Source organism: Mobula birostris, chromosome 1 (assembly GCF_030028105.1).
Source record: "Mobula birostris isolate sMobBir1 chromosome 1, sMobBir1.hap1, whole genome shotgun sequence".
Taxonomy (NCBI): Eukaryota; Metazoa; Chordata; class Chondrichthyes; order Myliobatiformes; family Myliobatidae; genus Mobula; species Mobula birostris.
The window spans coordinates 13,518,297-13,590,385 of record NC_092370.1 but is presented as its reverse complement, the minus strand read 5'-3'; the positions used below and the strand labels follow the sequence as shown (position 1 = coordinate 13,590,385).

General features: G+C 43.8%; 1 protein-coding gene across 1 annotated transcript; it reads right to left on the bottom strand.

The window, feature by feature from the left end:
- Nucleotides 1–33,037: 33,037 nt before the first annotated feature.
- LOC140195002 (tumor necrosis factor receptor superfamily member 11B-like) lies at nt 33,038–62,079 on the bottom strand. The gene is made up of 4 exons (XM_072252542.1): nt 61,949–62,079; nt 44,490–44,859; nt 39,872–40,054; nt 33,038–34,399 (listed from the first exon to the last, which is right to left on the bottom strand). Exons 1-4 carry the CDS (start codon nt 61,961–61,963, stop codon nt 34,074–34,076), a joined length of 894 nt encoding a protein of 297 aa, XP_072108643.1. The 5' UTR covers nt 61,964–62,079; the 3' UTR covers nt 33,038–34,073.
- Nucleotides 62,080–72,089: the final 10,010 nt, after the last annotated feature.

The window sequence follows — 72,089 nt, the reverse complement described above, 5'->3', positions numbered from 1 at the left end:
ACAGAGAGAGAAGGGTCTGAGAGAGATAAGACCATAAGATCGAGGAGCAGAATTAGGCCATTCAGCCCATTGAGTCTGCTCTGCCATTCCATCAACCACATACCCCAGATCCCACTCAACCACATACACCTTGTCATATCCTTTGATGCCCTGACCGATCAGGAAATGATCAACATCCAGCTTAAGTATACCCATGGGCATGGCTTCCACCGCAGTCTGTAGCAGAGCATTCCACAGATTCACTGCTCTCTGGATAAAAAAAATCCTCTTTACCTCTGCTCTAAAAGTTTACTTGTCAATTTTGAAGCTGTGCCCCCTAGTTCTGGATACCCCCACCATAGGAAACATCCTCTCCACATCCACCTTATCTAGTCCTTTCAACGTTCAGCAGGTTTCAATGAGATCCCCACACATTCTTCTAAATTCCAGTGAGTACAGGCCCAAAGCTGCCAAACGCTTCTCATATGTTAACCCTTTCATTTCTGGAATCGCCCACTTGAACCTCCTCTGGACTCTCTTCAAAGAAAGCACATCCTTTCTGAGATATAGGGCCCCAAACTATTGACAATACTCCAAATGCAGCCTGATTAGTGTCTTATTAAGCCTCAGCATTGCCTCTTTATAATTTATATTCAATTCCCTTTGAAATAAGTGTCAACATTGCATTTACCTTCTTTACCAGAGACTCAAGCTGTAAATTAATCTTCTGGGAGTCTTTCATGAGGACTCCTAAGCCCTTCTGCACCTCTGATGTTTGAACCTTCTCCCCATTTAAATAATAGTTTGCACTATTGTTCCTTTTACCAAAATGCATTATCATACATTTCCAACACTATTTCATCTGTCATTTTTTTGCCCATTCTTCCAATTTGTTTAAGTCCTGCTGCAATCACATTGCTTCCTCAGCACTACCTATCCCTCCACCTATCTTCGTATCATATGCAGACTTTGCCACAAAGCCATCAATTCCATTATCCAAATCATTGACAAACAATGTGAAAAGTAACAGTTCCAAAACTGACCCCACTAGTCACTGGTGGCTAACCAGAAAAGACCCCTTTTATTCCCACTCGCTGCCTCCTGCCTATCAGCTATTCCTCTATCCATGCCGGATCTTTCCTGTAAAACCATAGGATTTTATCTTGTTAAGCAGTCTCATGTGTGGCACCTTATCAAATGCTTTGTTTATCCTGCTTGTGGAGAGACGTTTGTAATCTTCCAGTCCTCCAGGGCCATGCCAGAATCAAATGATTCTTGAAAGATCATGACCAATGCATCTGTTATCTCTTCAGCAACCCCTCTCAGTACTCTGGGATGTAGTCCATCTGGTCCAGGTGACTTATCCATCTTAAGACCTTTGAGTTCATCTAGCATTTTTTCCTTTGTAATAGCAATGGCACTCACTCCTGCTCCCTGACACTAATGGACCAGTGACATAGTGCTAGTGTCTTCCATAGTAAAGACAGATGCAAAGTGTCTGTTAAGTTCAACTGCCATTTCTTTGTCCCCCATTACTACCTCACCAGCATCATTTTCCAGTCGTCCAATATCAATTCTCACCTCCATTTACTCTTTATATATCTGAAAACACTTTATTTTAATTATTGGTGAATTTTCCCTCACGTTTCATCTTTTCCCTTCTTATGGCTTTTTTGTTGCCTTTTGTTGGATTTTTAAAGCTTGGATATGGGTGGAAAGTAGAAAATTAGGACAGGTTGGTGGGCATCATGGTTGGGATGCGCTGACAGACCTGCATCTGTACTGTGTTGCTCTATGTCCCTGTCAGTATGCTCGGGGGTCGGGGGGGGGGGGAGTGTGTAGAGGTCACTGGATGGGGTAAGTATATAACTCAAAAATGACACCTGGTCTTTATGGAACTCACATTTCTCAGGCTTGGTTACTTTCAAAGAGCCAACTGAGAACCCTGCGAACATGCTGGATGTGTTCCTGATGAGAACGGGAATAGACAAGGATATCATCTAAGTACACAAAAACAGGCTGGTTCAACATGTCCCTGAGCACGTCATTAACTAAGATCTGGAAAACAGCAGGTGCAAAAACTAGACCAAAGGACATTACAAGGTACTCAAAGTGGCCACCAGAGGCATTGAAACCTGTCTTCCACTCATTTCCTTCTCTCATATGAACCAGATTGTAACTGTTACGCAGGTCAATATCCAAAAATATGTTTGCTCCCTAGAGATGTTTGAATGCAGACGCCAGTAGAGGAAGAGGGTAGCGGTTCTTCACAGTGATGTTGTCGGGGGCAGATAATTGATGCAAGGACAGAGCTTGCCATTTTCCTCCCGGTGAGATTGACAGACGGATAAACCCCATGGCCAATGCCTCCTTGATGTATCCTTCCATGGTCACCATGTCAGGACAAGAGGGAAAACAGCTGGCACCAGGGAGGACTAGTGCCAGCTAGCAGGTCTATGGTGCAGTCATACAGCTGGTGCAGAAGCAGGGACGTGGCTTTCCTTTTACTGAAGACCTCAAGATGATCAGCATATTCCAATGGAATCCCAGATAGGTACAGATCCTTAGCTGACTCAGGAGGGGATGAATGGATCGGAGCTGAGCTGGACTCAGACAGATAGATAGGCATGCTGGTCCCCACTCTTCGAGTGCTGTCTGAGACCAATCGATCCATGGATTATGTCGGGTTAACCAGGGGGACCAAGTACCAGTTCAGGCGAAGCAACCAGACAGGAGAGTTCTTCAATATGGTCGCCATCCAGCACAAGTTAGAGGGGTTCAATGGGTCTGGCCTGTGCCCAGACATCAAACATACAGGGCTTTGACGTTGATCTTTTCTCTTAATTCCTGAGTGAGAACTCCCCACCTTTGAGCTAGAGAGATGTTCATGAGATTCCCAGCCCCACTAGAGTCGATAAACGCCCTCCAATTTGTTTGGTCTCTGACCTCCACGACAAAGAAGCTGCAAGCATTACACAATTAGGGGAAGCTGATTGAAGAGAAAACAAATCTGTCAGCCTCCCCTTCCTGCTGACGGGTATTCTCTTTTACTGGGTGCCTGGGACATGCCACCCAAAAATGTCCTGGACCGCCACATTAGAGGCAAGGACCTGTTCTCCTGCGCCACTCCTGTTTCTCCCGAGACAGGCGCTTGTGCCCCACTTGCATAGGCTCCTCCGTGGTCTGGGTGCTGGCTGATGAGGGTGAGGGCGGGTTAAGACAGTGAAAGACAGTGATTTGATGGAGCGAAGGAAGCTCGAGACGTTCTTTCCCTGTGTCACTAAGTTACCCAGATGTCAACTCGAATAATCAGCCCAGCACATCTCACAAACCAATCTTCCATCCTTGGACTCACTTTACACCGCATGCTGTCGGAGCAGTGCTGCCAGGAAAATCAAGGATACAACCCACCCAGCAACACACTTTTCGTCCCTCTTCCCTCTGGGAAAAGGCTCAGGAGCTTGAAGACTCGTATGGCCAGATTTAGGAACAGCTTCTTTCCAACTGTGATAAGGCTGCTGAATGGATCCTGACCCGGATCTGGGCCGTACCCTCCAAATATCCAGACCTGCCTCTCAGTTTTTTTTTGCACTATCTTACTTTCCCTCTTCTATTTTCTATTTATGATTTATAATTTAAATTTTTAATATTTAATATCAATTTGTACTCCAGGGAGCACGAAGCACAGAATCAAATATCGCTGTGATGATTGTACGCTCTAGTATCAATTGTTTGGCGACAATAAAGCATATAAAGTAAAGTAATAAAGTAATATAAACTAATAAAGTATATAAAGTGATCAGGTCATCCAGACTGTTCTACTCGTCCTGGACAGAGATCTCACACCGGAACCCTGTGTTTAATCCAGGCTGGAAGGCAGTGATGAGAGATCTCTCATTCCATCCCAACTCTACAACAAGCGTGAAAAATTTTACTGCATAGGTCCACACTATTCCTCTTCTTTGGGGCAGGTCCAGGAGTCAGTGGGCAGCCTCTTGACCCTGTACTGGAAGGTAAAAAAAACCCTCCTTAACTCTGCCACAAAATGTCAGAACGACTGGGCTGTGGGGTATCCTTGCTCCTGTAGAGCGTTGAACAGGCTGAGTGCAGTCCATCTCGGAGATGACCATGTACGCCAGTTTTTGCGCATCATCACCAAAACGACCAGTCAGCTCACATTGGGTAATAAAATTTTGTCAGTGATCGGGATCACTAGAATATATATGTGACGGTGGAATGCTCGGTTCTTGTACAGACGCAGGGGTCTGTGATGGGAGCACTAGTGGTAGGGGAATTCTGAAAGCAGACATAATGATACACTTGCAGTATCAGCTTTACCCCATTCCATTATGTTAAAATATTTTTAAATTAAAGTTTCCCTCTTTACATTCATTGGTTAGAGTCAATAATTAGATCTTCCACTCTCTGCTGAGCTTTGCAAAGCCAGTGAGGCTTAATTTTTTGAACCAGACTTCATGACTCCATTGGAAGTGCTGGGAAATTAAACCTTGAGGAAGCCTCAGTGCTAGTTAAGATTTGCTGTCATATTAGCTTGGTGGCTTTGCTGTTCTGTGAATTTCCGGTGATATAAAATTACCAGTCTGTCTGCATAAATTTTTGGAACACTCTCATCCTTCAAGCAGTGGGACATAATAACAATTTGCAAATGATGATAGATTTATCATGAAAGGTGATGAGATTGACTTTATTAGTTGCGCATACATCAAAGCACCCAAAACATACAGTAAGTGAAGTGTGCAGTTTGGGTGACTCACTCACCTGACTATTTCCTGATGAAGCCTCTCTACATTTTCTTTCTGACTCACCTAGCTTTGTAACATCAGCAAACCATTTTCTCCTGAAGTATAATTCCCTGAACAAAATTGTTGACGCAGATTGTCTGTACCTGGGGGGCGTGTACTAATTGCTGCTTTCCTGTCATGCCTGAGAAAGAGCATAATATTTAAGATGAGTGATCATTTTATTAGGTATCACCTGTACTTGATAAAATGCCCACTAACTTTATATCCATGATCTGCTACTGTAACCTAGCCTCTTCAAGCTTTGATGTGTTGTGCATTCAGGGATGCTCTTCTACATACCACTATTGTAATGCCTGGTTGTGTGAGTTACTGTCAGCTTGAACCAGTCTGGCCATTCTCCTTCACCTCTCTCATTAAGAAAGAATTTTTGGCCACAGAACTGCCACTTGCTGGATGTCTTTTTGTTTTATGCACCATCCTTCCTAAACTCGAGAGACCATTGTGCATGAAACCCCCAGGAGATCAGCAGATACTCAAACCTCCCCATCTGGTACCGACAAACATTCCACGGTCAAAGTCACTTAGATCACTTTTCTTCCCCATTCTGATGGTTGGTCTGAACAACAACCGAACCTCTTGATTGCATTGAGTTGCTGCCACATGATTAGATACTTGCATTAATGAGTAGGTGTACAGGTGTGTCTAATAATGTGACCATTGAGTTTATATCACTTGCTTTTACATTAATGAGCAATATCCAATCCATGTTACTGCATTATCCCAGCTCCATGTGCTTTAACAATGTTGATCAAATTTCTACTTGGGACATTTTAAAACCCTTCTGGAAATCCACCCACTAGTTCCCCTTATCTATTCTCGCAGTCACGTATTCAAAATCGGCAATTAATTCGTCATGGAGCACCTGCGTTCTGCCCACAATGGACATCTAGAGCTCTTGGTTACATGCCAGTTGGTTAGACGGCCCTGAGTCTGTCAGACTCCTGTATTCAGCACTCCCAGTGCGGTCTCATCTACATTGGCGAGACCTGACATAGATTGTGGGACGTGTTGTTGAGTATCTTCCCTCGATCAGCAATGAGCAGGACTTTAATTGCACTGCCTATTCCTATTTTGACATGTCTGTCCATGGCCTCCTCTACTGTCACCATGAGGCCAATCTCAGGTGCGAGGAGCAGCACCTCATGTTCTGTCTGGGTAGACCTGATAGCATGAACATCGATTTCTCTAATTCTGGTAATTTCTCCCCACTCCCCTTCCATCTTTTTTCAATTCCCCATTCTGGCTCCCCTTTTAACATGTCCCATCTCCTCACCTGCCCATCACCCCTTCAGGTGCCCTTCCTCCTTCCCTTTGTCCGTGGTTCACTCTTCAATGAGGTTCCTCTTTCTTTAGCCACGCATCATTTCCACCTATCACATCCAGCTTCTCACTTCATCTCCCCTCCCACATACTTACCTTTCCTCTCACCTGGTCTCACCTATCACCCTCTAGCTTTTACTCCTTCCCCTTCCTCCACTTTTTATTCCGGCTTCTTCCCCCTTCCTTCCCAGGCCTCATGAAGGGTCTTGTCCCAAAACATCAACTCCTTATTCCTATCCATAGATGCTGCCTGACCTGTTGAGTTCCTCCGGTATTTTGTGCGTGTTGTTCTGGATTTCCAGCATCAGCAGAATCTTTTCTGTGTAATAGATTAGTCATGCATTACTTTCCCTTCACAAACCAACATTGACTTTTGTCAATCTTATTGTAACACATACAAAATTCTGGAGGAACGCAGCAGGTCTAGTAAGGTCTGTGGGAAAGAGCAAACACTGGCTCTTTATTCATTTCCATAAATGCTGCCTAACATGCTGAGACTTCCCAGCATTCTGTGTGTGAGTGTGTGTTACTCTGGATATTCAGCATCTGCAGAAATTATTGTTCAATCTTATCGATCTTTGCATTGTTTTTAGGTTTTACATCTTTCCTTACAGATTACACCTTCCTAATTGGTGACATTAGACTAGCGGATCATTATGAGTTGGTATTTTATGTTGAAGTTGTATAAGACATTGGTGAGGCTGAATTTATTAATGTTCAATTTCGACTTTAATTGTCATTCAACTGTACATGAATACCCTTCTCCGTGGATTGTCACCTTGTTGTGGTGGAGAAGCTTGTGTGATCCCGTGATCCCAAGAGCAATGCCGTCTGGAGCTATGCTCCTGGTAGGGTCACCCATGGTGGTAAGGTCGAGGGTGAGGTCCCTGACAAAGAACAATTCAACCAAGACCTCAACGGTGGAACAGGCGGACGAAGTTACTTTGAACTCAATGGCTGTGAAGGCGGATGAAAGCTGCAACAAATCCATCAGCTCCAATCATCATGGTTTCTATGCCATTGGAATTAGTTGGGTGATTTGTGCAGTATCGTGTGCTTCTTGGAGTGTAACATCAAATACACTTTAAACAAATACATGCACAGGCATCTTCACTCTGTGGGCTACTTCAGAACGAAGACCATCATCTTCGACCTCGAGGGATAGCCACGACGATGCGGACATGAATACCCATGAATACAGCCACACAAACCAGTGTTCCTCCAGGTCCAAGGTGCAAAATACAGTACCCACAGTTATTCACAGCACAAAGCACACATAGCGCACCTAAAAAAACAGTAAAATACAGTCACACAGAAATCTCTTGAGTCCATGGATGTTGTAGCAGTCTGCAGATGAACACAATACATCTTGTCTTTTACTGAGTGAACAACTGAAGGGCAACACTGACTCCAGCGTGGACACCATGCTACAATGCCTCTAGCTGTCTGGTGGCACATATCCACTCCAACGTCTCTCTCCTGAGTGGCTGCAAACAGGCACTGGCATGGTTTGAGGCCCAGGCCTTGCCACGACCGAGGCCACGCAGCTCCCCCGCCATCAGCACCCACCTTTTGCCAACAAAATACTGAATTGGACTTGCAGCACTCCATATTGCTAATGTCCAGCAGGGTTTTGTGAAAAGCAACAGAGGTGTTCAGGCACTGTTAGACTGCATACCACCTCAGGCACCGACGACTCTATGCCACAGGCAGCAGCACGATCCACGTCAAGTCCAGCTTTTTCAGTCTCTCCATCAATGAGCAACTGGCTGATGGGGTAGACCTGCGGTTTTTAATGGCAAGCAGGGTCTTGCGATCATAAAAAAAAGCTTAAAAAAGACAATAACAGCTTTGGGTGGCCCCGTAGATGCTGTTGCATCCGAGTGCACCGCGATCTTACTGAAATACTCCTGTGGTAAAACCCCATCTCTTTCTTTTTATGGTTATTTTTCCCTAAGGCTACTTTTACCTTAAGCTCGCTAATCAATTCTAGCTCATTTGACACACCCAATCCAGAATAGCTGACCCCTCATCGGGCTCAACCACGAGCTGCTCTACAAAGCCGTCTTGTAGGCACTCTATAAATCCCCCCCCTTGGAATCGAGCACCATCCTGATTTTCCAATCCACCTGCATATTGAACTCCCACATGACTATTGTAACATTGCCCTTTTGTCATGTATTTTCTATCACCTTTTGTAATTTGTAGGCCACATCTTGACTACTGTTTGGAGGTCTCTATACAATTCTATACAACTTCCATCAGGGTCTTTTTACCCTTCCAGTTCCTTAGCTCTATCCATAAAGTTTCAATATCTTCCAACCCTATGTCTTCCCTTTCTAATGATATGATTTCATTTTTTACCGAACCAGCAACACCACCCCTCTGCCTTCTGCTTGTCCTTACATGTGTACCTTTGTACGTTAAGCTGTCAGCTATAATGTTGTTGCAGCCATGATTCAGTGATACCTACATCATACCTGCCAATCTGCAACTGTGCTCCAAGTTCATCTACCTTATTTCATGTACTGTGCACATTTAAATTAAACACCTTCCATCCTGTATTCCACTTTTTTGATTTTATCTGCCTTTTGCGTTTCAACTCACTCCATTCACTGCAATTTTGTGCTATCAACAGCCTCTCCTCACCACACATTGCCTCTGTTTATAAGTCAGCTCCCTCGTCTTCAGCACTATTATCTGCCTTACCTATGATACTTATTGCATTGAAATATACACTACTCAGGACACCAGTCACAGCATGCTCTGCCTTTTGATTCCTAACTTTTTCCAAGGCCTTAGCAACCTCTCCACTGACTGGAAAGATACCCTAGCAGGGATGACAGTGGATCAACAATGGCAGGTATTTCTGGGAATAATGCAGAATGTGCAGGATCAGTTCATTCCAAAAAGGAGGAAAGATTCTAAAGGGAGTAGGGGGTGACTGTGGATGACAACGGAAGTCAAGGACAGTATAAAAATGAAAGAGAGGAAGTATAACATAGCAAGGATGAGCGGGAAGCCAGAGGATTGGGAGACTTTTAAGGAGCAACAGAAGATAACTAAAAAGGCAATACGGGGGGAAAAGATGAGGTACGAAGGTAAGCTAGCCAAGAATATAAAGGAGGATAGTAAAAGCTTCTTTAGATATGTGAAGAGGAAAAAATTAGTTAAGACCAAAGTTGGGCCCTGGAAGACAGAAACGGGTGAAATTATTATGGGGGACAGATGAGCTGAACAGGTACTTTGGATCTGTCTTCACTAGGGAAGACACAAACAATCTCCCAGATGTAATAGTGGCCAGAGGACCTAGGGTAATGGAGGAACTGAAGGAAATTCGCATTAGGCAGAAAATGGTATTGGGTAAACTGATGGGACTGAAGGCTGATAAATCCCCAGGGCCTGATGGTCTGCATCCCAGGGTACTTAAGGAGGTGACTCTTAGAAATCGTGGACGCATTGGTAATCATTTTCCAATGTTCTATAGATTCAGGATCAGTTCCTGCGGATTGGAGGGTAGATAATGTTATCCCACTTTTTAAGAAAGGAGGGAGAGAGAAAACAGGTAATTATAGACCAGTTAGTCTGACATCAGTGGTGGGGAAGATGCTGGAGTCAATTATAAAAGATGAAATAGCGGCATATTTGGATAGCAGTAACAGGATAGGTCCGAGTCAGCATGGATTTACGAAGGGGAAATTATGCTTGACTAATCTTCTGGAATTTTTTGAGGATGTAACTATGAAAATGGACATGGGAAAGCCGGTGGATGTAATGTACCTGGACTTTCAGAAAGCCTTTGATAAGGTCCCACATAGGAGGTTAGTGGGCAAAATTATAGCACATGGTATTGGGGGTAGGGTACTGACATGGATAGAAAATTGGTTGGCAGACACAAAACAGAGTAGGGATTAACGTGTCCTTTTCAGAATGGCAGGCAGTGACTAGTGGGGTACCACAAGGCTCGGTGCTGGGACCGCAGCTATTTACAATATACATTAATGATTTAGATGAAGGGATTAAAAGTAACATTAGCAAATTTTAGATGACACAAAGCTGGGTGACAGTGTGAAATGTGAGGAGGATATTATGAGAATGCAGGGTGACTTGGACAGGTTGGGTGAGTGGGCAGCCACATGGCAGATGCAGTTTAATGTGGATAAATGTGAGGTTATCCACTTTGGTGGCAAGAACAGGAAGGTAGATTACTATCTGAATGGTGTCAAGTTAGGAAAAGGGGAAGTACAATGAGATTTGGGTGTCCTTGTTCATCAGTCACTAAAAGTAAGCATACAGGCACAGCAGGCAATGAAGAAAGCTAATGGCATGCTGGCTTTCATAACAAGGCGAGTTGAATCTAAGAGCAAAGTTGTCCTTCTGCAGTTGTACAAGGCCCTGGTGAGACCCCACCTGGAGTATTGTGTGCAGTTTTGGTCTCCAAATTTGAGGAAGGACATTCTTGCTATGGAGGGAGTGAAGCGTAGGTTCACTGGGTTAATTCCAGGGATGGCGGGAATGTCATATGTTGAAAGATTGGAGCAACTGGGCTTGTATACACTGGAATTTAGAAGGGTGAGAGGGGATCTGATTGAAACATAGAAGATTATTAAGGGATTGGACACGCTAGAGGCAGGAAACATGTTCCCGATGTTGGGGGAGTCCAGAACCAGAGGCCACAGTTTAAGAATAAGGGGTAGACCATTTAGAGTGCAGTTGAGGAAAAACTTTTTCACACAGAGCGTTGTGGATCTGTGGAATGCTCTGCCTCAGAAGGCAGTGGAGGCCAATTATCTGGATTCTTTCAAGAAAGAGATAGAGCTCTTAAAGATAGCGGAGTCAAGGGGGAGAAGGCAGGAATAGGGTACTGATTGTGGATGATCAGCCATGATCACAATGAATGGCGGTGCTGGCTCGAAGGGCCGAATGGCCTACTCCTGCACATATTGTCTATTGTCTATCGTTCTGGCACTCTGGGTCCTATCCCTCTGCAGTTCTAGTTTAAACCCCACTGTGCAGCATTAATGAACCTTCTCACTAGGATATTGGTTCTCCCCCCACCCCCACCCCAGTTCAGGTGCAAACTGTCCCTTCTATACAGGTCCCACCTTCCCTGAAAGAAAGCCCAATGATCCAAAAATTCTATGCCCTCCCTCCTATGCCAACTCCTTAGCCACATATTAAACTGTATAATCTTCCTATTTCACTGACACGTGGTACAGGTAGCAATGCTGAGATCACAACCCTGGAGGTCCTGCCCTTTAGCACATTAATCCCTGAACTCCCTATGCAGAATCTTGTCACTGGTCCTACCCATGTCATTGGTTCCTACATAGGCCACAACCTCTGGCTGTGCACCCTCCCACTTAAGAATGCTGAGGACTCGATCTGAGATGTTCCGGTCCCTGGCACCTGGGAGGCAACATACCATCAGGGAATCTTGTCCTGGCCCATAGAACCTCCTGTCCGTTCCTCTAATGAATTCGCTATCACCACAATGTGCTTTTTCTCCCCCCCTTCCCTTCTGAGTCACAGAGCTGGATTCAATGCCAGAGACTCAACCACTGAGACTTTCCTCTGTTAGGTCATCCACTCAAAGTGATATGCCTGTTATTGAGGGAAATGGCCACAGGGGTATTCTGCACTGGCTCCTTAATCCCCTTCACCTTCTTGACTGTCACCCAGTTTCCTGTGTCCTGCACCTTGGATGTAACTGTTATGTTACTTCTATTTAAACATTCTGTGGGTTAACAATGAAGAATCATATTCTGGAAGAATTAGAGAACTTTTATTTATAGGAATAAACAAACACAGCTGATACATACCGGCAAACCCCACGCATGCTCAGTGCTGTCCAATCAGGAACTGGCACATCGTTGCATGTGATATCACCACAGTAACTAACTCTCGACATGTTCCATCTGTCACCCCTTCAACCTCCCGAATGATCCGGAATTCATCCAATTCCAGCTCCGACTCCTTAATGCGATTGTTGGAAGTTGCATCTGGAGGGACTTCCTGCATTTGTAATTATCAGGGACACTGGAGGTCTCCCTGCCTTCCCATATCGCCCAAGAGGAGCATTAAACTATCCCGCCTGGCATCTGCACTGTCCTAGCTGAGCAGGTATATTGAAGGGAAGGAAAAAAATAGTTAATCATGATATTTTCTTTGCTTGCTTTCTCTGAAACCTCAAAGAGCTAAAGCCTCAAGATAACGACTCTGACTCTGTCCACTTAGACGATGGCCGTCAAGACTATGGCTGTTGTGCTTGTCCCTGCCTTCCTTTATTTTGCTCTTGCTAACCAATCCCAAATGCAGATTGGTCGATGGTCAAAGCTCTATTTCGCTATAGCAACTCAAAGCTCCCTTTTCTACTCGGGCAGTGGACCTGAGTGAAATCCCCTCCTCTCAAAACTTCCAGTGTCCAGATTGGTCGCTAGTCAAAGCTATTGCCCATGTAGCAAGCTCCCCCTCTTCATGCAGCTGATGAATCCAAAGGAGCATAGAAACATAGAAAATAGGTGCAGGAGTAGGCCATTTGGCCCTTCGAGCCTGCACCACCATTCAGTATGATCATGGCTGATCATCCAACTCAGAACCCTGTACCAGCCTTCTCTCCATACCCCCTGATCCCTTTAGCCACAAGGGCCATATCTAACTCCCTCTTAAATATAGCCAATGAACTGGCCTCAACTGTTTCCTGTGGCAGAGAATTCCACAGATTCACCACTCTCTGTGTGAAGAAGTTTTTCCTCATCTCAGTCCTAAAAGGCTTCCCCTTTATCCTCAATCTGTGACCCCTCGTTCTGGACTTCCCCAACATCGGGAACAATCTTCCTGCATCTAGCCTGTCCAATCCCTTTAGGATTTTATATGTTTTAATAAGATCCTCCCCTCAATGTCCTAAATTCCAGCGAGTATAAACCTAGTGGATCCAGTCTTTCATCTTATGAAAGTCCTGCCGTCCCAGGAATCAATCTGGTGAACCTTCTTTTTACTCCCTCTATGGCAAGAATGTCTTTCCTCAGATTAGGGGTCCAAAACTGCACACAATACTCCAGGTGTGGTCTCACCAAGGCCTTGTACAACTGCAGTAGTACCTCCCTGCTCCTGTACTCGAATCCTCTTGCTATGAATGCCAGCATACCATTTGCTTTTTTCACCGCCTGTTGTACCTGCATGCCCACTTTCAATGACTGGTGTACAATGACACCCAGGTCTCGTTGCACCTCCCCTTTTCCTAATCGGCCACCATTCAGATAATAATCTGTTTTCCTGTTTTTGCCACCAAAGTGGATAACCTCACGTTTATCCACATTAAATTGCATCTGCCATGAACTTGCCCACTCACCGAACCTATCCAAGTCACCCTGCATCCTCTCAGCATCCTCTTCACAGCTAACACTGCCGCCCAGCTTCATGTCATCTGCAAACTTGGAGATGCTGCATTTAATTCCCTCATCTAAGTCATTAATATATATTGTAAACAACTGGGGTCCCAGTACTGAGCCTTGCGGTACCCCAGTAGTCATTGCCTGCCACTCTGAAAAGGTTCCGTTTATTCCCACTCTTTGCTTCCTGTCTGCCAACTAATTCTCTATCCACATCAATACCATACCCCCAGTACCGTGTGCTTTAAGTTTGCACACTAATCTCCTGTGTGGGACCTTGTCAAAAGCCTTTTGAAAATCCAAATATACCACATCCACTGGTTCTTCCCTATCCACTCTACTAGTTACATCCTTAAAAAATTCTATGAGATTCGTCAGACATGATTTTCCTTTCACAAATCCATGCTGACTTTGTCCGATGATTTCACCGCTTTCCAAATGTGCTGTTACCACATCTTTGATAACTGACTAGCATTTTCCTCACCACCGATGTTAAGCTAACTGGTCTATAATTCCTGGCAGAGACTGATACAGCTTGGCACCAGTGGCATTGCAGGAATTGCCAGCCAGTATTGAAGGACTGCCTTGGGTACTCCTGGTCCAGATTTTTCACTTTGGGTTTACTCCCAAAGCATTTCCTATGAGTGGGTATAGCTGCAAGGCAGTGGAGGTTTGAGTTCAGAGTTTTCTTTCTCCTAGGTGAGCTGTCAACCACAGCTCATAAATCCTCATATCTCTAAAGCAACTGGTTTTAAGGTGCTAGTAACCTTCCTTTGCCCCTTTTCTGGTCAGTAGAAACGGTTTCAGTAGTCTTAGTAGCCAAGCCATTCATGAAGGCCAGGAGTGGGACTTGATAGTCATAGCTACTTGAGATATACACCATTGGGAACATTTAATAGGCAGTGGGTGCTTATTCCCACTACCACCTATCGGCTAGAACAGCCTTAAGGAACCAACTCAGCATTACGTACTTGCTTTTATATTCTAGCTTTCCTTATCACCAACTCAGCCTGCAGGTTAACCTTTTGGGGAATCTAACAGGACAACTCCCAAGTTCCTTTGTACCTCTTATTTTTGAATTTTCTCCCCATTGGGAAAATAATCTATGACTTTATTCCTTCTACTTTAACAAGGATATAAAGCTGAGGATTTATATTGCATTGGTCAGACCACACTTGGGGTATTGTGAGCAGTTTTGGGCACCTTATCTGAGAAAAGATGTGCTGGCAATGGAAAGTGCCCAACGAGAAGGATAACAGGAATGAAAGAGTTAATGTATGAGGAGCGTTTGATGGCCCTGGACTTGTACTCACTAGAGTTTGGAAGATATTGAAAGGCCTAGATAGAGTGGATGTGGAGAGAATGTTTCCTACAGTGCATCGTTCCAGGACCAGAGGGCACAACCCCAAAATAGAGAGACATCTATGAGGAGGAATTTCTGTCACCAGATGGTGGTGAATCTTGGAAATGCATGCCACAGATGGCTGTGGGGGCAAAGTCATTGTGTATATTTAAAACGAAGGTTCATAGGTTCTTGATTTGTAAGGATGTCAAAGGTTTTGGTGAGAAGGCAGAAGAATGGGGTTGAGTGGGATAATAGATTAGCCATGATGGAATAGCAGAGCAGGCTTGATAGACCGAAAGGCCTAATTCTGCTACAATGTCTTATGGTTTTATAGTCTATTTCCTCAATTTATCCAGACAGCCCTTCCAGGTGAGGTGAAGAATCAGGTGCAGCTCCCCCAGCCATACCATTGGCATGCCTTTGCATCAGCAAAACCAAATATAGACTAGGGGATTGCTTCACAGAGCACCTGTCACAGTGGCCAAGTGGAGCTATGATAATAAACTGTTTCCGATGCGTTACATCCTAGTAAACCCCCCTTTACATCCTTTGACTAAATTTGTTGATGCAAATTTTCTGTGCCTGGAGGGCATGGCTGCTTTCCTGGCGTGCCCAAGAAAGAGCATAATATTTACCCTCAGTGACCACGTTATTAGGTGCCTCCTGTGCCTGATAAAATGACTACTAAGTGTATATTCATGGTCTTCTGCTGCTGTAGCCCATCTACCTAAAGGTTCGACGTGTTGTGCAATCAGAGATGTTCTGCACATGGCTGTTGTAACATATGGATATTTGAGTTACTGTCACAATCCCGAACCAGTCTAGCATTTCTGATTTGAACTGAATTGACTTTATTTCTTACATCCTTCACATACATGAGGAGTAAAAATCTTTACGTTATATCTCCATCTAAATGTGCCATGTGCAATCATAGTAATTTATAATAAATCGAACACCCAATGTAATATAGAGTACACTCAAATCAGCGTGAGTTCATCAGTCTGATGGCCTGGTGGAAGAAGCTGTCCCGGAGCCTGTTAGTCCTGGCTTTTATGCTGTGATACCATTTCCTGGGTGGTAGCAGCTGGAATAGATTGTGATTGGGGTGACTCGGGTCCCCAATGATCCTACGGTCACTTTTTACACACCTGTCCTTGTAAATGTCCTGAATCATGGGAAGTTCACAACTACAGATGGTGGTGCTGTCTGCACCACTCTCTGCAGAGTCCTGCGATTGAGGGAGGTACAGTTTCCATACCAGGCAGTGATGCAGCCAGTCAGGATGCTGTGAATTGTGCTCCTGTACAAAGTCCTTAGGATTTGGGGGCCCATGCCAAACTCCCTCAACCATCTGAGGTGAAAGAGGTGCTATTGTGCCTTTTTCACCACACAGCTGGTGTGTACAGACCATGTGAGGTCCTCGGTGATGTGGATGCCGAGGAACTTGAAGCTGTTTACCCTCTCAACCCCAGATTCGTTGATGTCATAGGGGTTAGCCCATCTCCATTCCTTCTATAATCCATAACCAGCTGCTTTGTTTTTGCAACATTGAGGGAGAGGTTCTTTTCTTGACACCACTGTGTCAGAGACTTCTTCCCTGTAGGCCACCTCATTATTGTTTGAGATAAGGCCAATCAATGTAGTGTTGTCAGCAAATTTAATTCACTGTCGTGGTCTGGTCTGTGAGGTCCGCATTCCGGTTCACGGTCCAGTCCATGGACTCAGGACTCTGGGTCTTCCAGCTGTCCCTTGTTTGACTAAATCAAAGGCACCTGATTCCCATCTTTGGGCTTGCAGGCTACGATCCAAGAAAAGGAAAACCTGGAAAAGCAGATAGACTTGGAAAAACAGCAATTTTAAAAGTATAACGTGCGATAATTACTATTCTTTAACAAGACGGTTTTAGGCTTACAAGTGATGTAGATGAAATCAATGTAATTGAGGTAATGCAACTACACGAAATCGTGACAAAATTCGGGAAGAATAGCAGTTTGCGGCATTATCTAATGAGTGCATTAAGCATTCACAAGGAATTGCAGCTACAGAGTGATGCTAATAGAGAACTGCAGGCTGAACTGGATTGTCTGAAGTAGAGAACTCCAGGACATATTTGGTTGGAACACAAGAAGTCTAGCAGGTGGCGGTAATGCACTGAAAACTAGTTGCCAACCGCCATAAAACAAAAAAAGAAGAAGAAGAAGTGTGGGCTGCTGGTTTGTCTTGTCAGTCCCCCTTGGAGCAACCTGCTGCTGGAAGGCTAGTGAAACCATTTGTGATCTCTAGGCCTGATTGGAGGACTACTGCTTCATGGAGCCTTGCTGCCACTTGTTGGGGTAGTCTTTGCGGTATAGAACATAGAATAGTACAGCACAGTACAGTCCCTTTGGCCCACAATGTTGTGCCGACCCTCAAACTCTGCCTCCCATATAAGCCCCCACCTTAAATTCCTCCATATACCTGTCTAGTAGTCTCTTAAACTTCACCAGTGTATCTGCCTCCACCACTGACTCAGGCAGTGCATTCCACGCACCAACCACTCTCTGAGTAAAAAACCTTCCTCTAATATCTCCCTTGAACTTCCCACCCCTTACCTTAAAGCCATGTCCTCTTGTATTGAGCAGTGGTGCCCTGGGGAAGAGGTGCGCGCTATCCACTCTATCTATTCCTCTTATTATCTTGTACACCTCTATCATGTCTCCTCTTATCCTCCTTCTCTCCAAAGAGTAAAGCCCTAGCTCCCTTAATCTCTGATCATAATGCATACTTTCTAAGCCAGGCAGCATCCTGGTAAATCTCCTCTGTACCCTTTCCAATGCTTCCACATCCTTCCTATAGTGAGGTGACCAGAACTGGACACAGTACTCCAAGTGTGGCCTAACCAGAGTTTTATAGAGCTGCATCATTACATTGCGACTCTTAAACTCTATCCCTCGACTTATGAATGCTAACACCCCATAAGCTTTCTTAACTACCCTATCCACCTGTGAGGCAACTTTCAGGGATCTGTGGACATGTACCCCGAGATCCCTCTGCTCCTCCATCCTATCAAGTATCCTCCCATTTACTTTGTACTCTTGCTTGGAGTTTGTCCTTCCAAAGTGTACCACCTCACACTTCTCCGGGTTGAACTCCATCTGCCACTTCTCAGCCCACTCCTGCATCCTATCAATGTCTCTCTGCAATCTTTGACAATCCTCTACACTATCTACAACACCACCAACCTTTGTGTCATCTGCAAACTTGCCACCCCACCCTTCTACCCCCACATCCAGGTCGTTAATAAAAATCACGAGAAGTAGAGGTCCCAGTACAGATCCTTGTGGGACACCACTAGTCACAGTCCTCCAAACTGAATGTACTCCCTCCACCACCACCCTCTGCCTTCTGCAGGCAAGCCAATTCTGAATCCACCTGGCCAAACTTCCCTGGATTCCATGCCTTCTAACTTTCTGAATAAGCCTACCGTGTGGAACCTTGTCAAATGCCTTACTAAAATCCATATAGATCACATCCACTGCACTACCCTCATGTATATTCCTGGTCACCTCCTCAAAGAACTTTATCAGGCGTGTTAGACACGATCTGCCCTTCACAAAGCCATGCTGACTGTCCCTGATCAGACCATGATTCTCTAAATGCCTATAGATCTTATCTCTAAGAATCTTTTCCAACAGCTTTCCCACCACAGACATAAGGCTCACTGGTCTATAATTACTCGGACTATCCCTACGACCATTTTTGAACAAGGGACAACATTCGCCTCCCTCCAATCCTCCGGTACCATTCCCGTGGACAACGAGGACATAAAGATCCTAGCCAGAGGCTCAGCAATCTCTTCTCTCGCCTCGTGGAGCAGCCTGGGGAATATTTCGTCAGGCCCCGGGGACTTATCTGTCCTAATGTATTTTAACAACTCCAACACCTCCTCTCCCTTAATATCAACATGCTCCAGAACATCATCCTCACTCATATTGTCCACACCATCATCAAGTTCCCTCTCATTTGTGAATACCGAAGAGAAGTATTCATTGAGGACCTCGCTCACTTCCACAGCCTCCAGGCACATCTTCCCACCTTTATCTCTAATCGGTCCTACCTTCACTCCTGTCATCCTTTTTTTCTTCACATAATTGAAGAATGCCTTGGGGTTTTCCTCCACCCTACTCGCCAAGGCCTTCTCATGCCCCCTTCTTGCTCTCTCAGCCCCTTCTTAAGCTCCTTTCTTGCTTTCCTATATTCCTCAATAGACCCATCTGATCCTTGCTTCCTAAACCTCATGTATGCTGCCTTCTTCCACCTGACTAGGTTTTCCACCTTACTTGTCACCCATGGTTCCTTCACGCTACCATTATTTATCTTCCTCACCGGGACAAATTTATCCCGAACATCCCGCAAGAGATCTCTAAACATCGACCACATGTCCATAGTACATTTCCCTGCAAATACATCATCCCAATTCACACCCGCAAGTTCTAGCCTTATAGCCTCATAATTTGTCTTTCCCCAATTAAAAATTTTCCTGTCCTCTCTGATTCTATCCTTTTCCATGATAATGCTAAAGGCCAGGGAGTGGTGGTCACTGTCCCCCAAATGCTCACCCACTGAGAGATCTGTGACCTGACCCTGTTCATTACCTAGTACTAGATCTAGTATGGCATTCCCCCTGGTTGGCCTGTCCACATACTGTGACAGGAATCCGTCCTGGACACACTTAACAAACTCTGCCGCATCTAAGCCCTTGGAACTAATCAGGTGCCAATCAATATTAGGGAAGTTAAAGTCACCCATGATAATCAACCCTGTTATTTTTGCACCTTTCCAAAATCTGCCTCCCAATCTGCTCCTCTGTATCTCCGCTGCTACCAGGGGGCCAAGAGAGTAACTGCTCCCTTCCTGTTCCTGACTTCCACCCATATTGACTCAAAAGAGGATCCTGCTACATTACCCACCCTTTCTGTAGTTGTAATAGTATCCCTGACCAATAATGCCACCCCTCCTCCCCTTTTTCCACCCTCTCTATCCCTTTTAAAGCACTGAAATCCAGGAATATTGAGAATCCATTCCTGCCCTGGTGCCAGCCAAGTCTCTGTAATGGCCACTACATCATAATTCCATGTATGTATCCAAGCTCTCAGTCATCACCTCTGTTCCTGATGCTTCTTGCATTGAGGTACACACATTTCAGCCCTTCTACCTTACTGTCTTTACACCATTTATTTTGCTTCTCTTTCCTCAAAGCCTCTCTGTATGTTAGATCTGGCTTTACTCCATGCACTTCTTTCACTGCTCTATCGCTCTGGGTCCCATCCCCCTCACAAATTAGTTTAAACCCTCCCGAACCATGCTAGCAAACCTACCTGCAAGGATATTGCTCCCTCTCGAGTTCAGGTGCAACCCATCCAATCTGTACAGGTCCCACCTTCCCCAGAAGAGATCCCAATGATCTAAAAATCTAAAACCCTGCTCCCTGCACCAACTCCTCAGCCACGCATTCAACTGCCATCTCCTCCAATTCTTACCATCACTGTCACGTAGCACTGGCAGCAATCCTGAGAACACCACCCTTGAGGTCCTGTTCTTCAGCCTTCTGCCTATTTCCCGAAACTCACACTTAAGGACCTCATCCCTCTTCCTGCCTATGTCGTTGGTCCCAACATTTATCATGACTTCTGGTTGTTTTCCCTCTCGTACCAGGATGTCGTGCACCCGGTCGGAGGCATCCCGGACCTTGGCACCCGGGAGGCAACAAACCATGCGGGTGTCCTTCTCACGTCCACAAAATCTCCTGTCTGCTCCCCTGACTATAGAGTCTCCAATGACGACAGCTCTCCTCTTCTCCGTCCCACCCTTCTGCACCACAGGGTCAGACTCAGTGCTGGAGGCCCTGCCACCGTGGCTCACACCTGGTCGGTCATCCCCGCCAACAGTATCCAGGATGGTAAACTTATTATTCAGGGGAATGGCTACAGGGGTGCTCTGCACTACCTGTCTGCTCACCTTCACTTTCGCCTCTCTAACTGTCACCCACCGACCTGCTTCCAACAGCCTAGGTGTGACTACCTCCCTGTAGCTTTCATCTATGACTGCCTCATTCTCCCTTATCAGTCGAAGGTCATCCAGCTGCTGCTCCAGATTCTAGATCTTCCAGATCGCTCAGCCGTATGCACTTCTGGCAGATGCGACTCTGCGGGAGAGGGGAGTTCCCCCAAGACTGCCACATCTCGCATGAGAGGCACATCACCGTCGCAGGAGACATTGTAAAAACTAACTGCGAGCTATCTAGTCCTCCGCCTCTTCTCATCGAAGCCTCTCGAGTCAAAGCCTCAAAGCTCCACTCCTTCACTGGCCCACTCACTCACTGTCCGCTTCGCTTGAGCTATCCCCCTATTTATCTGTTTGAGCTTTTCAAAATGTTTGGTCACCTGACCTCAAATGCCCAATCAGCTGCTCTCTGCTGAGTCTGAGCTATTCAAATCTTGATTGTCTAATCAACGGCTTTCTGCTGATCTATTCAAATTTTGATTGGCTTGATTGCCCAGACCAACTGTCAAAACTGCCAGAATCTCTCGAGTCAAAGCCTCAAAGCTCCACTCCTTCACTGGCCCACTCACTCGCTGGCCGCTTTCCATGAATTCTGCTGTTTCGCGGGCCAGCTGAGTGGCTGCCAGCCACTCTGAGCTAGGTAGGGATCTAGCTGTTTCTATAGCCAGCTGAGGTTGCTGGCTGAACTGAGACTCGGAGCTTCCCTGGAGCAGCGATGGAACTGTCTGTCGTTCTTTGGTGTTTGTCTCTTCTTGTCCTTGCCTCTGTGGGGTAAGCAAGGCTATTTTGCCGTTTTTCTGCGGGGGGGATCTGTCTTGTCTCGTCCTCGCCTCCGTGGGGTAAGCCAGGCTGTTTTGCCGTTGCTCTGCGGGGGGACCTGTCTTGTCTTATCCTTGCCTCTGTTGGGTAAGTCCGGCCGTTCTGCCGTTACCTGACAGAGATACCTGTCCCACTTTAGTGTGGAGGTGAAGTTGAGTCCTGGCTTGTTGTAGGATAAGTCCCGGCTCTATGTCTATGTTATGTTCTGTCTCATGTTTGTGTTGTGTTAAAGATGAGTCCTGGCTTGTCGAAGGATAAGTTGATGTTGATGTTCAGTTCCCAGTCTGTCTCTCAGCTCCAGTCTCCGAGTTATCAGCGTCTGCATTTCAAGACAAAGGTCCCGCAGCCAAGCTCCAAGAACCCAAGCCTCGACTATTCCGCAGCCAAGCTCCAAGATCCCAAGCCTCGAGGATCCCAAGCCAAGCTCCAAGATCCCAAGCCTCGAGGATCCCAAGCCAAGCTCCAAGAACCAAGACCCCAGCCTGCAGCCAAGCTCAAGACCCAAGGCCCCAAGCTTCGAGGACCCCAGGCCAAGCTCAAGACCCAAGACCCAAAGCCTCGAGGATCCCAGGCCAAGCTTAAGACCCAAGACCCCAAGCCTCGAGGATCCCGGGCCAAGCTCAAGACCCAAGACCCCAAGCCTCAAGGATCCCGGGCCAAGCTCAAGACCCAATACCCCAAGCCTCGAGGATCCAAGGCCAAGCTCAAGACCCAAGACCCCAGCCTGCAGCCAAGCTCAAGACCCAAGACCCCAAGCCTCGAGGATCCCAAGCCAAGCTCAAGACCCAACACCCCAGGCCTCAAGCCATGTCATGTCCTTGCCTGGTTCTGGGGTCCGAGCCCGAGGCAAGACCCAGGTTCTGGGTCCTTGTCTAGTCTCGGGCTCGGAGTCTGAGCCTTGTCTTGTCTCCAAGCTCAGGCCTCTAGACCTCAGCCACGTCCTGTCCTGAAGCCATGTCATGTCTTTGCCTGGTTCTGGGCTCCGAGCCCGAGGCAAGACCCAGGTTCTGGGTCCTTGTCCAGTCTCAGGCTCGGAGTCCAAGTCTTGTCTCCTAGTCCATGGTTCCTAGTCCTGGTCCTGCTTTCCCTAGCCCAACTCTGCGTTCTTGTCCCTGCTCCTTGCCTGAATCCTGTCTCATTCCTACTCTAGTCAAGTCCTGTTGCTTGTACTTCAGTGTCTGTGTCTTGCATTTGGGTCTGTTCCCAGCACCCCATTGTGACATTCACAGATTGGAGCTGTGAGTGGCGATACAGTCATGGGTATACAGGGAATAAAGGAGGGGACTCAGTACACAGCCCTGAGGGGCTCCTGTATTAAGAGTCAGAGGGTTGGAGGTGAGGGAACCTACTCTTACAACCTGCTGGTGATCTGACTTCTCTCAGTAAGAAATGATTTTTGTCCATAGAACTGCTACTCACTGGATGACTTTGTTGATTGCTTCATTCTCTGTAAACTCTAGAGACCTTTGTAGATGAAAATTCCAGGAGATCAGCAGTTTCTGAGGTATTCAAACCACCCGATCTGGCACCGACAGTCATTCCACAGTCAAAGTCACTTAGTCAATTCCTTTCCCATTCTGATCTTTGGTTTGAACAACAAAGGAATGTCTCAACCACGTCCACATGTTTTTATTCAATACATTGCTGCGCATGATTGGCTGATCTGATATTTGCATTAATGAGCAGGGGTGCAAGTGTACCTAATAAAGTGGCCACTGAGTGTACATTTCATGTATTAATCTTAGCAGGAAGTTTGGACATTCTCACAAAGTTTTGAGGAATCTGCAAATAGATATTTCTTGAGCTAAAAAAAACCCAGGGTAATTAAAATCTTCATCTCCATCATGAGCATTAGCTTCCATAGTATTCAGGACATTTTCGAGGAGTGATGTCTCAAAAAGGCGGCACCCATCATTGAGGACCACCATCAACCAGGACTTGCCTTGTTCCCATGGTTACCATCAGGAAGGAGGTACAGAAGCCTGAAGGCTCACACTCAATGATTCTATTCGTTCTGAACAACAACTGAACCTCTTGACCATGTCTGCATGATTTTATGTACTGAGTTGGTGCCCCATATTCTAAGCTAGCAAAAGATTTATCACGGAACATCTGCATTCTTTCCACAATGGACATTGGGTGTTCCCAGTTACCAGTTGGTTAGATGATCCTGAGCCTTTTGGGGTCATATACTGTATCCAGTGATTCCAGTGCGGCCTCATCTACATTGGTGAGATGTGACATAGATTGGAGGACTGATTTGTCAAGAACTTTCCCTCCATCTGCAACAAGCAGCATTTCCTGGTGGCCAAGCATTTCAATTCTACTGCCCATTCCCATGTCGGAGGAGCAGCATTCATGCTCCAACCCGGTAGCCACCAAGCTGATGACATGAACACCTGATAGAGGTGTATAAGATGATGAGAGGCATTGATCAAAGTCAGAGGCTTTTTCCCAGGGCTGAAATGGTTGCCACAAGAGGACACAGGTTTAAGGTGCTGGGGAGTAGGTGCAGAGGTGACATCAAGACTAAGTTTTTTACTCAGAGTGGTGAGTGCGTGGAATGGGCTGCCAGCAACAATGGTGGAAGTGGACTCAATAGGGTCTTTTAAGAGACTTTTGGATAGGTACATGGAGCTTAGAAAAATAGAGGGCTATGAAGAAGTCGAGTAATTTCTAAGGTAGGGACATGTTCAGCACAACTTTGTGGGCCAAAGGGCCTATATTTTGCTGTAGGTTTTCTATGTTTCTATTGTGACGGGGTCCTGAATTACCCCTATGAACTGTGCGTGGAGAGGGGAGACTTGCAGCATGGGCAACTGCCAGTATTCCATACAACCTTACACAGGCCTGTGCCCTGCAAATCTTCCAAGGCGCAAATCCATGGTCTCACGAGACTAATGGATGCCTATATATATACAGAAAGGAAGGTGCTGGAAAATGGCCAGTAACATCATGAAGGATCTCACCCATCCTGTTTCTGGACTGTTTCTCCCACTCCCATCAGGGAGGAAGCTATGCTGCATTCATGCCAGAATGAACAGACTCTAAATTGTTTATATTCCCCAAGCAGTAAGGCTGATCAACACCTCCACCCACTAACCCGTCCCTTCACAGCCCCTAACAAACACTACTTTATCATGTTCTGTCAGTTACCTTATGTTCAGACACCCCTGTCTCTAGCATCACTTTATGGACATAGGGTCAATTGATGGATATAATTGCATTTATATTTATTATGTTTTTTTTATTATTGGGTTCTTCATGTTATTGTGTGTTTTTTGGCACTGCATCAGATTTGGAGTAACAATAATTTTGTTCTCCTTTACGCTCTGTACAGGAAATGACATTAAACAATCTTGCATTTGGAAAGCTACACTTCAACTCACCCCACTGACTGCAATTTTGCCCTATCGTCTGCTTGTCCTATCTCACAGTCTCACTACACTTTGCATATACTTGTATACCAACTGCCCCATCTTCAGCCCTATCACTCCAGTTCCCATTCCCTTGCCAAAGTAGTTTAGTCCCTCCACCGTCTTGTATGTCCTTGGCCTTCTCCACTGCCAAAGTGAGGCCAAATGCAGAGTTGTAGATCAGCACATCACATTCTGCCAGATAGCGTAGACTTAGGATCTAACTTCCAACACCAGAGATCCCCGCCACCCAGGCCATGCTCTTTTCTCGCTGCTGTCATCAGGTAGAAGGTCCAAGAGCCTCTGGACCTGCACCAACAGATTTGAGTACAGTTACTACCCCTCAACCATCAGGCTCCTGAACCAAAGGGTAACTACACTCACTTACCCACCATTGCATTGAAATGTTCCCCCAACCATAGGTCTCACATAAAGGACTCTTTATCTTGATATCTCATGTTCTTGTTATTTATTGCTATTTATTTATATTTGCATTTGCACAGATTGCTGTCTTCTGCGCTCTAGTTGATCTTTCATTGATCCTGTTATAGTTAGTATTCTATAGATTTTTGAGTATGCCTGCAGGAAAATGAGTCTCAGAGTTGTATATAGTGACATATTTGTACTTCGTTAATAAAATTTACCTTGAACTTTGACCTTTAAATTGTTATTTTTCTTGCAGTTTAACTTACTTTATGCTTGCTTACATGCTTGCTTTATCACCTGTTTGACTGTAATGTTTAGCGGGTTTTCAGTAGTTTGTAGTATTGCTGGTTCTGTACTTTTTCTGTGAGTCTGAGATATGATGACAATATAAATCAAAACTGTCCTTGTTGTCTCACAGGCTGCTCTTATTCCCTGATCTGGCCAGCTTGAACCAGTTTTCAGTAGAAAGAAAGACCACGAGGTAGGTTCTTTGTTAGAGTGAGTTGGCAACAGTTGGAGTTTGTTAACCACTACTGTGCTTTACAGTTGTTTCTTTGGATTGTAAATCATCTAATAAATCCAAACTAAAAAATATAATTCTGTGTAAAAGTCTTAGGCATCCTATCGCTATACAGTACTGTATATGTGCCTATGTGCAGAACAGGCTTGATGGGCTGAATGGCCTAATTCTGCTTCTATGTCTTATGGTCTAACTTCACTCAACTGCACTTGTCCCACCACTGAAATATTCCCACAAAATATAGACTCACTTTCATGCTTTCTATATTTATTTCTTATTTATTAATTATTATTATTATTTCTTTCTTTTTCATGCTTGCACAGTTTCTTGTCTTTTGCACACTGGTTGATTACCCAAGTTGTTGAGGTCTTTCATTGATTCTATTATAGTTATTATTCTATTATGATTTATTCAGTATGTTCGCAAAAAGTGAATCTCAGAGATGTATATGGTGACATATCTGTACTTCGATAATAAATTTACATTGAAATTCAAACTTCTTATGTGTTGTGTGTAATATCTGTATTGTGAGTGCACCATAGACCAGAGGAATGTTGTTTCATTTGATCATAGATACGTATAGTCAGATCAGAATCAGAATCATGTTTATTATCACCGATATGTGATGTGAAATTTGTTAACTTAGCAGCAGCAGTTCAATGCAATACATAATGAGTTCTGTTCAGTTCTAATTCTTCTGAATTTTAGTGTGTGTGAATCAGTCTTGCCTAATTTCTCTTCAGGGAATCTCCTCCTTATTCCAGGAAAATAGAATATATTATCTCCACAGCAAATTCATTCCTCTGAAACTGAGGACAAGCGTACAGATAGTACACACATTGCAACCTTAATAAGCCTCAACAAGGTCTTTTTTACTGTGTTTCTCCATTCCTGAAAAAACACATACCATTAGTTTTGAAATTTGTAATTTGTTCCCAACCCCCACTTGTTTTATTCTGGCATCTTCCCCCTTCCTTTTCAGTCCTGATGAAGGGTTTTGGCCTGAAACATTGACTCTTTATTCTGCTGCCTCCAGCATTTTTGTGTTCATTGCTCTGGATTTCCAGCATCTGCAGAATCTCTTGCGTTTATGATTTTCTGCTCCACTGCAAAACCTCTTCAACGTATGCCAACACTGAAGAAGTTTAAATCTTATTTTCAATGGTTCAGTGAGACCCTCTCTCATCACTCCCTCTCTCATCACTCCATCTCTCACCACTCCCTCTCTCACCACTCCCTCTCACCACTCCCTCTCTCACCACTCCCTCTCTCACCACTCGCTCTCTCGTCACTCCCTCTACCTTCTACCTAATGGCAGCAGTGAGAAGAGGGGTGGGGATCTCTGGTGATGGACACGATACTTGAATGGTACACCCACTGTTTCTTTTCATCTTTTGAGTTGTTTGTTTTTAATTCAGTTGTAACTGAGATGTTTCAAAGGTTTCAAAGGTACATTTAATGTCAGAGAAATGTATACAATATACATCCTGTTTTCATTTCAGGATGTCATTCAAATGTAATTTTAAATGTAGTCATCGTGTTTTTAGTGATTGAATTTCCAATATGCTTTTTTCCATTGAATGGAGTAGCACTGCAAGCTTGTTAGCCTCAGCAAAAACAGTAAAGCTCTAACAAAAATAACTAACAGTATTGTTTCAAGAACCCTTTTTGCACACACCTCAGAAATTCTGCCCCATTTGAGCCTCTTGTAGAAAAGAAGTCCCAGTTAAAATAGGGGAAGTTTGCCTGTCCTACTATGACATCCTTCGCACTTTCCATACTTTTACCATATTATGTCGACATATCTGTTCCTCTGTCTGCTGGTATCTCTTTGGGTGTCTATGGTATAATACCATCAGAGTGACTGATCCTTCCTTTTCATTTTTGAACTCTACCCATATTGCCTCAGTGGATGAATCCTCCAGTGTGTCCTTTCTGAGTGCCTCCCTGATAAGTAAATACAATTTTCCCATCACAAACAAGAGAAAATCGACAGATGCTGGAAATCCGAGCAACACACTCAAAATGTGGACTCAGCAGTCCAGGCAGCATCTGTGGAAAAAAGGACAGTCGGAAGTTTTGTGCCAAAACCCTTCAACAGGACTGGAGAAATGAGATAAGGAGTAAATTTAAAATGTGGAGTGGGGGAGGGAGAAACACCAGGTGTTAAGTGAAATTGGGAGTGGGATCCAATCACAAACAAGAGAAAATCTGTAGATGCTTGAAATCACCAAACAACTACCCAACTCTTTACTTCACCCCTCCCCTTCCCAGTTTTACCTATCACCTTGCGTTTCTCCCAACCCTCCCCCCACCATTTAAATCTACTCCTCAACTTTTTGTCTCCAGTCCTGCTGAAGTGTCTTTGCCCAAAACATCATCTGTACACTTTTCCATAAATGCTGCCTAGCCCGCTGAGTTCCTCCAGCATTTTGTGTGTGTTGAATGCAATTTTCCCACCCTTTTTTCTGATTTTCTCACATCTAAAACACCAAAATGCTGGAGTTTTGAGTTGCCAGTCCTGTGCCCAAGGTACCCTCCAATTTTTTTTATATATACAGGTGCATGATCCAATCATTGCACTGAGCAGAACATTTTTATATGGCCTGAAAACTATGCGGAACTCTAATTTTTTTGTAATTTGCATACTGTAAATACTTAGAATGAAAATTGAAAAATCACATAGGTTGGAGTTTATTTATTAATGGAAGGGTATAAGCACAACAAAGAAAATCTTTCATGTTTTGTAAACTTTTTCTAACTGCTTCCAATCCCAGCTGCAAGGCAAGAATGGTTATGTGCACGGGAGCATCTCAGTTACTCCGCGGCTGTGCATCTGCGCAGCTTAGAGTAAAAAGTGTCTGTCCCTCTTGACACCAGTTTCCTTAATAGCCACATACACCTTAAACATATTGACCCTCATAACAATGTTACTAGTTTCAGTGAAGTACAAACCTTTGATTTCTGACTGAGTGGATAGTGCTGACTCACATTCACCACAACTCTGAACTCATCCTCCAACCTATGGACTCAGACTCTTGTTCTGAGTATTATTTTTTAAAATTTACACTATTTGTCTTCTGTTTCACATTCATTGTTGCTCAGCCTTTCCCATTGCTGCTCCGAGAAAGCAGCATCCAACAGCAAGCACCCCCACCATCTAAGTCATGCTCTCTTCTCGTTATTACCATCGGCAGGACGTACAGGAAAGTTAGGTCCCACACCATCAGATTCAGGAACGGATATTACCCCACAACTACCAGGATCCTGAAACAATTGGACAACTTTACATATTTCAACACTGAACTGATTCTACAACCTATAGACTCTCAAGTTCTCTTTACAACTCGTTCTCGGTATTATTTCTTTAACTTACACAATTGGTCTTTTCTTGCACATTGATTGTTTGTCTGACTTTATTTATAAATAGCTTTTCATGAATTCTATTGTATTTCTTTCTTTTCCTGAAAATTCTTACAAGAAAGTGAATCACACCAGAGGATCAGCGGTGGAGAGGATCAGCAACTTTAAATTCCTCGGTGTTATCATTCCTTGATCTGTCATGGGGCCAATATGCAAGTGCCATCACAAAAAAGTATGGCAGACCTCTACTTCCTTAGAAGTTTGCAAAGATTTGGCATGGAATGCACTGCCTGAGACAGTGGTGGAGGCAGATACACTAGTGAAGTTTAAGATACTACTAGACAGGTATATGGAGGAATCTAAGGTGGGGGCTTATATGAGAGGCAGGGTTTGAGGGTCGGCACAACATTGTGGGCCGAAGGGCCCGTACTGTGCTGTACTATTCTATGTTCTATGTTCTATGGCATCTAAAACTTCGACCAACTTCGACAGATGTGTGGTGGAGAATATATTAACTGGTTGCATCACAGCCTGATATGAAAACACCAATGCCCTTGAATGAAATTCCAATAAAAAGTAGTGGATATGGCCTAGTCCTTCAAGGGTAAGGTCTTCCCCAACATTGAGTACATCAACTGGAACGTTGTCGCAGGAAAGCAGCATCCATCAGCAATGACCCTCACCACTATCTTCTCACTGCTGTCATCAGGAAGGAGGTACAAGAGTCTCAGGACTCACAGTACAAGGTTCAGGCACAGTTATTACCCTCAACCATCAGGCTCTTGAACCAGAGGGGATAATTTCACTCAACATCACTGCCCCATCGCTGAACTGTTCTCACAACCCATGGGCTCACTTTCCAGGACTCGTCATCTCACATTCTCAATATTTATTTTATTTATTTATTTTTTAATTATGATTAATAGTGGTATTATTTATTTTTTTACTTTGTATTTGCACATAGATTGTTTGTCTGTTCTGTTGGGTGTCGTCTTTCATGGATGCTATTGTGTTTCTTTTATTTACTGTGCATGCCTGCAAGAAAATGAATCTCAGGTTGTATCTGGTGACATACATGTACTTTGATAATACAAATACTTTGAGCTTTGTACTTTTAACTCTTGGTAGTTTATGGTATCATATACACACTTTGATAATAAAGTTTACTTTCAACTGTATTTCTCTCAAATTGACAAGAAAAAATTCAGTCATTCACTGTAGGGCTCACTTTCATGAGATTATTGATTAGGCCCTGTGTTCCCGCACAATACTAGGTCTAAAATAACTTTAGCTGATTCCCTACATATTGCTTGTGAAAGCCGTACTAAAAACTGTTCTTATTTCTGCTATCTGAATTGAATAGACTGTATGAACAATATTTTGGCTCAATGGTTATTCCATTACTCATGTAATAAGATCTCCTTTTTTCTTAATTAATTCTCTGCTTAAATGTTCTCTTTTGGGCTTAACGGCTTAATCAGTGTTGCCATCTGTGACTGTTCTCTCTCTAATCAGTTTCTGCTATCTCCACTCATGCTCTCATTATCTAACGCAGTCACTTCAAAAGCAATAACTGAGATGGGGCATCTTCCCCCTTCCTCAGTCCTGATGAAGGGTCTCGGCCTGAAATGTCGCCTGTTTACTCTTTTCCATAGGTCCTGCCTGACCTGCTGAGCTCACTCCTCCAGTTTTTTGTCTGTGTAGCTGGGAAAATACCTCATATATCGAACAAGGCTGCCACCACAAGTTCATATTTTCCTTCATAACAATGTCACTAGCTTCAGTTAAATTCAGATCTCTGATTTCAGATGGAACTGTATTCCTTTCAAATTGACTAAAATTTCAGCCCTTTTCTCTTACCATGAGATTATTGATTAAAACAATAAGACCAGAAGACACAGGAGAAGAACTTGGCCATTCAGACCATTAAGTCTGCTCTGCCATTCCATCAAGGCTGACTTATTATGTGATATTTGGTGCACCACAGTCCTGAGGAGCCATCGGAATGCCTCGAGAGAGAGTTTCAAAGAAGCAAGCGGGGACAGTCAGCAGTCTGGTCTGTGGTTTCAGATTCCAAAGTGAAGAAAGGCTCATTTTGATGGTGTTTGAATGGATCTGGCAAGTACGGATTGGGACAGGCTGTTTTATGGCAAAAGTGTAATTGGTAAGTGGGAGGCCTTTGAAAGTGAAAGTTCAAAGTTTGTATGTTCCTGTCAGAATAAAAGGCAAGGATAATACGTTTATGGAACTTTGGTTTTTGAAAGATATGTGGCCCTGGCTGAGAAAAAGGAGGTTCACAGCAGGGATAGGCAGGCAAGAGCAAATGAGGTACATGAAGGATATAAAAATGCAAGAGAACTCTTAAGAATGAAATCAGGAGGGCTTAAAGAAGACGTGAGGTTGCTCTAGCAGACAGGGTGAAGGAGAATACTAAGGGCTCTGCAGAGACTGTATATTAAGAGCAAAAGGGTAGGAAGGGGCAAAGTAGGTCCTCTGGAAACCGAGGGACAGATCTTAAATGGATTTTATTTTTGCATCTGTAATTACTCGGGAGGTGGACACAAAGTCAATAGATATGAGGCAATGCATCTTAGGCCATGGATCCTGTACAGATTACAGAGGAGGATTAGTTTGCTGTCTTGAGGCAAATTATGGTGGGTAAATCCCCAGAGCCTGACATGCTGTTTCCTCAGACAGTGTGGGCGGCTGGTGCAAAGACTGCAGGGATATTTAAATCATCCTTAGCCACAGGTGAGGTACCAGAGGATTGGAGGACAACTAATGTAGTTCTGTAGTTTAAAAAAGACTGTAGGAGCAAGCTAGGAATTTGTGATTATGAATCACCTCTGTCTGTGAGGAATTTGAATGTTCTCCCTGTAGGAGCCATATATTCTGTGTTGTGCGTTTACAATGTTTATTACGGTAAATAGTACATTAGTGGGGGCATGGTAAAAGCAACGGGAATAAGTTTCATATCCTTGCTTGTTTCATGGCAGTTTGTAGCTTGGGACAAACCTTTGCTAGCCACTTAATATTACTTCAAGATTGTATGTTCCCTAAGTGCTAATAAAGGAACAAAATAAGAAATTTGACTTTTGGAGCTTCACTTTCATTGGAGCTGCTGGTGTGTCACACATTTAACAACTCCCTCTGGGGTCAAGACAACAATTGATTTTGGCTCAATTTTTTTGTGGTTGCAGTCCCTGTGACCACATGTGTTTCCTTCATGTGAACAATAAAATGCTCAATGATTATTGCATTAGTCATGTATTAAGATCTCCTTATTTTTAAATTAATTCTCTCCTTAAATGTTCTGTTTTTGCTTTGGGGCTTATACATTATTACTACCTATGATTGTTATCTCTCTGATCTTTATCTTTATCTACAAGCGGTGCGTAGGAGCTTAATTTCAACATTTAAGAGAAGTTTGGATGGAGCAGGGATGGTAGGCCTATAGGGGGTTGGATAGTGTAGGGGGAGGTCAAAGGAAATAGACAGTTTAAATGGTTCAGCACAGACTAGATGAGCCCAATGGCCTGTTTCGGCATCGTACTTCTCGATGACTGTAGGCTGCTGGGGTGGAGATGGAAGAAATGAAGTCTGTAAAAGGTTCATTTTGCTTGTTTTTAATGAAATGCTTTCTAGTCTCCAGTGTTGAATAAATATACATCTTCTCAATCCAAGAAACTGCAAATATTCATGTCAATAGATATTGATATTATAATATCAACAGATGTTATAATGCAGATAAACATTACCATTATATAAATAAACTAATAATTCTAAATCATTGTATAAAATTGAAAGACATAAAATCTTTGCCTGAACTTAGAATGTCTTACAACCTTAGGAAAGGCAGAGAGCCCAAAGCCAATAGAGTCTGAATGAGTACTCACTATTTTATGGCAGGAAACACAACAGTCAGTTCCTGCCCAGCCAACTCTAACAAACATCAATCATATAATGATCACACAATCGTTTTTAGTGCTACATTTCTGTGTATTCTGTATCTGTGACAAATACATTAGAGGCTTTTAAGAGCTGTTTGGATAGGCACATAGATGTGAGGAAGATGGAGGGACATGGACATGGTGTAGGTCGGAGGGATTAGTGTTTGGGTGTTTCTGATTTGCTTTTTAGTTGGTACAGCACAACATTGTGAGCTGAATGGCCTGTTTCTGTGCTGTACTCTTCTATACTCTATAAATAAAGGTCAACATTATCTCTATTGTCTTAGTTGCAAATGACAAGTTTTACTCTGTCTTTATCATCATTATTTATGGGTAACAATGATGATCCGTATTTTCGCTAAATTAGCTCAAACTATAACCACAACATATATTTATTCTTGGTTAATTTAACACCATTGCACATTGACCACTCATTGCTCAACACTGGATTAATTGTTGTCTACTTTCTGTTAACTTGTCTGTTTACTCTTAAATAATAACCAAATAGTCCCCACAATTCTACAATCCTGGAAACATTCACAACTTTATCATACTTTATAAGTTTTGAACAGACTGACTCAAATGATGACTCATTTTTGACTAGAAAAGTTGCTTGGGAAAAATAAAATGAGGAAGGAATACAAGCAGTGGGCTTTTAAAACAGTTACTAGAACTGCATTCATATTTCCTTCTTCCCTAATATTCTGAGGAAGCAGTCTGTACTGCTTCCATTTTTGAGGAACTTTTTTGCAACTTTTCTTGCAATTTTATTGAGTTTAACTTTCCTCAGAACTTTCACTAAGTCCTCTGCAGATATGTTTGTGCCACGACACATCTTCCATTTTTTAAGTAAAGGCAAAATCTGCTGTTTATCTTGTTTTATTTGCAGGATGTCATCTTGTGTTGAGTCGGTGAGTGCCTTTCTGAGCTGCAGTAATTTCTTTTGCTTGATATTCTGCCGTGCCACAAAATGAAAAAGAGCTTCTTCACACACCGAAATACCCTCTGGATAAAAAAGTACAAACATGTTTTCTTTATATTATGTTTTCCAAATTAAAGATCTTTCACCAGATCAACAAAGAAATATCAGTTACAAAATTACAAAACAAATGTTTTCCTGTTATTAACACACGAGATTCTGCAGATACTGGAAACCCAGAATAATAAATATGCATAAAATGCTGTAGGAACAGCCGGTCAGACAACATATCTGGAGAGGAATAAAGAGACTACGTTTTGGGCTGAGGCCTTTTATTCTTATTCATAGACGCTGCCTGATCTGTTGAGTTCCTCCAGCAATTTGAGTATCTTTTCCTGTTCTTAGTGTCCCTTGGTCATGAGCAAAACTAATATGTACTCTGGATCAAGTATGTTTAATTTCTGTCTAAGGTCTGGTACTGGTGGCAAATGATGATTACTGCTATCCCTCCACCTGTGATTATCTTACAGAAACATAAGCACCAAGTCAAAGTCAGCTTTATAATCAAAGTGTGCACTTGGCACCATATACTACCTTGAGATTCATTTTCTTACAGAAATATAAAAAAAAATACGAATGAAGTTACAAAAAACTATACATAAACAAAGACTGACATATAACCAACGTGCACGGCATAAATAATAAATAATACCGAGGACATGAGAAGATCCTCACCCCCCCCCCCCACAGGCTATGCTCTTTTCTCATATAGTATCTCATATGGTATGTGGTGATACGTATGTACTCTGATCATAAAATTTACATTGAACTTCAAAGAGTCCTTAAAAGTGAGTCTGTAGGTTGTAGAATCTGTTTGCAATTGAAGTGAGTAAAGTTATTTATCCACACCATATCAGGAGTCCGATAGTTATTTGGTAATTGTGGCAGTAATGCACCATTAAGCTGGGTGCCAACCGCCATAAAACAAGATGAAGAAGAAGAAGAAGAAGAAGAAGAGTTATTTGGTTATAACCATCCTGAACATGTTGGCGTGGGACAAAGGCTTCTGTACCTCCAACCTGAAGGTTGTAGCAAGAAGAGTGTGTAGCCTGGTTGGCTGGGTTCCTTGATGATGAAAGTGACACCACTCTGTATAGATGTGCTCAAAGGTGAGGAGGGCTTTGTCTGTTTTGGATTAGACTGTATTCACTACTTTATGTAGCCTTTCCCATTCTTGGGCATTGGTGTTTCCATACCAGGCCATGATGCAACCAGTCAGTATACTCTCCACTGTGTATCAATAGATGTTTGTCAAAGTTTTTGGTGGCACATATTTCTTAAGAAAGTAGAGACACTGTCATGACTTCTTTGTGATAGCAAGGATGTCACTGAGACTTGAGGATCCGAGTTATAGGGAAAGGGTTGAATATGTTACAACTTTATTCCCTGGAGTTTAAGGGAAGATTTGATAGATGTATACAAAACTATGAGGGGTATAGATAGGATAAATGCAAGCAGGCATTTTTCAGTGAGGTTGGGTGCGACTAGTACTAGAGGTCATGGATCGATGGTGAAAGGTGAAATGTTTAAGGGGAATATGAGGAGAAAATTCTTCACTCAAAGGGTGGTGAGTGTGTGTAATGAGCTGCCAGTGGAAGTGATGGATGTGGGACCAAATTCAGTTGTTAAGAGAAGTTTATATAAATACATGGATGGGAAGGGTATCCCATAAGACCATAAGGCAGAGAAGAATTAGACCATTTAGTCTATTGAGTCTGCTCCACCATTCCATCATTCTATTCTGAGGCTGTGCCACCTTCTCCTAGACTCCCCCATTATCAGAAATATCCTTTGCATACTCACTCTATCTGGGCCTTTCAATATTCGATAGGTTTCAATGAGATTACCCCTCCTCCCCATTCTTTTAAACTCCAGTGAGTACAGGCCGAGACCGCTCAAATGCTCCTTCTGAAAATCCAGGTAAACAACATCCACTGGTACCTTCTGTAAGACCAGAGGAGGTATCAGCCTCAGAATAGAGGCGTGTCCTTTTAGAACAGAGATGAGAGGAAGAATTCCTTTAGTCAGAGAGTGGTAAATCTCTGGAATTCTTTACCACAGGCAGCTGTGGAGGTCATGTCTTTGTGTACATTTAAGATAAAAGTTGATAGATTCTTGATTGGCATGAAAGGGTATAGGGAGAAGGCAGGAGATTGGACCTGAAAGAAAAATTGTATCAGCCATGATGAAATGGTAGAGCAGACTCGATGGGCCAAATGACCAAATTGTGCTCCTATACCTTATGGTCTTATGGTCTATATGCACTTTGACAATAAATTTACTTTCAACCTTAATCCTGCACAACTTTGAGATATCGGAGGAAACCAGAACAAAAGAAACAGTGTTTGAGACAGCTGTCAGTGATAATTTGAAATGGAAATCATCAAAAGACCTGAGGAACCAAAGAACAGGTGGTGTTAATTGTGTTCCCACCTCCGCCTGTAAGGAGTTTCTATGTTTTACCTGTGACTATGTGGGTTTGTGTGGGCATGTGGCCAAGTGGTTAAGGCATTGGACTAGTGACCTGAAGGTCGTGAGTTTGAGCCCCAGCCGAGGCAACGTGTTGTGTCCTTGAGCAAGGCACTTAATCACACATTGCTCTGCGACGGCACTGCTGCCAAGCTGTATGGGTCCTAATGCCCTTCCCTTGGACAACATTGGTGTCGTGGAGAGGGGAGACTTGCAGCATGGGCAACTGCTGGTCTTCCATACAACCTTGCCCAGGCCTGCGCCCTGGAGAGTGAAGACTTTCCAGGCACAGATCCATTGTCTCGCAAGACTAATGGATGCTTTTAAAATTGTGTGGGTTTCCTTCGGGTGCTCTGGTTTCCTCCCACAGTCTAAAGACATACTGATTGTTAGGTTAATTGGTCATTGTAAATTGTCCCATGACAAGGCTTGGATTAAACTGGAAGATTGTCAGGTGGTGTGGCTTGAAGGGCTGGAAGGCCCTATTCTGCACTGTAACTCAATAAATAAATAAATAGGTAGATCATAGATAGATGGAAAGATGGATACCAACACTTCACCCAGAGTTTGAAATGGACTCACAGGGGAAATACATGAGGGAGGTAGATTTGTAAGAGTCAAAGGGCACATGGACAAGTAAGTGGAAAAGTAAGGTTCAGTGGCATATGGGATAAATGATGGGCAAATGGATCTGGCTTCAATGGGAATCCTGGACAGCATGGACAGATGGGCTGAAGGGCCAGTTTCTGTGCTGTATGTATCTGTGACCTTCTGACACATGAGGAAAACTTAGTGGGTGGGAAATTTTGCAAACTCCTCATAGACAGGACCAGAGATCAAAACAAACTCGAGTCACAGGAGCTATGAGGCCCCAGCTTTTCCAGTTTGCCACTTTGACGATATAACCATATAACAATTACTGCACGGAAGCAGGCCATCTCGGCCCTTCTAGTCCATGCTGAACTCTTACTCTCACCTAGTCCCACCGACCTGCACTTGGCCCATAACCCTCCATTCCTTTCCTGGCCATATATCTACCCAATTTAACTTTAAACAACAACATCGAACCTGCCTCAATCACTTCTGCTGGAAGCTCGTTCCACACAGCTACCACTCTCTGAGTAAAGAAGTTCCCCCTCATGTTACCCCTAAATTTTTGCCCTTTAACTCTCAACTCATGTCCTCTTGTTTGAACTTCCCCCATTCTCAATGGAAAAAGCCTATGCACGTCAACTCTATCAATCCCCCTCATAATTTTAAACAGCTCTATCAAGTCCCCCCTCAACCTTCTACACTCCAAAGAATAAAGACCTAACTTGTTCAACCTTTCTCTGTAACTTAGGAGATGAAATCCAGGCAACATTTTAGTAAATCTCCTCTGTACTCTCTCAATTTTATTGACATCTTTCCCATAATTCAGTGACCAGAACTGTACACAATACTCCAAATTTGGCCTTACCAATGCCTTATACAATTTCAACATTGCATCCCAACTCCTATACTCAATGTTCTAATTAATAAAGGCCAGCATACCAAAAGATTTCTTCACCAACCTATCCACATGAGATTCCACCTTCAGGGAACTATGCACCATTATTCCTAGATCCCTCTGTTCTACAGCATTCTTCAATGCCCTACCATTTACCATGTATGTCCTATTTTGATTAGTCCTACCAAAATGTAGCACCTCACATTTTTCAGCATTAAACTCCATCTGCCATCTTTCAGCCCACTCTTCTAACTGGCCTAAATCTCTCTGCAAGCTTTGAAAACCTACTTCATTATCCACAGCGACACCTATCTTAGTATCATCTGCATACTTACTCATCCAGTTTACCACCCCATCATCCAGATCATTAATATATATGACAAACAACATTGGACCCAGTACAGATCCCTGAGGCACACCACTAGTCACCGGCCTCCAATCTGACAAACAGTTATCCACCACCACTCTCTGGCGTCTCCCATCCAGCCACTGCTGAATCCATTTAATACTTCGATATTAATGCCTAATGATTGAACCTTCCTAACTAACCTTCTGTGTGGAACCTTGTCAAAGGCCTTACTGAAGTCCATATAGACAACATCCACCGCTTTACCCTCGTCAACTTTCCTAGTAACCTCATCAAAAAATTCAATAAGATTTGTCAAATATGACCTTTCACGCACCAATCATTTTGTTTACCAATTGTTTTGTTTAATTCTCTGCCAAAAATTACATGATCAGAAGTCTCATTTTCAAAGTATGTGCATCCCGCCAACATAAGGTTAGAAGTTCTAAACTGTGCCAGAGCTCTTACTGCTTCCAACATTTTTGGCAAACTATCTTGTTTAAATCCCGTTGTCATGGCGCTCTCGCTTTATTCTCAAGTTGTGAACTTGTCTAAACTCACATTTTTCAAGTACAAGTCAAGATTTATTGTTATTCTTCAGTACATAAATGTAAGGGAGAAGAAAATGATTGTTACGCTGGATTGACTGCAGAATTAAAAATCACAATAAGCAGAAAAACACAATAAATATAAATATAAAAGCAATTCTATAACACACAACGTGCAAGTAACTGCTGAGTGTGGCCGTATATACATAAACTTAGTTTATATACATACAAAAGTGCTGAGGGGCTGATGTGAATGTAGTGGTGGTGGGATGGGTTAATGGGTGGAGGTGTTGCTAGGCTTTTTCTGGCATCTTTCTGTATATACTGGGCAGCACGATGGCACAGTGGTTTGCACAACACTTTACAGTACCAGTAATAAATAAATCAAATATAAATATTCCCTTAATAGTGATTAGGCTGGTGCTAGTGATTCATGAGGAATTTTTAACTACCTGTTGTAGAGCCCTCCTCTATGCCACAGTGCAGTACTGTTGTGTGAAAAGTACACAGGGAAACAATTGGCCTGGAATTTTGATTAATATTTAAAATGAGGAATTTCAGAATGTCGGTCAGCCCGAATAGGTACAATAAGACATAATGTCTGCATTGATATTCGTAAGCAGGAGTAAGAAATCTTTGGCAATACCTTCAGAGTTGTGCGGCTGGCAGGGACTGCACAAGTTGTCATGCCACGCCGTACCAGCAATATCCAGCTCTAAGCCCAGCTCAGTGCAATTCGTGTGTCTCTTACATTTTGCAGTGGTGGACGTCAGGGATGAAAAGAAACCCGAGGGACACTTTGCACAAACTGTGTCACTTAGTGGAGTACCTAGAGAACAGACAAAGGTGTTATAGAGTTGTCCCCACTAAAATAAAAGACAGGCTCAAACAAAACTGATGAAAGAAATCTACTGTTTCTGTATCAGAATCAGAGTCAGGGTTATTGTGACCGAAACATGTCATGAAATTTGCTATTTTGCAGCAGGTCTGTGTATGTGTTGCAAAAATATATATATGGAGCAAAAGAGGAAGAGTGAGGTGGTGTGCATGGACCGTTCAGAAATCTGATGCTAAAGTGTACTTAAAATAATGGACAACATATTCTGCAGAGTGACATGCATCATCAATCATCATCATCATCAGGTGCCATGCCCAGTTTAAGCTCTGACTACCATGGCCCACATACTCCTGATTCGGGTCAAGTGGATCAATTCATTGGTATTCATTTCCAGTTCTCTGGCTGCTGTCTCCATCATCATTCGTCTTTGCCTTCCTCTTGCTTTCTTCCCTTCAATCTTTCCCATAATTACCGTGCATTCTAACTCCTCTTTCCTAATCACATGTCCAATGAAGTTACGTTGCCTTTTCATGATCTCATACATTATTTCCCTTTTTGTGCTTGCTCTGTTCATGACATTCTCATTAGATATTCATGTTGTCCATGATATTCTTTGCATCCTCCTCAAAAACCACATCTCTGCTGCTTCAATTCATTTCCTCATGTTACTAAATATTATCCAACATTCTGAGCCATATAACATAACTGGATAAATGTAACATTTCAGTACTCTGAGGTGGGTTGTCATGCCTAGTTTAGTACTGGTCAGTATACTCTTCATTTTCGTAAAGGTGTCTTTTGCCATCCCTATTCTTCTTTTGATGTCCAAGTTGCACCTGCCATCTGATGTCACCCAGCTTCCTAAGTAGCAAAAGTTCTGTACTTGTTTTATGTCTTCCCCATTTATTCTCAGCCTGTAGATAGGATTTTCCTTCTTTTTGGATATCACCATTGTGACGAGAATACACATAAATTAAGATGCTTGCTGGCTTGGGCTTGCACCAGTGGCATCAGCAGTTGGTCTGCCACCTGTCCTCAGGGGAGGGAGAGATAAGGAACACAATAAAGCAGCATTTGAAGGTGTTAATGAAGGAGCCATCAGTCTGGGTATTGTCAAGAACGGCTCCCCCTTTGAACCCTGAACTGTTTGAAGTGATGGACAGGCGATACCCCAGCAGGGGGATAAAAAGGGACAGGTTCGCTAAGGCAGGACACACACGACACCCCGAGGTAACGAGACCCTGGAAGCGGTGCACCTCTCACGAGTCGGTGGGAAGCTCTTGGACGGCTGATCGCGGGATCAGCCTTAGACGCACAGGGTGGAAAGGTACGATCAGCGGGAACCCAGTGTGTGTCCGCCCTTGCTTGGGTGCCGGGTTCACTGCAGAGGATTGACCGCATCTGGAGGAGGGGTCACAGTCGGTGACCTCAGGTGACATCACAAAGGACCCGCCCGAAAGCTGCTTGTGAGCAATATCGCCGGTCTGTGAGTGGAAGCCGTTCTGAATGATCAGTCGTTCTCGTTCTTTCTCTCCCTCCCCCCACATTATCCATCGCCATGGCAACGATTACTGCGAACTGAACTAAACTGGACTGAACTTTGTGTCACTTTGAAATTGGTCATTTACCCCTAACAACGATAGAGCTTGATTGATCCTGTTATCTTAATTCTGTGCACATGTGTGTTTATCATTGCTGAACTGTTGCATTTATTATCCGTTCGATTACTGTGTTGCTTGTTTCTTTAATAAAACTTTCTTAGTTCTAGTAATCCAGACTCCAACTGAGTGATCCATTTCTGCTGGTTTGGCAACCCAGTTACGGGGTACGTAATGCCATACATTCAGTCTTTTTGCAATTGATAGATAAACCCATTTTTGCACTTTCTTCAACAACTATATCAATTAAGTTTTGTAGTTTTTCCTCCGAACTTGCTATTAACACAGTATCATCCGCATATCTAAAACTATTGATGTTTTCACTGCCAACTTTGATTCCCAAATGTCTCTTATTTTGTGTAATATTGTTTCACTGTACACATTAAACAAATCAGGGGAGAAAACACACTCTTGTCTAACGCCTCTCTTGATTTTCGTAAACTGACTCACTTCTCTATCTATTCTTACAGCGGCAGTTTTGTTCCCAGTACAGATTTCTGATTAGGTGGAGGTCCTTTGAATATACAAACTGTAGATCTAGAGTTTCCTGTAATATTCACTTTATCAAATGCTTTTGTGTAGTTAAAAAAACAAACGAACAAATCTTTTTGCACTTGAATAGTTCATTCTGATAGTATCCTTAACATCAATATTGCATTTCTTGTACCTTTGTCTTTCACAAAACCACATTGTTCTTTACCTATTTCAGCTTGTATCTTAATTATAGCTCTTGTCATCAAAATTGTTAGAAGTATCTTGGTGATATGACTCAATAAATTTATGGTCCTATGTAATTCACATTCTATTGCTCCAGCTTTCTTAGGAAGAGTGAAAAATGACATGCATACTAAATTTTTAAAAGTCAGGGCAGAATCAGAGTAAGATTTATTTTCACTGAAATCTGTTGTGAAATTTGTTTTGTGGCAGCAGTACAGTGCAAGACGTAAAAATTACAAAAAATAGCGAAAAAGAGGAATGGACCGTTCAGAGAACTGATGGTGGAGGGGAAGACACTCTGCCTAAAACGTATTTAAAATTGTTCCTTAAAAATGAATTCAATGTTCAAAATTCATTAAACCAAATAAGCTTTGTTTTCACTTTGGTGGAGGATCCACTCTGAAAATGATCCATTCAGCCACCAAAGCGTGGAGGTTAGCACGACGCTATTACAGCACAGGGTATCGGAGCTTGGAGTTCAATTCTGACACCATCCGTAAGGAACTTTATCGCCCTTCTAGAGTACCAGGTTTCCTCCGGGTACTCTGGTCTCCTCCCACACTACAAAGACATACCAGTTAATTGTAAATTGTGCTGGTGTTAAATAGGTGGGCTTCTGGGCTATGTTGCTCATTTGAGTGGAAGGGCCTGGTCCATACTGTATAGTTAAATAAATAAAATAGAACTACAAATAATGAGGAGGGTTATTTTGTTGAGCGTATGACTTATCAGATATAATTCAGGAAATCCCAAGTAAATTGACTAAAGACTAAAAGAAGTTTGTAAAGAAAAGGAATAGATTGAGAAGGTAGATCTCTCTTTGCTGTTACACCATCACATAATTTCTTTATAGACTTCCCCTGGCAACATCATTTAATAACATAGTGTCAATTTCTAAGTGTTCCTCATGACTCCCAGGCTATGTCTCAGCTCCTCCACTCTTTCTACCTGCTGCACCATTTATTCAATTTCGACTCGCTTTACACTTATGACCACATGGCTAAGTACAGTTCCAATGCCATATTCAACTTTGCTGATGACACCATTGTCGTTGGCCAAAACAAAGATGTTGACGAATTGACCTAGAGGAGGGAGACTCCCTTTCAAAGGCTCTATGATTGATGTTCTCAATATTATTTATAACTTATTTATTTTTTTTTGTATTTGCACAGTTTGCCTTTTTGTGCACGTTGGGTATTTGTCCATCTTGGTGTATAGTTTCTCATTGATTCTGTTGGATTTCTTTATATCTACTGTGAATGCCCACAAGAAAACTAAACTCAGGGTTGCCTATACTGGCATATATGTACTTTGATAATAAACTTACTTTGAACTTTGAAATTTTGCTCATCTGATCTAAATATGAGGAAGTCTGAGGTTACTATTGTAAGTTCCAAGTCAAGACACCATCCACATACAGAGGAACTACCCGAGTCTCCACAATGCTTGGCAGAACAACACAGAACCCAACCACAGAAAGACAAGCTCTGTTCCTCCTTCCCATGCACACACCCACACAGACAGTCTTCCAACCCCAGGAAAGGCCTTTAGGCCTCAAGTCTCCAGTCCCTGTTCAAACTAGTTCAAAAGAAACTCTACAACCTATGTGACTTGAATGTGGAATTGCTTGGGGTGAAAAGCATAAATTCTCACAACAGGAAGCTGGATAGATTGAAGAGGGGGAGAATGCTGAAGAATAAATGGAAAATATTGAATTTAGGACAAATGAGTCAAATGGTTGTGCAATAAATGCTATATATACAACATGGTTATAAATGCACGAGATTCTGCAGATGCTGAAAATGCTGCATAATCCACCTAGAATGCTGGAGGACCTCAGCAGGGCAGAGAGTATTAATGGAAAGGAATAAGGACTTGATGCTTCGGAATGAGACCCTTCATTAGGACTCAGCCCAAAACGTCGACTTTTTATTCCTTTCCATAGACACTGCCTGACTTGCTGAGTTGCTGCTGTGTGGATAGCAATTTGTAAATGCATTCAAAGTTGTACACTCATTGTAGAGTATTTATAAGTATTGAATCTATTATACCTGGAGTGTGAACTTCAAATCCAGGAGGACATTCTTTCTGCTTCATACAGAACTCGTGCTCCAAGAAGTACCCGTCCTTGCATTCGCACACTCTGTTGTGGTACTGATTGCAGTCCTGCTTAACATATTGGTTTTCTTGGCAGAAATTATTGCAGTACTGACACTTCTGTAAGTAATTCCAGAACTGCGTGTAATGTTTTTCAGAGCAAGGGGCGCAAACTGTGTCTTGGGTTTTGGTGCAAGGTGTCTTCATATAGGAGCCTGGAGGGCAACGAGAGCAGGTTCGGCCTTGATGTTGGTAGGTTTGTTCTGCCACACTGGCCTTTGCACTTGCATAAATAAGAGGGGCAAAAACCAAGCTGAAGAACCACTGAGGAGAAAGAAAGAATAATTTCAATTATAGCGTCTGTGTGCACTGTCAATGGAGCCCAATACATACAGCTATTACCTAGCTCACCAAGGCTCTGATCCAGCTTTTCATGATGTCTATATGAACATCCATACATTGTCCATGTGTATGCATACCTTCTCTAGAGTTATTCAAGTTAAAGTTCAAGTTTGTTGCCATTTAGCCAGATACATGTCTATTGCCAAACAAAACAAAGTTCCTCTGCACAACACAGTACATATAACTCACACACAACACATAAAGTAATACTATCACAAATAAATTAGCAAGTAATAAGGTGTTTTCAGACACAAGTTAAAAAATAAACAGTATAACTCGACTAGCGCTTCATATATGATGAGACCTATGGAACCCAGGCTAATTAAACCCAAAGATGCAATGGTAGAATGGTCCAGCTGTGGAGGGGTGAAAACGAGGCTTACCAAATTAAAAAAAATGAGAACTAAAAAAAATGCTGTGTGAGAACGAGGTGTGGACAAGTGATAGAAACGCAGCAAACTACAGAAACTAACTAAAGATAAAAACTGTTAAAAGTGGAACTAGTTATTAGTATCTCTACCGTACTTACTGGAAATCCTCAGGGTGAAACCCCTGAAGGAGAGACAATATTGATAAAAGATTTATCGAAGCTACGACTATAACGAGCATCAGCAATAGCGAGACGATATCGGCGGACAGTAGTGACCAAGATCTCTACCGTGTAACTGGAAATTAGTTCTGTTAAATCACACCAAGCGATCTGGTCAGGTTTCTTTTGTTTAAGTATTGTGAGTCGATTTTCTGTGGATGACCCACTATTTCATCCAAAGAACCAAGAAGCAATAAGGCGAGCCACCCAAGATCGACGAACCAGTGTGGGAACAGAATGTTTCAAGACGTAGAGGATTTAATATGGTTGGATGTGTAAGTTTATTTTTTATTCAAAAGATATGAATTTGTTTTTGTGGAAGAACTGAGTATTTTTGCAAAGACTTTGATAAGTTACTGAATGACATTTATAACCATATAACCATATAACAATTACAGCACGAAAACAGGCCATCTCGGCCCTTCTAGTCCATGCCGAACTCTTACTCTCACCTAGTCCCATCGACCTGCACTCAGCCCATAACCCTCCATTCCTTTCTTGTCCATATAGCTGTCCAATTTAACTTTAAACGACAACATCGAACCTGCCTCAACCACTTCTGCTGGAAGCTCGTTCCACACAGCTACCACTCTCTGAGTAAAGAAGTTCCCCCTCATGTTACCCCTAAACTTTTGCCCTTAAACTCTCAACTCATGTCCTCTTGTTTAAACATTTATTTTGTTTAAAAGTTGTGATGTTGGAGATATGTCGTGAAAGGAGTTGTTATATATTTATGGGGGGGAGGGATTTAATTTGAATTTGAAGACAAACTGACCTGAAACTAAAATTGAAGTTAACTATTATACTTAAAAATAGGAATTCAATAAGTTGCCTAACTAACTAGGGATAAATATAAAGACAAATGTCAGTTTGTAAACCTTTAAATAGGGCATAATACTACTAATTAGATAGAGAAACTGGAGTAACTCTAAAAGTGTGCGTTTTCTATTCATTGCCTCTTTCCGATACCTGGAGCTTCTGAAGGCCCTAGCAGTTAGATGCAGAGTTATTCCTCTAAGAGATGCTTGTTAGCCCCAGTTTTGGCAACTCCACCTCGCTTTACAGTCAGTGTCAATGCTGCCTCTAACAGTGGTAGGTAGGCAGACGGGTTTTCACCTATGTTCTGTACCATGTTCCTGAATTTAGTGAATAATTCATCACTGCCTCTATGGTAGCAAAAGCTAAATCTATGAGTGTGTATGCAAGTAGCAGGTGTAGCTCCAGGGTATATTGACCTGATGATGTCAGAAGCTGGTGGAACAATACTTGCACATATTTTCTGCATTCAGTGCAGATCAGACACACTTGGTTCTCTAGGTAGAAAAAAACTTACCCCTGATATCTCCTCTGTACCTACTTCCAAGCACCTTAAAACTGTGCCCTCTCATGCTAGCCATTTCAGCCCTTGGAAAAAGCCTCTGACTATCCACATGATCAATGCATCTCATCATCTTATACACCTCGATCAGGTCACCTCTCATCCTCCGATGCTCCAAGGGAAAAAGGCCAAGTTCACTCAACCTATTCTCATAAGGCACGCTCCCCAATCCAGGTAACATCCTTGTAAATCTCCTCTGCACTCTTTATTTGATTTCCACTCCTTCCTATATTGAGGTGACAAGAACTGAGCACAGTACTCCAAGTGGGGTCTGACCAGGGTCCTATATAGCTACAACATTACCTCTCAGCTCCTAAACTCAATTTCACGATTGATGAAGGCCAATGCACCATATGCTTTCTTAACCATAGAGTCAACCTGCCCAGCAGCCTTGAGTGTCCTATGGACTCGGACCCCAAGATCCCTCTGATCCCCCATACTGCCAAAAATACTATATTCTGCCATCATATTTGACCTACCAAAATGAACCACCTCACACTTATCTGGGTTGAACTCCATCTGCCACTTCTCAGCCCATTTTTGCATCCTATCAATGTCCCACTGTAAACCCTGACAGTCCTCCACACTATCCACAGCACCCCCAACCTTTGTGTCATCTGCAAATTTACTCCACTTCTTCATGTAGGTCATTTATAAAAATCATGAAGAGTAAGGGTCCCAGAACAGATCCCTGAGGCACATCCCTGGTGACTGACCTCCATGCAGAATATGACCAGTCTACAACCACTCTTTGCCTTCTGTGGGAAAGCCAGTTCTGGATCCATAAAGCAACTTCCCCTTGGATCCCATGCTTCTTTACTTTCTCAATAAGCCTTGCATGCGGTACCTTGTCAAATGCCTTGCTGAAATCCATCTACTGCTCTACCTTCATCAATGTGTTTAGTTACATCCTCAAAAATTTCAATCAGGCTTGTAAGGCATGACCTGCCTTTGACAAAGCCATGCTGACTATTCCTGATCATATTATGCCTCTCCAAATGTTCATAAATCCTGCCTCTCAGGATCTACTCCAGCAACTTACCAAGGAGGGATGGGTTCACTGCAATTCTGTTAATTTGTATTATAGGATCTGAGTTATTCTGCATGGCAGCTGGAGCTGTTTCTGACTGGTTTGTATCAGAGGTGTCAGCTCTGAAATGAGGTGTTGTTGTCTTGTTACATACATCAGCAGTTTCAACAGTGACTGTTTCCCTACTCTTGATAGTAAGGGTTTCACTGATCTGTGTTAACATCTCTCTGATTTCATTATAATCTCTCCCACTACTCTTTCCTAAGGTTTTCAACTCACCAAGATAAGCTTGAATAGTGCATCTTCTAACTTTCTGAGGGTTAACACTGGCTAAAGTAACTACATGGTAGGAAACGTTTTGGTCACCGCTTGCCTGTTGAATGTACGGTAGGTAGCAAGGTCTGGAGGTCTTGTTCTGCAGAGCCAAAATTGCACTGTACTATGAGGGACTTAGGAGATCCTGCACAGTGGTTAGTTGGTGGAATAACTCTGCAACTAGGTGCTAGTGGGCCTTCAGAAGCTCTAGCTGTCTGAAGGAGACGGTGAATAGAAAACACACACTTCTAGAGTTACTCCAGTTTCTCTAACTAATTAGATCTAATTAGTTCCCCTTTTAAATGTTTACAGACAACATTTGCCTTTATAATTATCCCTAGTTAGTTAGGCAACTTATTGAATTCTTATTTTTAAGTATAATCGTTTGGAGCTTTCTTTGTACAACTCATCAAGAGAATTCATGCCAACTAACACCACAGGCAGTGAACATGAAGAGATAGCTGGAACAATCAATACAGGGCGGGCACTTCCACACCCACTTCTACAAAGTCCTTCCGGAATGTAACATTGACTTATACATATCCCAGGTATGGGACAGCTTGTCTGTTGGCACCCTTAACTTCCAACAAGTTGGTGAGAGAATGAGCTGACAGGTCTGACAAGTAGTAGTCATAGTGGAATTTAGAGATGATAGTGATCTGCGATCCTATCTCTATAAACAATTACATTTTCTACGGGCTAGGCTTATTTGAGCAGTGCGACTTGTGCCAACTAATCCCGTAGGTAGGATAACAGTCTGTCTTCCGGACGTAGTTTCACCAAACAATATCTTGGAGCTTCGGGGACATGCTTTGCCAACATCCGACCCTTTTTGTCCCACCACCGGAGCCGCTTCTAGTTTAAAATGAGGCTTAGGCGTACCATTACGTGAGTCCCACTCACTCCGTCTCTTTTCGAGCTGTCTTCTCTTTTCTGCTACTAATGGAGGCTTGCGTTCATAGCGGCATGAGCTGGCTGTGTGCTCACCTTCGCCACATTTAAAACAGTACCAGTGTTTTGGTTTGAGACTTAGCTGTTTATCAGTGGTTGTGGACTCTTGTTTATCTTTTGTGTCAGTCTTTCCTTTTAGTGGCTTCTTACTTGCTGACTTTTACTATCTGTTGTTTTGTAGCTTGTAGAGTAGCTAGTTGACTTTGAGGCTCAGCGATTTGTTCAGTCAGTTGAGAAGTAACTGAAGTTAGCTGTGCTTTATCGTCTTCTTTACAGGCACCTGCAGTCTGGAACTGCATAACAGCACGTTGTTTGACTGTTCCCACATGCACGTGGTGCTTGCCTTCCTCAGTGCGTAGAAATAGCTCGGTAAATGAAGGCGGGATTTCCATGTCCTGTTCCAGCTGCAGCGCTAAGATCGGGGAACACCCTTGAGGAGTTGCAGAAAGACTAATCCAATCTGCAAGGTAGCCAGAAATTCTCTCCCAAGTTTGGCTACAAGCACGTCCTGGAAGTTTTACAAATGCGACAAAGAGTCTACAGAGGGAAATGTTGGGCTGGTGAGAGTACCTGGCAAGGACCTTAGAAAAATCCCAGCGGGACAGTCTGTATCTTGTGTGGATCAGTCACAGTCAAAACGATGCAACCTGACAGATTGGCTATCATGGCGCGTGCAGATTCGTCTCCCCTGCCTGGAGGACTTGTAATAAAGACTTGCCTGCTTTGGAAAACAAGCAACCTGTCATTTAAACACAAGGAAATCTGCAGATGCTGGAAATTCAAGCAACACACATCAAAGTTGCTGGTGAACGCAGCAGGCCAGGCAGCACCTCTAGGAAGAGGTACAGTCGACGTTTCGGGCCGAGACCCTTCCTAGAGATGCTGCCTGGCCTGCTGAGTTCACCAGCAACTTTGATGTGTGTAACCTGTCACTTACCTGTAGTGATCTCCAATATAACAGCACATGATGTCACAATTCCTCCCAGGTCTGTTGCAGCTGAACTAAATTCAGTACAAGCTATACTTCCGAAATTAAAACTTCCAGTGAGTCTGAATCCACTCAAGCGTCAGGCCCGGAATTTAACTTGGTGATTGTCCTATCCCCACTGAGTGGAAGAGAAGACTTACCCAGAAATTAGAAGCGTCCTCTGATGTTGCCTCCCATCATCGCTTAGATTTTGGATGTACCGACCAAGTGAAACATGGAATCAACTTTATTCATGAAACACCGTTCAAACGTTGACTTCGACCTATACGGCCGGAAGACAGAAAAGCCGTTCGAAAGCATCTCCGAGAACTGCTAAACGCAGGAGTGGTCAGAGAGTTTGAACCTCATTTTTCTTCTCCAATTGTTGTGGTGAGGAAAAAAAAATGAGTATGTCCATTTGTGTATCGATTATCGGAAATTAAACCAACAGGTAATTCAAGATGCCCACACAATCCCGAAGCTCGAAGACACTTTTAAGGCATTGACCGGTTCCAAATGGTTTTCAGTCCTGGACCTAAATCCTGGTTATTAGTAGACAGAAGTTAAAGAAACCAGCAAGCCTAAAACAGCTTTGTGTGTCCTCTTGAATTCTATGAGTTCAATGGGATGCCACAGGGAATAACATACGTGCCAAGTACATTCAGCGACTCGTGAAGAAATGCCTGGCTGATATGAACTTGAGGGAAGTCCTTGTTTTCATCGACGGCATTACTGTGTTCTCTGAAGACTTGGATGAGCATCAGGAAAGACTCAGGAGCGCCCTGAATGGACTCAGAGAGTATCGTCTTATGCTAGCTTCAGAAAACTGTGCTTTTGCACAAATCTCAGTCAAATACCTCGGGCATATAAGTGTCCCATCAAGGAGTTCAAACTGACTCTGACAAGATAGGCACGGTCAAAACCTGGCCAATTCCCAGAAAAATCTGAAGGAAGTGAAGCCTTTCCTTGGATTTATCTGTTATTACCGCCGATTTATCAAGGATTTTTCTCGAAAAGTTAAGCCGCTCAATGATTTGACATCGGGGTGTACCCATTTACCAGAAAGAACTCCAAGATGAAGAATGATAGCCAGTACCATAATCCAAAAGACCCATTTGGAGGCAAGTTGATTACCACGTGTCAAAAAGCATTCGACTTATCATAAAGGAACTTACATCTGCTCCGGTGCTGGCCTTTGCTAACCCTCAGCTAGCATACAGATGCCAACATACAGGCTCAGGGACCGCTGTCTTCCCAGGGCAGGATGGGCACCTGGGTCATCACTTATGCCAGTCGGAGACTCTCCCATAGTGGATCATAATATTCTGCCCATAAATTAGAGTACCTAGTCCCAAAATGGGCAGTCAGTGGAAAAAATTCATGATTATCTTTATGGCAGTTCATTTTCTATAGTAGCATACAGCAACCCTCTGACCTACTTGTTTTCTACTGCTAGACTATGAGGGCCTGACTTTGAATCCCGCTTGACTAAAGAACTGTGAGATAGCTGGAATTCAAAAAGACAGAACTGCACCATATGATCCCAGAGGAAACCCAGTTGAGAGGTTTAACAGTACCTTCTTAAATATGTTAGGAACTCTGGAAATGAAAAGTAAAACTCGCTGGCGAGAATTTGAGAAACCCCTAGACCATAATTACAATTCTACTAGAGATGACATGACTGGTTTCAGTCCGTATGAATTGATGTTCGGACGACAACCCCGACTCCTAGTTGACTTTGCTTTCGGACTACCATTGGAAGATAATCATGGTACATCATACTCTCAGTATGTACAAAATCTGAAATCTCATCTTGAGCAAAGCTTCAAGATAGCAACAAGGAAAATGGCAGACTGAAACAAGACCAGCCACGACAGACAGAGATCCTTCAGAGTTGAAAGGAGACCGAGGATCTAGGCCCAGAGTCGATCGTGCTCTTTTCCATAGATGCTGCCTGGCTTGCTGAGTTCCTCCAGGATTTTGTGTGTATTGTCAGTAAAGAATATGCGCCTACGAGGTAAAAGCAAACTTTCCTATAAATGGGAAGAAATAGTCTATGTAGTGTTGAGCCAAGCCTGACGATAAGGTACGTCCTGAGGACCTGTCTGGACCTATACGAAAATTACAAAGTGATCTATTGCTCCCTTGTGGATTTCTTCCTTCTGAAGACGTTGAACAACTTTCTTCTGTCCCTGCCGCAAGTACAGAACTCCCAGGAGCACGAAAAATGAACAGTCGATTGAAGAGAAAGAAAACCCAATTGACTCTGAAGAGAATAAGGCTTATTACCTCAAACCAAGACTTGACATTGTAGATGAAGCTTCTAAGAGTCAAGTAACGCGTGAGCACTTACACCAAAGAATTGTGGGCTCCAACCCAAGTCCAAATCAGCCACTTACAACCACTCTGGCTGCATACTCAGAGCTGGTATCCCAAAGAAATGAAAGTTCTGATGTAGCAGAATCTACTGTAGCAAGTAACTTACCTGTCAGTCCTGAAGAAAACCCAGAGGAAGAAATAAGAAATGAGGAAATGCGTAATCAGTGTATCCTACCTGACTAAAGAAGTCCGGAAATTTTGTCAATCCTAGATGAGTCCGAGATTCAACGAGAAAAAGAGACATGCGATAAAGTGATTAGAAAACACGTGACAAATGAGAATTCTCACAAAGACGAGCCTGAGCTCAGAAGGTCTTCTAGACACAGAGAAAAACCTAGGACTCTAACATATCCCGAGCTTGGAAAAAAAGTTAGTGAGAATAGTTCAGTCCCTTTTCCGAGGTCTGCGTTCAGCTATTGTGGAGTACCTTCCAGATTTCAGATACATTGAACACCCAACCCCATTACAGTGCAACCTGTAGCCGTATGCAAAGGGACCTGCATAAATTCAAAGGGGAGGGGGTGTAACCCAGGTCAATTAAATCCAAAAATGTAATGCTAGAAAGCTCCACCTGTGGAGGGATAAAAACGAGGTTTATCGATTTTTTAAAAAAAGAGAATATGAAAAAAGTGCTATGTGAGAATGAGGCGTGGCATCCCTACCCTGCTTACTGGAAATCCTTAGCGTGAAACCCTTGAAGGAGAGACGATATCGATAAAAGATTTATTGAAGCTACGGCTATAACAAACTTCAGCTATATAGCGAGACGATGTCGGCGGAGAGTCTTGTCCAAGATCTCAACCCCGTAACCGGGAACTACTTCTGTTAAATCATACCCCAAGGGATTTGGTCAGGGTTTTTTTGTGTGTAAGTATTGTGAATCCACTTTCCGTGGATGATCATCTATTTCAGCCAACGGACCAAGAAAAAAGAAGGCGAGCCACCCAAGATGGAAGAAGCAGCGCAGGAACGAAATGTTTCAAGATATAAAGGATTTAATACTGCAAGCACGAGGAAATCTGCAGATGCTGGAATTTCAAGCAACACACATAAAAGTTGCTGGTGAACGCAGCAGACCAGGCAGCATCTCTAGGAAGAGGTACAGTCGACGTTTCGGGCCGAGACCCTTCGTCAGGACTAACTGGAAGAAGAGCTAGTAAGAGATTTGAAAGTGGGAGGGCGAGGGGGAGATCCAAAAATGATAGGAGAAGACAGGAGGGGGAGGAATGGAGCCAAGAGCTGGACAGTTGATTGGCAAAAGGGAAGGGAGGAGCTGTTTGAGAGACAGTTGGTATTCAGCACGGGGAGGTAAATAGAAGGTCAGATGATAGACCTGGAGACACATGGTTTTGGACACTGAATGAGCTTTGTTGTGCCCACAGAAAAAGTGGATTTTGGAGGATCGATCAGTGGCTCTCGCAGTGTGAAAAGGGAGTGACTGGTGGGGAGTTGTTTGTGTGTCCAATCCTTACCTAGTTGATAATTCCAGCAGAGAAGAATAGTCCCCTTTGTTTTGGTCACAGCTGGTGACTTCTAAAAGATTTCGAAGGACAACGGGAAGATCGACGGCGCCTGCTCACCTGAAAACTCAAATCTCTCCCTCTCTCTCTCTCCATCACTACTCAATTCAATACCACAAACTGAACTGAACTTTACTCATCATCGTAAGACTATCTATTTACCTCTAGACCTGAAGAAGCTTGGTTTTCATATATTTCCACACTTATATATATATATTCATTGCTAATCTGTTTGATTTATCTGCATTTATATTACTGTATTGCGTAGTTACTAATAAATTCCATTAGTTAATAGCAATACTGGACTCTAAGGTGTTTTCCATTTCAGCTGGTTCTTTAACCCGTCACGGGGTGCGTGACACTAGAAGTGTGTGTTTTTACTCACTTCCTCCTTCCGATTCCTCGAGCTTCTGATAGTCCACTAGCATCTAGTGAGGTACTATATAATTTGATCTTCTGTTAGAGAATTCTGCGACCTCACACGAGATAAGACAAGCACCACACAGGCGTTACACCAAGGTGGTGCTAACCTACCCTAAGATCAACGCTATTTTTCTCTCCTACATAGCCCTCACATTTTTCTATCATCCACGTGTCTATCTAATAGTTTCTTAAATGCCCCTAGTGTACCTGCCTTTACCGCTACACGTTCCACGCACCCCCTCCTTTCTGTGTGAAAATCGTACCTCCGACATTGCCCTATACTTTGTTCCAGTCATCTTAAACGTATGCAGTTCGTATGAGCCATTTCCACCCCGGAAAAAGAAGGATACAGCTTTTTGGGGTATATCCCAGCCAGCCTTTGGGACGACATCTACCCTAATCCTTTTCAAAAGTTCTAGCACAGCCGCTGTCTTAATGTCTGACCTGTTGTGATGTTTGACGTGAATTCCATGAAGATTGTCTCAATGCGACTAAGTAGGTTTGATAATATGGACTATCCTCGTTGTTTCCCACCCCTTAGATATAGCCTGTGTGTGTCTAGCAAACTATGCTTTTATTTCAAATTTCCAGTGTCTGACGGGCTTATCTTTTAAAAAAAAACTGACAGCACTGTATGTTACTAAAGCAAACAGAGCAGGATACTGTCAAAACGTAGAATCACAGGATGAATGAATGACATTAGGAAATCTGCAGATGCTGGAAATACAAGTAGCAAGTTCAAATAAGTAGCATTTGTTGGCTCTGGGCACGTACTCACTGGAGTTTAGAAGAATGAGGGAGGATCTCATTGAAATCCATCGGATATTGAAAGGCTGAAATAAAGTGGATGTGGAGAGGATGTTTCCTACAGTGGGCGAGTCGAGCTCCAGAGGGCACAACCTCAGAATAGAGGGACTTCCCTTTAGTATAGAGAAGAGGAGCGATTCCTTGAGCCAGAGGGCGGTGAATCTGCGGAATTCATTGCCACAGACGGCCATGGAAGATCAGACATTGAGTATATTTGAAGATTGATAGGTTCTTAAAGTCAGGAGGTCAAAGATACGGGGCAAGGCAGCTGAATCGGGTTGAGAGGGATAATAAATGAGACATAATGGAAAGGTGGAGAAGACTTGATGGGCTGAATGGCCTAACATGCCACAGCGATAACTGGGGATAGCTTGATCCATTAAATCTGTGATCCATTATTAAGCAATTAAGGGGAAAATGAGGGGGATTTTTTTCAGGTGCGAGTGTGGAACGAGCTTCCGGCAGAAGTGGTGAAAACAGGTTCAACTGAAACATTTAAGAGAAATTGAAGAAGAAGCTGTTCCCTTCTCCGTTGCATGGACTCTCAGGGTGAGGCTTTTCATTCCAGAACGAAGGGTATGTCCTACTTCTTCAAAGAAAGGGGCTTCCCTTCCTCCACCATCACACTGCCCTTAACCGCATCTCTTCCATTTCACGCACGTCTGTCTTCACCCACGTCTGTCTTCACCCCGTTCTTCCGCCACCCTACCAGGGATAGGGTTCCTCTTGTCCTCACCGACCACCCCACCAGCCTCCGCGTCCAGCACATAATTCTCCATAACTCCTGCCACATCCAAAGGGATCCCAACACCAAACACATCTTTCCCTTCCCCCCATTTCCGCAGGGATCGTTCCCTACATGACTCCCTTATCCATTCATCTCTCCCCACGGATCTCCCTCCTGGCACTTACCCTTAAAACTACTACACCTGCCCCTACACCTTCTCCCTCACTACAATTCAGGGCCCTAAACAGTCCTTCCAGTTGAGGCAACACTTCACCTGTGAGTCTGTTGGGGTCATGTACTGCGTCCGGTGCTCCCGCTGTGGCCTCCTGTATATCGGTGAGACCTGCCATAGATTGGGAGCCCGCTTCGCTGAGCACCTACCCTCCATCCGCTGGAAAAAGCGGGAACTCCCAGTGGCCACCCATTTTCCATTCCCGTTCCGACATGTTAGCCGGTGGCCTCCTCTACTGTCGCTATGAGGCCATTATTCATTAAAAAAAATGGATTTTCACGACAATGCCAGTAATAAACCTGATTCTGATTCTGACCTATACACTAAGCTTGAATCCACTTCTACTATAACACTGGATGTGCAATTCAAACCAGAAGAACCTGCCTCATCACTTTCCTTTCCTGAACAACACACGCAGAATGCTGGATGAACTCAGCATGCCACTCCGCACCGATGGAATGGAACAAACAGTCGATGTTTCGGGCTGAGACACTTCATCGGGACCATTTGTTCCACCTCTCCGATTATTGATCCCGTTTGCCAAAATAAGTGGCGGCGCGGAAAGATAAGGGCACAAAGGAAGCTTTTGGCACATTGGCCTTCGTAAATCAAAGTATTGAGTACAGGAGTTGGGATGTTATGTTGAAGATGCTGTTGAGGCCACATTTAGAATATTCTGTGTCGTTCTGGTCACCTTTCTGTAGGAAATATGCAAATAAGTTTGAAAGGGTACAGAGAAAATTTGCCAGGATGTTGCTGAAACCTGAGGACTGAGTTATAGGGAAAGGTTCAACAGGTTTGGACTTTATTCCCTGGAACGTAGAAGATTGGGAGGAGACTTGATAGAGTAGAACATGGAACATAGAACATAGAATAGTACAGCACAGTACAGGCCCTTCGGCCCACAATGTTGTGCCGACCCTCAAACCCTGCCTTCCATATAAGCCCCCACCTTAAGTTCCTCCATATACCTGTCTAGTAGTCTCTTCAGCTTCACCAGTGTATCTGCCTCCACCACAGACTCAGGCAGTGCATTCCATGCACCAACCACTCTCTGAGTAAAAAACCTTCCTCCTTGAACTTCCCACCCCTTACCTTAAAGCCATGTCCTCTTGTATTGACCAGTGGTGCCCTGGGGAAGAGGCGCTGGCTATCCACTCTATCTATTCCTCTTATTATCTTGTACACCTCTATCATGTCTCCTCTCATCCTCCTTCTCTCCAAAGAGTAAAGCCTTAGCTCCCTTAATCTCTGATCATAATGCATACTTTCTAAACCAGGCAGCATCCTGGTAAATCTCCTCTGTACCCTTTCCAATGCTTCCACATCCTTCCTATAGTGCGGTGACCAGAACTGGACACAGTACTCCAAGTGTGGCCTAACCAGAGTTTTATAGAGCTGCATCATTACAACGCGACTCTTAAACTCTATCCCTCGACTTATGAAAGCTGACACCCCATAAGCTTTCTTAACTACCCTATCCACCTGTGAGGCAACTTTCAGGGATCTGTGGACATGTACCCCGAGACCCCCCTGCTCCTCCACACTACCAAGTATCCTGCTATTTACTTTGTACTCTTGCTTGGAGTTTGTCCTTCCAAAGTGTACCACCTCACACTTCTCCGGGTTGAACTCCATCTGCCATTTCTCAGCCCACTCCTGCAACCTATCAATGTCTCTCTGCAATCTTTGATAATCCTCTACACTATCTACAACCCCACCAACCTTTGTGTTGTCTGCAAACTTGCCAACCCACCCTTCTACACCCACATCCAGGTCATTAATAAAAATCACGAGAAGTAGAGGTCCCAGCACAGATCCTTGTGGGACACCACTAGTCACAATCCTCCAATCTGACTGTACTCCCTCCACCACCACCCTCTGCCTTCTGTAGGCAAGCCAATTCTGAATCCACCTGGCCAAACTTCCCTGGATCCCATGCCTTCTAACTTTCTGAATAAGCCTACCGTGTGGAACCTTGTCAAATGCCTTACTAAAATCCATATAGATCACATCCACTGCACTATCCTCATCTATATGCCTGGTCACCTCCTCAAAGAACTCTATCAGGCTTGTAGACATGATCTGCCCTTCACAAAGCCACGCTGACTGTCCCTGATCAGACCATGATTCTCTAAATGCCTATAGTTCCTATCTCTAAGAATCTTTTCCAACAGCTTTCCCACCACAGATGTAAGGCTTACTGGTCTATAATTACCCAGACTATCCCTACTACCTTTTTTTGAACAAGGGAACAACATTCGCCTCCCTCCAATCCTCCGGTACCATTCCTGTGGACAACAAGGACATAAAGATCCTGGCCAGAGGTTCAGCAATCTCTTCTCTCGCCTCGTGGAGCAGCCTGGGGAATATTCCGTCAGGCCCTGCAGACTTATCTGTCCTAATGTATTTTAACAACTCCAACACCTCCTCTCCCTTAATATCAACATGCTCCAGAACATCAACTTCACTCAAATTGTCCTCACCATCATCAAGTTCCCTCTCATTGGTGAATATTGAAGAGAAGTATTCATTGAGGACCTCGCTCACTTCCACAGCCTCCAGGCACATCTTCCCACCTTTATCTCTAATCGGTCCAACTATCACTCCTGTCATCCTTTTTTTCTTCACATAATTGAAGAATGCCTTGGGGTTTTCCTTTACCTTACTCGCCAAGGCCTTCTCATGCCCCCTTCTTGCTCTTCTCAGCCCCTTCTTAAGCTCCTTTCTTGCTTCCCTATATTCCTCAATAGACCCATCTGATCCTTACTTCCTCAAACCTCATGTATGCTGCCTTCTTCCACCTGACTAGATTTTCCACCTGACTTGTCACCCATGGTTCCTTCACCCTACCATTCTTTATCTTCCTCACCGGGACGAATTTATCCCTAACATCCCGCAAGAGATCTCTAAACATCGACCACATGTCCATAGTACATTTCCCTGCAAAAACATCATCCCAATTCACACCCGCAAGTTCTAGCCTTATAGCCTCATAATTTGCCTTTCCCCAATTAAAAAATTTCCTGTCCTCTCTGATTCTATCCTTTTCCATGATAATGCTAAAGGCCAGGGAGCAGTGGTCACTGTCCTCTGGATGCTCACCCACTGAGCGGTCTGTGACCTGACCCGGTTCATTACCTAGTACTAGATCTAGTATGGCATTCCCCCTGTTTGGCCTGTCCACGTACTGTGACAGGAATCCGTCCTGGACACACTTAACAAACTCTGCCCCATCTAAACCCTTGGAACTAATCAGGTGCCAATCAATATTAGGGAAGTTAAAGTCACCCATGATAACAATCCTGTTAATTTTGCACCTTTCCAAAATCTGCCTCCCAATCTCCTCCTCTGTATCTCTGTTGCTACCAGGGGGCCTATAGAATACCCCCAAGAGAGTAACTGCTCCCTTCCTGTTCCTGACTTCCACCCATACTCTCTCAAAAGAGGATCCTGTTACATTACCCACCCTTTCTGTAGCTGTAATAGTATCCCTGACCAGTAATGCCACCCCTCCTCCCCTTCCCCCCCACCCTATCCCTTTTAAAGCACTGAAATCCAGGAATATTGAGAATCCATTCCTGCCCTGGTGCCAGCCAATTCTCTGTAATGGCCACCACATCATAATTCCATGTATGTATCCAAGCTCTCAGTTCATCACCATTGTTCCTGATGCTTCTTGCATTGAGGTACACACATTTCAGCCCTTCTACCGTACTGTCTTTACACCGTTTATTCTGCTTCTCTTTCCTCAAAGCCTCTCTATATGTTAGATCTGGCTTTACTCCATGCACTTCTTTCACTGCTCTATCACTTTGGGTCCCATCCCCCTTCAAATTAGTTTAAACCCTCCCGAACCATGCTAGCAAACCTACCTGCAAGGATATTGCTCCCCCTCGAGTTCAAAAATAGACAAAAATATGAGGGGTACAGATAGGGTAAATGCAAGCAGGCTTTTTTTCCCACTGAGGTTGGGTTAGACTAGAACTAGAAATCATAGGTTAAAGGCGATAGGTGAAATGCTTCAGGGTGCAAGTGTGGAAGAAGTTGCCAGCGGAAATGATGACTGCAGGGTGCATTTGAATATTTAACAGAAATTTGGACAGGTACATGGATGGGATCGGTATGCAGGACTATGGTCCAGGAGCGGGTCGATGAGAGTAGGCATTAAATGGTTCGAAGAGCTGTCTATGACTCTATCGGGACCTATTTATCTCTCTCACGCACGCATTTACACTTACACTTTCATCATTTCATTTCTCTCTGTTCCATTTCCTCCACAGCAGCTCTAAAGAGCGAAAGGAAACGCAGCCTCTCCCACCCACCATATTACTAAACCCCTCCTATCCAGAGTGCAAACTATAACGGGCGATTTTCCCTTCGTGTGCGAGCATTCATTCGCAAACCTTGGGCTGGCCAGCCGTTAACCAAGTAAAAGCAGGTGGCGGGCAGTGGGGGTGCGTTCAGAACCAGTGGGTGATTTTCGGACATCAGGACTCCAGAAACCCCCATCTGTAATCTATCTGGTGGATGGAGCGATCTCCGCTCACCAGCTTTCCGCGCCCCGAAACGTCTTCTCTTTATTCCCACCGAAGGGTCTCGGCCCTAAACGTCGTTTTCCCTAGATGCGGCCTGGCGTTTTTGTGTGTGTCTCTTTATTCTGCCTGAGTTCCTCCAGCATTTTGTGCGCGTTACTCGTTATATCTTTGATGTGTTTCACTGCACCATCCCCCGTTCCAACTATTAACAATTGTCGGAGAGCTTGCTTCCCCGCCATGCAGGGAAGATTAACCCCGTAGAACAGTGCAGCACAGGAACAAACCCTTCTGTCCACAGTACCGAACCGAACCAATTAAACTAATTCCTTCTGGCTACACAGTGCCCACATTCTATCAAAACGCCTCTTAAAGGTCTCTAATGTATCTGCCTTTACCACCACTCTCGGTGTAAAAAAAACTTGCCCCTTCGTATCTCCTTTGAAATTTCCCCTCTCACCTTAAACGCATGCTTTCAGGTATTAGGCATTTTCAACCCTGGGTAAAGGCTACCGTCTGTCTGCTCGATCTAATCTTTAAAACCTGTCTGAGATCTTCCCTCAGCCTCTACCGCTCCGGAGAAAACAACCCCAGTCTGCCCAACCTCTCTTTACAGCTCACGCCCTCTGTTCCAGGCAGCATCCAGGCACTCGCACACAAAATGCTGGAGGAACTCAGCTGGCCAGGTAGCATCTAAGGAAGAGAGTAAACAGCCGACGTTTCGGGTCGAGACCCTTCATCAGGGCTGAAGGGAAGATTTAAGCTTCTTCAGGGTAGGTTTCTGCAGCATCAGTAGCAGCGGTATCACCAAGACGCGAAAATCTGAAGATGCTGGAAATCCAGAGTAGTTTTGCATTTGGATTGCTTTGGACTTGCAGCATTTGCAGATTTTCTCGAGTTCCTGGTAAACCTCTTCAGTGCCCTCTCCAGAGCCTCGACACCTTCCTATAATGTGGCGAAGGGAAGATAAAACAGAACTAATTGCTGAGAAACAGCAATTTCTGTTTTAGTTGCCCTTGTCTTTGACGCAAGCGTCTGGCGCTCGTTCACAGCAGTATCCGCGCACAGTGTCTGATGTGACTGTGTAGCGCCGCGGAGCCGCCGCCGTGTTCAGCGCCTCCCGGCTCGCCGCACCCTCCGCGTCCGCTCGCCACTCACCTCGCTGCCCAACATCTCGGCGGTGTTCGTGATCGGCAGACCCCAGACGCGGCGGGCTCAAGCGCTCGATGCATCTTTGGTCGCGGAGCCCGTCGCTGTTTAAAGCCCGGCAAACTGTGGGGAAGTCCCGATGTTTGCGGGGGCGCTCTTCTACCTATGTCGTAATACCTATGACTCGGAGCTGCTTTTGGCCCTGATTGCCATTGTCTCGACAACACCAAGCGGAGGCATTCCCCTCGGTGGGTCCCATCCCCACTCCCCCATTCCAGGTACCCATGCATACATCACCCTTGGCACTCAGCTTGGCTATTCATTTCTCACTGCTCGTAAAACAAAATGTCATAGAGTCATTGAAAAGTACAAGCACAGAAACAAGCCCTTCAGCCCACCTAGCCCATGCCAAGCCTTTTAAACTGCCTACTCCCATCGACCTGCACTTGGACATAGCCCTCCATATCCCTACTATCCATAGATAGGCAGATACTTTATTGATCTCAAAGGAAATTACAGTGTGACCGTAACATTACAAGTGCACAAATATAAATGTTAAAAGAGATGTAGAAAGAATAAAAAATAAGTTACCACAAATAGTCTAACAGAAGGGGGTCATCACCTTCCCTGCTATATGTTGGCGCATTATAGAGCCTAAGAACTGAGGGTGGGAATGACCCCATATAGCACTCTTTGGAGCAGCACAGTTGTCCTAGTCTGTTACTAGAAGTGCTCCTCTGTTCATGGAGAGGGTGAAAAACACTGTCCAGAATTGCCAGAATTTTCCAGAGGGTCCTTTGTTCTACCACAGCCTCCAGTGTGTCCAGTTTGACTCCTATAACAGAGCCAGCCTTTTTCAACAGTTTATTGAGCCTGTTGGCATCACCCGTGTTGATGCCATTGCCCCAGCACACCACTGCTTACAAGATTTTACTGGCGACAACAGTGTGGTAGAACATGTGAAGGGGAGGCCTGCGTACTTCAAGAGACCTCAGACTCTGCAGGAAGTAGAGTGACTCTGGCCCTCGTACACAGCCTCTGTGTTGGTGCTCCACTCAAGCCTGTCACCCAGACTTTGGATGTACCTATTCAAATTTCTCTTAAACGTTGAAATCAGGCTTGCACACACCACTTTGTGCTGGCAGCTCATTCCACTCTCTGAGGATCCTCTGAGTGAAGAAGTTTTCCTTCATGTTCTCCTTAAACTTTTCACTGTTGACCCTTAACCCATGACCTCTGGTTGTAGGCCCACTCATTCTCAGTGGAAAAAGCCTGCTTGCATTTACCCTATCTATACCCCTCATTGTTTTGTATACCTCCATCAAATCTCCTCTCAATCTTCTACATTCCAGGGAATGTCCTAACCTATTCAGTCTTTACTTATACCTCAGTATGTCCTCCCTGTCACTTTGATTACCCTTCATTTTCATTCAATAATCCCATACCTGACCCTGTGCTGATGCACACGGCTTCTCACTATCTGTTGCATCTTCCCCCAAATGTTCCAGGTTTCTCTGTGCGTCAAGCAAGATGCTGGAAGAACTCAGCAGGTTAGGCAGCATCGATCTTGGCTCAAATTTTGACTGTTTGGTTCAAATGGTTTAAATGATTCAGTTTAATATCAGAGAATGTATACAGTATACAACATGAAATTCTTACTCTTCACAGACATCCATGAAACAAGAAACTCAAAGGATGAATGACAGTAACATCAGAACCCCAAAGTCCCCCCCCTTCCCAACCCTCCTCCCATTTATTCCTCTCCAGGGATGCTGCCTGACCTTCAGAGTCCCTCCAGCATTTTATGTGGATTTTCAGCATCTGCAGAATCTCCTGTGCTTAACCCTCCTTTACAGGCTAATTCCAGTTTGATAAGGGTGGCATGGGGACACAGCAGTTAGTGTAATACTTTACAGCGTCAGGGTTCAATTCCTGCCGCTGCCTGTAAGGAGTTTGTACATTTTCCCCGTGACTGCGTGGGTTTCCTCTGGGTGCTCTGGTTTCCTCCCACAGTCCAAACATGTACAGGTTAGATTTGGTAGGTTGCAGGCATGAAATGTTGGTGCTGAAGTTATGGCAACACCAACGGACAGCCTTGAGCACTTACATGATGCAAAAGACTCTTTTCACTGCATTTTTTTATATTTCAATGTGCATAATATTGGAACTGGCCATTGTCAATATCTCCAGGAGCAGCCTGGAAGGCATGCACCCCCTGTGGAATTGATTCCTTGCTGGAGTTGCCAACTGTAGCGTTACGATAGATTGGAACATCGAGACAGTGGGAGTGGTTGTCGGAGGTCTCTGCACTCGGGTGATCATTCTCTCTGTCTCTCTCTATCTCTCTATTGATGGTGAGAGAGAGAGTTTGTTGCTAAATCTTGAGTTGGAGAACCTCGGAATAAGAGCAATGCTGCAGACACAGTGAAACGGTGATTTGTTTCTTGGTCTCCCCTTTCGCTAGTCTCCTTTGTTAGAGAGAGAGATAGAGAGGAGAGGGAGAGAGGGAGGGAGAGAGAGAGAGAGAGATAAAAAATTAAAATTAGCATTTGCTATAACCATAACTCCAGGATATGTCCTAACACATGTGACAGATCAGGCTAGTCTGAAATATATCTTGACTGTCCATTTCCCCCTCCCCACCCCTTCCCCCCCACCCAGAGATGCTGCCTGACCTGCTGATTTCCTCCTGCATTGAATGAGTTTTCCAGGTTCCGTTTATAAGGCACAGTCATCACATCACGTCCTGGTATGAAAACACTAATCCCCATGAATGGAAAATTTTACTGAAGGTGGTGAACACAGCCCAATCCAATGCAGGCAAAACCCTCCCCACCGTTGAGCACATCTACAAGGAGCACTGCCACAAGAAAGCAGCATCCGTCATCAAGAACCCCCACTATCCAGTCCACGCCCTCTTCTCACTGCTGTCATCAGGCAGGAGGTGCAGGAGCCTTAGGCCCCACCCCACCAGGTTCAGGAACAGTAACTACCCTACTGCCATTAACTGCTGAACTTCTCTCACCTCAACTCTGAACTGATTCTACAAACTATGGACTCGTTCTCAAGGACTCTAAAACTCATGCACTCAGTATCATTTATTTTTTATTTGTATATTTTGCCTTCTTTTGCATACTGTGTTTGTCAGACTCTGTTTCTATGTAGTTTTCATAATTTCTATCCTATTTCTTTATTTTCTTCTAAATACCTGAAAGAAAATAAATCTCAAGGTAGTATGTAATTAACAAAAGGTTTTCCCTGTATATGAGTACCTGTGGCAATAATTGAAAACAATGATCATCATCATCTTTATGTACCACGTTGTATGACGTGTGCGATCATGATCTTTCCATGACTGTGATTTGTTCTCGGCAAATGTTTCTACAGAAGTGGTTTGCCATTGCCTCTGGACACTGTTTTTACAAGATGGGTGACCCCAGCCATTATCAATTCTCTTCAGAGACTGCCTGCCTGACGTCAGTGGTCACATAACCAGGACTTGTGATATGCACCGGGTGCTCATAGACTTCACGTGATCCTGATTGGGGGTTGGGGAGGGGCTAAGCAGGTGATACAACTTGCCAAAGGGTAAACCTTAAGGTAGTGGAGGGAAGGAGTGCCTTATACCTCTCTCGGTAGACACCTATGACTCTGCCCCACAACCCAGTATCAATATCAATTATACTTTCCTACTCAGTCAACTTAGATCATCTTAGTTTTGGTAAGAATTTGACGAATCAAAAGCAGATGAAAGGACTCTAATTATTAACAGAGCTTAGAAACAAAGTTTGGCACGGACTAGAAGGGCAGAGATGGCCTGTTTCCGTGCTGTAATTGTTAATTGTTATAAACCATCCTACCATGAGCAAGCCCAGCCCAGTCACTGAAGGTAGCTCACAGGTGACAAGGTAGTGCAGTGCTCTGACAGGACCAGTGATCACGGGTTGGGGTTAAATTCTGCCACTGTCTGTAAAGAGTTTTTGTAATCTCCCCATGGCCACATTGGTTTCCTCCGGGTACTCTGGTTTCCTCCCAAATTCCAAAGAGATAGGGTAATTGGTTACAAAGGCATGCACAGTCTTGTTGGTTGGGAAGGGCCTGTTCCCCTAAATAACCATTCTCTTTCAGGTACATCAGTGTTCTCACTATCCTCACTTGGAGAATTACGAGAAAGGATGTACTGACATTGCAGAGGGTCCAAAGGAGGTTTACAAAAATTATTCCAGGATTGAAAGGCTTATGATATGAGGAGCGTTTAATGACTCAGGACCTCTACTCACCGGAATTCAGAAGAATGAGAGATGACCTCATTAGAACCTATCAAATGTTGAAAGGCCTCAATAAAGAGGATGTTTCCTATGGTGGGAGAGTCTAAGACCAGAGGACATAACTTCAAAATAGAGGGGCTTCCTTTTAGAACAGAGATGAAGAGGAGCTTCTTTAGCCAGAGGGTGGTGAATCTGTGGAATTCGTTACCACAGGCAGCTGTGGAGGCAAAGTCATTGGGTATATTTAACACCAAGGCTGATGGATACTTGATTGGTCAGGGTATGAAGGGAAACAGGGAGAAGGCAGGAATTTGGGGCTGAGAGGGAAATGGTCTTATGGTCTTACCCATCCACTCTCGGGATAATTTCCAGCAGTCAATTAATGGCAGGAAATAGAAGCAGCTAAAAGCAGCCCCCATAGTCACAGTGAGAACAGACTAAGTCCCCTCAAGCACCCCCTCAGAATGTATCAAACCAGGGTCACAGGAGTTCTGAGAAAACAAGACAAACATACCACATATCACCTGTTATGATCTGTCCCAATACCATGCTTCCGTTCTACCCAACACCCCTTGATGCTTTTGTGTCTGGAAATCTATCTATCTACTCCTTAAATATATTTAGGAAGTATATTTATGTCTTCTTCTGCCTTCTATCGCAGAAATATCTTCAGGTTCACCACCCTTTGCAGGCTTTTTCCACTGAGGTTGGATGGGATGACAACCAGAGGTCATGGGTTAAGGGTGAAAGGTGAAAAGTTTAAGGGAAACAAGAGGGGAAACTTCTTCACTCAGAGGTTCATGCGAGTCTGAAACCAGCTGCCTGCACAAGCTGGTTCAAGCGAGCTTGATTTCAATGTTTAAGGTGGGTTTGGATACGAATATGGATGGGAGGGGTATGGAGGATGATGGTCCGAGTGTCGGGCACAGTTTAAATGGAATGGATGGGCTGAAGGGCCTGTTTCTGTGCTGTACTTTTCTATGACTTTGTGTGAAGAAGCTGTTCAGCTCTGTCCTAAGTGTCTTGACCCTTATCGTAGACCATTGAATAAAGTACAGGCCCTATGGCCCATGATGTTGTGCTGACCATTTAACCTTCTCCAAGATCATTCTAACCTTTCCCTCCCTCATAGCCCTCCCTTTTTCTATCATACATGTCTCTTAAATGTCCCTAATAATATCCTTTATTATCAAAATAAACTTTATTCCTATTAAAAAGATATTTGCAAGAATAAACTGTGCAATCTCTCATTCCTACATTCATACTTAAGGCTTTCATAACTTACTGTTTCATTCCTTAAAGCCAATAGTATCTGCTTCAACCACTACATCTGGTTCCACATCTCTCTCAATACCACTCTCTGTGTAAAAAAAATCAGCCTCTGACCATCTCCCCTATAATTTCCTCCAATCACCTTAAAATTATGTCCCCTGAGACCAACAACCTTCATTCCCAGACCAGTCTAATGCCACCCCTCCCCTCTCATATCCAGTCAGTTATGTGCTGTCTGATTTATGTCTGTTGGGTTTCACAGAGGTGCAGCTGGTAAGACCATTGCATTGTCAAGGACCTAGGTTCAACCCTGCCCTCTAGTGGTGCCAGTGTGTCTTGCAGTTCTTCTGGTGAGTGCTTCAGTTTTCATAGTTTTACTTCCACAGGGGTTACTAATTTTCCACCGTCAACTGCCTCTAATGCGTGGGTGAGGGACAGAATGAAAGGAATTGATGAGAATGTTTATTTTTATTTTTTAGAAGTACAGCATGGAACCCTTTCAAGTCCTACGAGCCCGCGCCACCCAGTTACACCCATGTGACCAATTAACCTGCTAGCCGTTGGAATGTGGGAGGGAATCGGAGCACCCGGAAGAAACCCGCAGGGATTTGGGATGGCACGGTAATGTAGTAGTCAGTACAATGCTTTCCAGTTCAGGCGACCGGGGTTCAATACCTGCCATTGCCAGTGAGGGGTTTATATGTTGTCCGTGTGAACTGTGTGGGTTCCCTCCGGGTACTCTAATTTCCTCCCACAGTCAAAAGACGTACTGGTTCGCAGGCTGATCAGTCAGTGATTAGGCTCAGATTAAACTGGCGGAATTGCTGGGTAGAAAGGCCTATTCTGCGCTGTAGCTCAATAAATAAATGTACAAACTCCTTTCAGTCAGTGATAGAAATGAACTCTCAGTCTTGAAAGTCCCGGGTGGAGACTCAGGAAAACCATCGCACTCAGATGTGGAAGGATTCTTCATTGTTGTTTCCATAACAATGTTGTTTTACCTGTGAGGGCTGTTAGCCCTGAGCTGAACCCCTGACTGGAGGTCCGGTGGACCACTCTGAGTCTGGCCTCTATCCTTTGACCTGTTTGGCATGGGTGACCCTGCCAAGAGCATGAAGCCCTGACTCCAGCCAACGTAGCTCTCCGGGTTATTGAGGCACGCAAGCCTCCAAACCCTACGACAAGGTTGTGGTCCTCTTGGAGGAGGTAGGTGTAAGGAAAGAGTTAATTGTGATTCTTCCTTGCCAAATAAAATGGAAATTCTAAGATGAAATGAAGTCATCTTGGAATGTTCTGATAGTTTGGAGATCTACACCACTGCACTCCCTCAAGATTAGATAATGAACGATGTTTTCCTCCTTCAAAACCTGATATCCCTGTTCTCATGTTATTGTGTCTGGCCTAAAAGCTGTACTTAATAAGCTGGTTCCACCGAGGGATAAAGAAGTGCTGAGGTGATAATTGTGCTATGCTTCAAAGGAATCTTAAAAGGTATAAAACAGTGGCAATTTCTTTGTGCTTGTGGGAAGAGAGTTTTATCTCAGGTTGGACCACAGCTGGTGCTAAGATAGAGAACAGTATATCGAGAGAGGGAGGGGGAGAGGGGGTGGGAGAGAGAGAGAGAGGGAGAGACAGAGAGAGAGAGAGAGAGAGAAATCAGGCTGTGTGTAAGATTTGTCCGATCTGTGGCTCTCCTCTGGCAACAAAGAAATTGGCTAGTCTACTGAGTGAGAAGTACCATTTTGATTTCTGTATTGCTACTTCTGTAGATGTTTGTTTTGTTTTCTGTACTGCATTTGTGCTCGTTCTAATGAAGTGTTTTCCTGTGGTTGAATATGTATGAAGTGCCTCATTTGTTTGTGGATGCATATGAAGATACCACGAGCTGAATAAGGAAAGAAGACGTCATGAAACTTAAAATTATTTTTCATTACAGTAGGAAATACTGCCATCCTGATAATCAACCTGGTGAATCCTCACCTTACTTCACCTATGCAACATTTGCATCACAACATTTAAGAGGGGATTGGATAGGTATATTGATGGGAGAGGTATGGAGGGTTATGGTCCTGACGTGGAGTTCAAGTTCTAATTTAATATCACCTGATGGTAGATAGACACAACCAAACGAAACAACGTTCCTCTGGAACATTGTGCTCCCATACACCATATATCAGACACAACATGAAAACCAAAATGTTATATTATAAATAAGTTAAGTGCATCTTGCACGCGGCTTGGGTAAACACTAAACAGCTCGCTGTCCAAGAGCACAAGAGCATAAGACCTTAGGACAAAGGAGCAGAATTAGGCCATTCAGCCTATGAAGTCTGCTCCGCCATTCCATCAGGGCTGATTCCAGATCCCACTCAACCCCATACACTTGCCTTCTCAACATACCCTTTGATGCCCTGACCAATCAGGAAACTATTAACTTCTGCTTTAAATATACCCATGGACTTCGCTTCCAATGCAGTCTGTGGCAGAGCATTCTACAGATTCACTACTCTCTGGCTAAAAAAAAATTCTCCCTTCCTCTATTCTAAAAGGTTGCCTCTTAATATTGAGGCTGTGCTCTCTAGTTCTATATACACCTGGCATAGGAAATATCCTCTCCACATCCACCTTATCTAGTCCTTTCAACATTTGATAGGTTTCAAAGAGATTCCCCCTGAATTCTTCTAAATTCCAGTGAGTACATGTCCAAATCTGCCAAAAGCTACTCAGTTGTTAACCCCTTCATTCTTGGAATCATCCTCGTGAACCCCCTCTGGACTCTCTCCAATGACAGTGCATCCTTTCTGAGATATGGGACCCAAAACTGATGACAATACACCGTGTGGCCTGACCAGTGTCTTATAAAGCCTCAGCGTTAACTCCTTACTTTTATATTCTATTCCCCTTGAAATAAATGCCAACATTCCATTTACCTTCTTTACCACAGACTCAACCTGTAAATTAATCTTCTGGGAGTCTTGCACGAGGACTCCTAAGTCCCTCTGCACCTCTGATGTTTGAACCTTCTCCCCATTTAGATAATAGTCTGCACTACTGTTCCTTTTATCAAAATGCATTATCATACATTTCCCAACACTGTATTCCATCTGTCCTTTTTTTGCCCATTCCTCCAATTTGTCTAAGTCCTGATGCAATGACATTGCTTCCTCAGCACAGCCTACCCCTCCATCTATCTTCATATCATCTGCAAACTCTGCCACAAAGCCGTCAATTCCATTATCTAAATCATTGACAAACAATGTGAAAAGTAGTGGTCCCAATTCTGACCCCTGAGGAACATCACTAGTCACTGGCAGCCAACCAGAAAAGGTCCCTTTTATTCCCACTCACCCCTCCTGCCTGTCAATGATTCCTCTATCCATGCCAGTATCTTTCCTGTAACACCATAGGATTTTATCTTGTTAAGCAGCCTCATGTGTGGCACCTTATCAAATGCCTTCTGAAATTCCAAGTAAGTGACATCTCCTGTCTCTCTTTTGTCCACCCTGCTTGTTACTTCCTTGAAGAACTCTAACAGATTTGTCAGGCAAGATTTCCCTTCACAGAAACCATACAGACTTTGACTTTGGCCAGCGGTGGCAGAGTATTCATTCATCTCACAGCCTGAGGGAAGAAGCTGTTACCCAGTCTGGCAGTCCTAGTCCTGATGCTTCTGAACCTCCTTCCTGATGGTAGTTGGTCAAAGAAATTGGGGATGGGCAGTAGGGATCCTCAGCAATAGTTCAGGCCCTTCGTCTGCAATGCTCCTGGTAAATGAGCAGGGGAAGGAGACCCCGATGATCCTCTTGTTTGTATTTACTGTCCTCTGGAGGATCTTGTGATGCCTTGAAGTTCCGTACCTCACAAAATGCAACCAGACAGGGCACTCTTGATGGCGTCCTGTCAAGGAAGTTGTTAGAATGAGGGCATGGAGACCTTTAGCTCCCTCTGATGCCCCTCCTCTCCCCCTTTCTCCCATGGTCTACTGTCATCTCATATCACATTCCCTCTTCTTCAGCCCTTTACCTCTTCTACCTATCACTTCCTAGCTTCTCATCTCATACCTCCCCAACCCACCCACCCAAATTCCTTTTCACCTGGATTCACCTACCACTTGCTAGCTTGAACCCCTTCCCCTTCCCCTTCCCACCACCTTCTTATTCTGGTGTCTTCGTTTCCAGTCCTAATGAAGACTCTTGGCCTGAAACGTCGACTGTTTATTCCCCTGCATACCCGACATGCTGAGTTCCTCCAGCATTTTGTGTGTGTAACTCTGAATTTCCAGCATCTGCAGAATCTCATGTGTTTTTGATGAAACATCATGAACCCAAGATGCAAACAGATGAGATTTAAACTAAATTCTTGGGCTTGAATGTGGAGGGAAACAATTACAAAGGAAGCATGGTAACGTGTCTACTTCTATAGGAGTTTGCGTAGATTCTGCACGATATCTAAAACTTTGAGAAACTTCTATCGGTGTGTCATGGAGGGTATATCGGTCTGGTGTGGAACACCAATGCCCCTGAAGGGAAAATCCTACAAAAAGTAGTGGATACAGCCCAGTCCATCGAGAATAAAGCCCACCCCACCACTGTGCACATCTACACGAAACG

What these genes read in the sequence shown, in the direction of transcription:
- LOC140195002 (XM_072252542.1), bottom strand. An exon ending in ATTTGAAGTTCACACTCCAG is followed by an intron (nt 40,055 to 44,489) that starts GTATAATAGATT and finishes TCTGTTCTCTAG; the next exon opens with GTACTCCACTAAGTGACACA. An exon ending in CCAGCCGCACAACTCTGAAG is followed by an intron (nt 34,400 to 39,871) that starts GTATTGCCAAAG and finishes TTTTTTATCCAG; the next exon opens with AGGGTATTTCGGTGTGTGAA.